Below are 72,089 nucleotides of genomic sequence, written 5' to 3' on the forward strand. Positions count from 1 at the left end.
ACTGGAGTGGGTATCCTATGTCTTCTCCAGGGGAACATCCCAACCCAGGAATCGAACCAATGCCTCCCGCATTACAGGAAGATTCTTTACCAGTTGAGCTACCAGGGAAGCCCGCTCCTTCTATAAACCTTACCTAATTAGGCTGTAACCATCTCTTTCACATTTTCCCCTGAAACTCCCCGTGCCTTTGGCACCTTGTCTACTCCTTTATCATTCCAAAGGTAGCAGCTATGGTCTGTTTCAAAAACCACATAAACCACAGCACTCACCTCACTGCTTGGCAGTGTAGTTGCTCTTTAATACCTGTTGTATTTTCCCTATAGTACAGGAAAGCAAACAGGCAAAGTAATTTTCTGATACTATAAAAGCAAAGAAAAGGAGAAGTGGGGGCCAGTGTGCAGAGGATGAGATGGTTAAAGAGCATCGCTAACTCAATGGACAGAAACTTGAGCAAACTCCTGAAGACAGTGGAGGACAGAGAAACCTGGCTGCCTACAGTCTACAGGATCAGACATGACAGCGACTCAGTAACAACATAGAAACAGAAGGCTGTTGCTCCGGGTAAACTGAATTGGATCTTAGATCAGCAAAAAAAAAAAAAAAAGAAAGAAAAAAGCCGTTAATGGGAATAGTGGTGAAACCTGATTAAATTGTGGGCTTTAAGCAATAGTATGATACCATTGTTAATTTCCAAGTTTTGGCAAGGATGCCATCGTTATTTAACATTAGTGGAAGATGGGCACACTCTGCACTGTCTTTACAACTTTTCTGAAAATCTAAGATTATTTCAAAATTAAAAGTCTATTAAAAAAAAAAAAAAAAGACTGTTGCTGCTCTCTGTCGCTCCGAACAGGAAAACTCAACAGCCCACTTCATCTTTTGGGATGTTTTCTCCCTGAAGGACAGCACTGGAAACTCCCGCGCCCCCTAGTGACAGATGTAGGTGTGTGCACGGCTGTCGGCTCGCCCCCCGGGCCGCCAGACTCCACGAACCCTTTGCATCTCCCTGCCCCCGCGGTCCTCACCCCGGTTCAGCCATCTGGATTTGTGCCGTCACTGTCTCATCTTAGATCCTAACCCGTCCTCGCTCTGCGTCCCCACCTTTGGGCTAAGAGTCACTTGCTGCTGCTGCTGCTAAGTCGCTTCAGTGGTGTCCGACTCTGTGCGACCCCATAGACGGCAGCCCACCAGGCTCCCCCATCCCTGGGATTCTCCAGGCAAGAACACTGCAGTGGGTTGCCATTTCCTTCTCTCATGCATGGAAAATGAAAAGTGAAAGTGAAGTCGTGCCCGACTCCGCGACCCCATGGACTGCAGCCTACCAGGCTCCTCCGTTCATGGGATTTTCCAGGCAAGAGTACTGGAGTGTGTTGCCATTGTCTTCTCCACAGACCCTCTTAAATTGATGGCTTCCCAGGACCTGGCCTAGAAGGCTGATTCAGCGGGCTGGACATGAGACCCCCCAATACTGTGTATTTTTCCCTCGTACCCCGAGTGATTCTGTTGGAGGCTGTTTGGTAAACGAACCATCTTCGTTTCAGTCCTGCTGTAGGATTTGGGCATTAAAGTATCTCTTAGTGACTTTACCTCTAAGTGAACCCGGGAACAGACTACTGGTTAAGAAACGGAATGTTCCTGAGGTCCCCGACGGTGCAGCTGATTCCTACTGCGAGCACATTATCCTGCAGCTTTACCTTCCTCGTCAGCAGGATGACTGGAGTGAGCGCGGCTCCAAACCCCAGAAACGTTCCGGCCACGGGAGCCAGACGAGGCACGTAGCCCGGAGCCTGGACGACTCTGGAAAGGCGTCGGCCCGGCCCAGCCCTCTCCTGCGGGGACCACCCTCCTCCGCGGAGACGGACAGCATAGTCTCCCTCAGGGTGGGGAGGATTTTCCTTCTACGAGATGCCTCGGCCAGGCGGCCCTGAGGCCAGAGAGCTGAGCACAACAGGCCCGACTTCCTGTCCTCTTCACGGGGCGCACTTCGGCACCAGTGAGAGTAGGGGGCGAAGTTGGGGACCCTGTCGCTGTGGGTTGCGGGCTGCCTTCCGAGCCGGACGCGGCCAGGCTCTCCTTGTTCCTGGGGCCCGAGGGGCTCCGCGGGGAAACATAACCGTGAACGTTTCTGAAGAAGGAGAACGTCTTCGGCCGACCCCCGCCTGAAGAACTCGTTCTGAGTCGAAGACATGCTGAGGGCCCTCGGGACTAAACACTGTTTCCGTAGGGAGGGGAGTGACTCGTCATAACACAACACCGGGCCAAGAGGTCAATTCTCTTGCCCAGAGTCGTCCTCTCGGGGTACACAGACAGCTGTGCGACCACCGGGTGAAGACCCCAGCCTCCCCACTCACCCTGAGGAGAGCCCCCTGCGCATGCGCAGAACCGCTCGGCGGCTCGGGCGGGGAGCTCGAGGGTGGGGCGCTCGGGGTGGGGCGAAGGCCAGTCACGTGGGCCGCGAAGCCCTCTCCGCGATTTCCCTACAAGGACTTGGGTCGCCGAGCCCCGCCCCCGGCCGGGCCCTGGAATGTGCGGAGGGGCAAACCCGCAAGATAGACTCAACCATTTGCTAACAGGAAGGGGAGGGTGAAACAGTTTACACTGTAAGGAGAGGTGTGAAAAAGACGGAAACTCAGTCATCAGACCTGGAGAATCACTACTTTTCTACTGTGTTCTAAGCTGCCCGTTCGACACGTCCTTCCCGTGCACTCGGTCAAAATTGCGCCTTCTGAGCACACCGGCAACCCCCCTGCCCTGTCGCCCTGCCGGGCTTACACTGTTAGCAGAGAATGGTGACTCCCTTCCTTCCGGTCCGCTAAGCGAAGGCCGGAAGTGTCGGTTTGTAGCGTCTTTGGGAGTGGAAGGGAGTTGGTAGGGGGAGCTGAAGCAGCGAGGAGGTTCCTGAAGCTCTCGGATTCTCTCGGCTGAGTTAGGGTGAGTAATGTTCGCGAGAGGCCTGTCCCGAGGTGCATCCCCACGGGGCGGCTGGGGTTGGCGGGGTGGTCAGCAGCACTGCCGGCGGCGCACCTGGGCAGGTGTGCGTGCGAGTTCCTGGGTTTCGAGCCCACGGTCCTCTCCGGCGTGGAAGGCCGCTGCCGGAAGCGGCCTGGACGCCAGCTTCGCTCCTTTGCCCAAACTTGGAGCTCGGGAAGTGTGGTTTAGCTTGCTGGCGCCGCGAGCTTGGGCGGCAGCCGGCCTGCGAAACCCGAGCCCCGCGGAGCTGACGCTGGGACTGAGTTTAATTTCTAACGTAAACTTGCCCGATTCCAGAGAGTTTGCGCAAAAACTCTAGCTTGGTGCGGTCCCCGGACGCCCGCCCGCTGCAGCTGTTATTGCAGCTGTGTGGCTACGTTTAGTGGGAATAACCACCTCAGATTAGCAACTTCAGCTTAGTATCCACTTTGGTAATCGGAGTGTTTTGATTTTTTTTTTAAGTGATAGTTGGACAAATAGAAGTTTGGGGTTTAGTTTGAGGCTTCAGGAAAACTCCCAAAAAACTCCCTGTTACTCTGGGGTGGAGCCTCCAAGTTAAAGTCCGTTTTTCAAAGTGTTTACTTTCAAAGTAGCTGAATTGATTTATCAAAGAGTGTATCATTTCTTTACAGAATTGTGAAACAGAAGTAAGCGTTCAGTTGAGATTTTAACTTAAGTGCAGAAAGTTGTACATCTAAAGGTGGAGAAAATAAGTGATTCTTAAAATCACTACTATTTGCTTCATTGTTCTGGAAGGCTTTTGATGAAAACCTAGCCAGAAAATCTTTAAAAAGTGAGGCTTTACTGGCTAGTGAACCAGGACAACGAATTGCCTTTGTCAAGTGCTGAGAACATTTTGGGTGTGGCAGTCTTAGAGGACTAATCCTACCTTCAACCGGAAGTTGCTTAGGAATTGAAAACTTGGTTAAGTTGGAACGGAAACACCAGCCTGAAAATGTACTTTTCAAAAACTGTGGTTAGCACCAAAAAAGTACATAAACTTAGCTTAAGAAAAAAGTACATTGATTAAATGAGACAGTAGATTTGGTCTGGATTTGGAAAGTAGATGTTATGTACCATCACATTAGGAAGTGTGTTTCCTAAGATGGGAGTTTTTCATTAAAGAACATGTATTTCCAGAATACTATCAATTCGGAGAAGGCAATGGCACCCCACTCCAGTACTCTTGCCTGGAAAATCCAGTGGACGGAGGAGCCTGGTGGGCTGCAGTCCATGGGGTCGCTAAGAGTCGGACACGACTGAGCGACTTCACTTTCACACATTGGAGAAGGAAATGGCAGCCCACTCCAGTATTCTTGCATGGAGAATCCCAGGGATTGGGGAGCCCGGTGGGCTGCCGTCTCTGGGGTCGCACAGAGTTGGATACGACTGAAGCGACTTAGCAGTAGCAGAGTGTTCTGTAGAAAGTCTTAAGATTAGTTTACATTTATTACCACTATAAATACTGGACTCTAGAATTCTAACTAGAGTATTCTGGGCTTCCCAGGTGGCTCTAGTGATAAAGAATCCTCCCGCCAATGCAGGAGACTAATAGACACGGGTTCGATCCCAGGGTCGGGAAGATCCCCTGGAGGAGGGCAGGGTAGCCCATTCCAGTATTCTTGTCTGGAGAATCCCGTGGACAGAAGAGCCTGGCAGGCTACAGTCCATAGGGTCGCAAAGAGTGGGATGCGACTTAGCAAGTGCAAAGTAATATATGTATGTATGTACGTATGTGTGTGTGTGTGTGTGTGTGTGCGCGCGCGCCCTTTCCAGGCTCTTCAGAATGGAATTCTCCAGGCAAGAATACTGAAATGATTGGCCCTTTCCTCCTCCAGGGGATCTTCACGACCCAGGGATTGATCTCGCATCTCCTCTGTCTCCTGTATTGCAGGCAGATTTTTTACCGCTGAACCACTGGGGAAGCCAATATTGATATGGGTTAATCCCATTTTATAAATGAAGCCAGAGTATCTAGAAATTGTGAAAAATCTTGTCGCCCTTGCTGTGTGGGGAAAGCCTCTTTGTGGATCTTTATTTTTCATTTCGCCCATCACTTAATCTAGTCTAACTTCTTCCTGACATGGTTTGTATCCATCCTTTTGTCATAACCCTGAATGATTCTCTTCCCATTTGATCCAGCTAGAAGGATAAATCCAGAAATTCATTACCACCAGCACTCCCCTTCCCTGATTAAGACAAGGTTATATTCCTTCGAGTCTGTAAACTGATTCTGCTTAACAGCCCTTGAACTGTTTTCATTCACTTTTTCTCATGCATCTGAAATCCTTGTGAATTTCATATACGTTGACTCTGTAAGTCCCAGGGTTTTCAAGTTCCATACAACACAGAGCCCTTCACACCAAAGATCTTTCATTAAATGCCTCAAAAGTGAATTCTAGACTGAGCTTATGATGAGTGAGGACATAACTTGGAAACCATGGATGCCTGCATAGCAGTCTTCCCCTTGTACATAAATAATACTTACATTGATGCATAAAATATTTTCAGTTTTTTTTTCCCTAGCCTATAAGAGTTGTACATTTGCTGAAGTCTTGTTATATGAAGAGAGTTACAGGCTGACTTGTTTGGGGAAAGTAAAAGTGGACAGCATACCTGAATCATAGCAAGGAGGACAGTGACAGTATCTAAAGTGATCGGCTCCTTGGGATCATAGCACTGTTTCTCATTTGGCTCCCTCTCCACCCCAGTTAAGTGGCTCAGGTGATAATCTGCCAGATATCCAGATTCCATCCCTGGGTTGGGAACATTCCCTGGAGAAGGGAATGGCTGCCCACTCCAGTATGCTTGCCTAGAGAATTCCATGGACAGAGGAGCCTGCAGGGCAGGTCTCAAAGAGTGGGACACAACTGAGCGACTCACACACACTACCACCAGAGTTGATTCTCTCCATACCTTCAGTTTGGTAAGGGGAAAAAAAAAATAGCCTTTCCTTATTTTGAAATAACTTGACAGCAAAGCTGAACTCCCTATCACTGAAAGGATCTAGATTTCCGGTGGGAAAATAACTCTCAGATCAGAATCCAACCTCCTTGAAAAAGTAAAGGTCCATGTAGTAACTTGCCCAGTGTTGTACTACCAAATTTTGATAGCATTAACTACCCTAATTTGTTAGAATTAAGACTGACATTTAAATTTCTTAATTCTAAGGATGTCTTGTAGCTTTTAGGGTTTTTCAAGTTCTTTCCCCTACCCTTCCCCCCAACCCACCCACAAAATTTCAGAAACAACTTTTCTGAAGTCATAGTATTTGATAATCATGTACACCTTTGAGTTATGTTTCATTTTTGTTACACATTGTTTTAACTTCAGAGTCATACTTTTGGGATGAAAACTATGTAACTCATTTTATAAGTTGAACCAATCATCTCATTTCTTCACAGTTGCCTCCCCAGCTTTAAGTTCCTCAAAGAAAGCACACCTGCCTTAACATTTCTTAATTCTTAACTAATAATCGGCATTCATGATGCATCATATTAATGGTTGATGATTAAGGATCAAATGAGCTAAAGAAAAACTCTGAGGGCATTGTCTGTGCTGACCCCAAAAATACCTTTATAACTTTAAAAAATCTTATAATGTATTTGCATATTTAAAGAATACATGGTTAAAATGACTGATTTTAATTAAATGCATGATTAAAAGAGACTAAATAGGAAATGTATCAAAATTCTAGAATGAGAGCGTGTATGTGTTACTTTATATCTAACCTAAGTATTTTTTAAAAGGTACCTGGAGAAACGATACTAAATTGAGTATTATGAGGTCTTGTAGGTTTAAAAAATAAATTGTTATCAACCATTTGACCTGTTTTTTTCATCTGTTTCTTTGTTCTTAAAGCAACTGATTTTTGTGGATAGTTAGGGTAATAGAATGTTGTCAAACAAAACAAACTATTTTTAAACACATGCTTTGTTTTGCAAAGACAGGGGCATACCTAAAATACTAAAGAAATGTGGACTGGTAAATATGTGCCACTCAACCACTAACCCAAATCCTGGAGTCCATTTAGGAGAGGAAGAAATAATATATGCTATAACTACTTGTTTTTAAACTACATTTAGATTAGAGGGGGGAATTACAGCTCTCTGTAGTTTAGATAATAAAGGGATTTACTGCGTCTAGAGGTGTTATAAAAATGAAAATATCATGAAAGAGTAATTAAAGGAAATTTGGAAACCAGGGAGGAGCATATATCCTAACTTCTGTGTCAAGTAGGGTATAGCGTACCAGCAGCATGTTCCAGTACATGGCAGGAGTGCTATATTTGATGAATTGGAATTTGTGACTCTCCTTTGTGGAATTTCCTTCTAAAAATCAGAATAGATTAAGCTTTAAAAAAAAATCCGGCATAGTCAAGCTTTTCTAATTATTTCCGTAATTGAATGTAGTCTGGCTGGTGTGGTGTAATCAACAAAAGAATGTAAGAAATAAGTTTTAAAACTCATATGAAGCATTGTGTCCTAAGTTCACTTCACAGTACTGACATCTAGGTAGTTCATTCTTTGCGATCCACAGACTTATTTTTAGAGCAAGGGCATAGTGTTTTGCTACATCATAGCTAAATGTTGTTTTCAGAACGTAAGCTTTAAAACTGTTGTACTGGTCAGAGTGTGAAATCAGTAGTGCCTATTTTAGACCTGCTTGAGAGAATATAACTGATTACAGTGTCTTAGTCTTGTGGGTTAGAGGTTTTGCTGACTGCCCTCGCTACCTCAGCTCTGAAGGATGGTATGGTAAAATTTTATTGTCTGATGACTGTGGGATTTTTAACTTCAAACAAATTGCTTATAGTCTTAAAGATTTAGTATTGAAAGGGAATTAGACGTTATTTTTATTTTCAACTTAAGTTTTACGGGGAGAAATTTAGATTATTAGAGAGCAAAGGTAGTTTCCATATTGCTTAAAATGCTTTCCAAAACTTGTTAAAAACTAAATTGCTTTAAAAATTTTGTATTGTGCTCTGATTTTTGTTTAGAGGACTTAATCACTTCAGATGATTTGGCTTAGAAGATGAGTTAATGTTCGTTAGTACTGAATAACACTGAGGTATAGAACTGGCAGTTTTTCTCCAGTGTCTTGACATCTTTTGTTTCTTGTTTCCTATATTGTTATTAAGCTAATGGATTGAGTTATTATCAGTCCTTAATCAGCTGTCCAGTAGTACTCGGGACAGGAATTCTTGTTGATAATGCTCAGAGCTTTGAATTAATGTTGGTGGTAAGTTGGAACTTGAAATTAGTGACAGACTGTTTACTACTAAGGATGAGTGAATTCAAAAGACGAGTCTAGTTTTTCTCTTTATAAATTGATCCTCTGAGTAATGGTATCAATTAGTTGACAGATTTTTGCCAAGTGATACTGTCCTGTGAAATAGTTTTTAAACCCATCTCTCAGTGGCTCAAATATTTCTGGAAGGTTGGTTCAATTTAGTTTTTGCTATTTCTTGTATTTCCCCTCTTTGTTAGGATTTAACTGCCACCATGTCGAGCAAAAGAGCAAAGACCAAGACCACCAAGAAGCGCCCCCAGCGCGCGACCTCCAATGTGTTCGCCATGTTTGACCAGTCCCAGATTCAAGAGTTCAAGGAGGCTTTCAACATGATCGACCAGAACAGGGATGGGTTCATTGACAAGGAAGACTTGCATGACATGCTTGCTTCCCTGGGTAATGATCAGTTTTAATATTAATAAATCAAACAATTTCTAGAACAACCTTTTCTATTTATTTCTGAAGTCTTAAAAGTTTTGTGAAGCCAATCTAATGATGTTACAGTTCACTAAGATTCAAAATCTGGAGCATTGTTTCCCAAAGTAAGGTCCTTGGACCACCTGCAGATTTCTGGCCAAGTCTCAGAATCAGGCTGGAGACCAGCTGCGTTTGTGTGTTTGTGCATGAATGCGTGTGCTGCAAACTCTGATCGTGATTATGAAAACAGTGTTATTCCTCCTGACTTCCCAGTGGAATAGCACACAGTCTCCAGACTCGTAATATAGATCCTTTTCATTGAGAAGACTTTTTTCCAAATAGTTTCACTGTCTTGAATACAAATACCAAAACTGTATAAATGATCATCTGTCATGTCAAAATGTTTACCATGATGTATTTTGTAATGTGATAAAAATTATGACCCTCTGTTTTTGTTTAGGAAAAAATCCAACTGATGAGTATCTGGATGCCATGATGAATGAGGCTCCAGGTCCCATAAATTTTACCATGTTTCTCACAATGTTTGGTGAAAAGTTAAATGGCACAGATCCAGAAGATGTCATCAGAAATGCTTTTGCTTGCTTTGATGAAGAAGCGACTGGTAAGTCTGAGGTAACCTTTAATTACCAACTAATTATTATTTGGTTATAGCAGCTAAAATATATAATAACTTGAAACATGAAGACATGTAACACCCTCAGGTTTATACCAGACCTGTTCTGGGGGACAGGTTTCACCTGTGGCATGTTAGGCACTCACTTCACTGCCTCTGCCCTTAAATGTTTAATTTACAATTTAATAGGTGAATTTGGAACTTCTTTAGGAAACTTCTATTACTCCTTTACTAGAATCATTCTACAGGAGTTAGGCACTCAGTTAAGTGTGTCAAATGAATATCTTTTACAGGAGCAATCTTGGAAAAAAAGTGTAGATTGCTCTAGGCGGTGGTGTCAGTATGGTCCTATGTTGGTTTATCAGGTACCTCTCTGCTCTGAGATTGTTTAGATCTGATATCTGGAATCAGGTGCCCTGGTTTCATAATCCTCTTCTGCATAATAGCTGTTCGATTTCAGGCAACTTCTCTAAGGCTCTTATTAGTAAGATGGACCATAATATTTCCTGCCTCATGTGGTTATTGTGAAGATTAAATGAGGGAATGAGATAGTAGCTTACTGCCTGCATAGAGTGGACTCTCGAAGAAACCCGAAAGGCTAGCTACATGAATGCCTGCTCTTCTGGCGGAAATGTATATAAGAGAAAAAAAAAAGGGGGGGGGGGGGTAACTCACATGGTGAGATTTTTAAGAAGGAAGGCACACCCTTTGGTTAGACAGTATTTGGACTAGTTTAAACAGTCCACATGTAGTGCATGGGGCTGGAAGCACAGTCTCTCCTCTCTGACTTTGAAGACATGCCACGATAGGGCCTCATCTGGCCTATTCGAGTAGACCACCCTCTTGGCAGTTGCGTCATCTTCACAACCTCGTTCCAGTCACCATGCATTGTTGACTGGACTTGCTCTGCCATTTCTGCCTCTGCCTTCCTCCTCAGATCACCTCCTTCCCCTTGAAATCAAAAACTCTGAACAGTTATTTCTGGAACCAGTAGGGGAAGGGCAGGGAGAAGAGACTTTTTTTCTTGCCAAAAACTTTTGTGTATTAATTTTTTTTTTTTTTAAACAGTGGATGTGTTACTTTTTCTAGTGGAAGGGAATAAAACCATTAAAGTGTCTTATCTGTTCTTCAGAGTCATCTCAGTGGTCACATTCCTAATAGAGCCTTAGCTGTGTTTTCATACTGTTTTCTCCTGGCCTCTGGGAAACCTTGAAAAGCTCTCACTTCTTTCCCACCTCCACCGTAGTTTACGTATGTCTCTGCTGGCACATATTCTGCCTGAGCTTATGCTTTAGCTGTGTGCTTGTTTCCAATATCACAGTCTCTTCCGGCTCTCCGGATAAGGGCTGTGCATCTGCAGCAGCATCATGTTCCCCTCTTTGTAACCCCTCCCAGCTCCTTTCACAGTCCCTGCACACGGTTGATTAGTTTGCATGATGGTTGAATGACTTGGCTAAAGAGGAGGATTTATTTCTACAATCTAAAAGTCTAAGATTTGGAGAACATTTTTTTTTTAAAAAAAATCTAGGGTTGAGTTAGCCAAAGAACCCATAAATTGAGAGTTTCTTTTGTGAACTGACCTTACACTTTAAACTTACTTTATAGGAAATATATCAATGTTGTAGCTTAATTTCACACACACAAAGAAGTTGTAAAATAGAAACTTTATTAATTTCAAAAATCTCTGTGCTTGAATTGTCATTTAATACCTTCGGGTTACTGTAGGAGTGGGTCTCGATCATGATTGCTTATGGAAATTACTGTTTAAACTAGTCCAGTGGAAATTATTTAGGGAGCCATTTTAAATATCAGTGTCAGGGCTGGCCTCTGGGGTTGTTTTGAGCTCCCTGGATGATTCTGATGTGTAGTCAGGTTTCATGAGACCCCTGCTTGCACAGGTCCAAAGTAGAGAACGTTTCTGTCTGCTCACTGTTAACACTCCAGTGCCTATCCCAGTGTCTGTGACATAGTTAATGCTCAGCTATCTACTCAGTGGTTTTGCACTGAGCCTAACCATATTTGTTACTGAATCTAAAATTAGAGTTGTTTTTAAAAATGTTTAATCTCATTTTGTGTATTTTAAAAAGGTAAAGTGAAGTACCTGAAGTAATATACCTTGTTAAAACTGGACCTCACAGCTTCAGTATTCTTTCCACTGAAGCATTTTACCAACGTTTATGATGATTTTAGGGCTTCCCAGGTGGTTGAATGGTAAAGAATGCACCTGCCAAGCAGGAGTCATGGGTTTGATCTCTTGGTCTGGAAAATTCCCTGGAGAAGGAAATGGCAATCCACTCCAGTATTCCTGCCTGGGAAATCCCATGGACAGAGGGAAGGCTATAGTCCATGGGGTCGCAAAAGGGTTGGACTCAACTTAGTGCCTAAATAAGAGCAAGATGATTTTAGTGTATGTGCTTGTAGAAGTGTGATCATAGATGGTATGCTGAGAAAGCATCATACTTCATGCTTTCTGGTTAGGCACAGGGTTAGTTTTTTTTACCAAGAGATTGGGAGGTTGTTGTCAGGTGAGGTCGGTAGAGCAGAGAAGGTTAATGTCACTAAGCAACGGAGCATTTTCTAGGCAGCAGTGCTGAGGCTGGCTTACTCGTGTCAAGGCTATATCTCATACGTTTGCATGCTTATCGTCCTTAATGTAAACCCTGTGCTTAGTCAAGTGTAGATACTCCTTGTAATTATTCCTCGAGAGTGTCTCTTCTGATCTCCGTTTCTTTATTCTTCAGGCACCATTCAGGAGGATTACCTGAGAGAACTGCTGACCACAATGGGAGACCGGTTTACAGATGAGGAAGTGGATGAGCTGTACAGAGAAGCACCTATTGACAAAAAGGGGAATTTCAATTACATCGAGTTCACACGCATCCTTAAGCATGGAGCAAAAGACAAAGACGACTAAAAAGAACTTCAAACTCCAGCCAAACGTTCCTTGTTGCCACTCTGGGTATTTCTGAGACTTTCTCTTAGAGCCTGTTGCATGCCCTTAGCTTTACAGCTTCTGCCTTTCTTGTTGTATTTATTCTCAGCCATTTGGGGCACATGCATCTCTATAATCAGACTGGATATGGGACTTACTGTCATTTTAAGAATAGAAAATAGGGTAATTTAACTTACCAGCTGCCGTCTACCCTCCCCGCCCCCAGTAACTGCAGTCTACAGAGTCAATATATTTTTTCAGAGAAGGTTATTCACTCAATTTTTTCTGAACCATAATTAAACTTTATGATAAAAACTTACTTGTTTAAAACTTTTTTATTTACCAAAATTGACTTTTATTGGTCTTGGTGCATCATCTAAAGAAGGGTAGTAAGGCAAATCCTAGAAAATGATATGTTACACTTCCCCTTACTCCTTCCAGGTCTCCTAACAGTTCTATTTCCTCTATTCAGTCTTCCCCACTTTTCAAAAAAACAAATCCAATTTTTAACTGCCTTTATGGAGTTTTCTGTACTTTGCATTTTAAAATAACTTCCTATAGAATTTGCATATATATATGTATGATAGCTTTGTTAGCTTTAAATCCTAAAGTTCAATATTGGACCTGCCGGCATCCCTCCAAATCTGTTCTAAGCTTTTTATACATTCCTTCCTGTCATTTAAAACTAGACCAGGCCACTGAGTGCAATTTTAATTTGTCCTAATTTTTAAAACTGTTTTAGCCCCCAAAGGTTCTATGGAATGCTTTTATCAAAAAGGCCAATTTTTCTGTATTGTATTTCAAAGTGTTGGAAATAAGAGTTTTTTGGGTTTTTTTTCTGTATGTAGTTTCTTTTTAACACATGGTCCCTATTGAAACACTGTGTTTATTTATGCAGAGATTCACATGAGTTCATGGACAAATCTTTGACATTCCTGACCTGCCCACAGTCAGAACAGCTGAAGCTACATGCCTGGGAAAGTGAGATCATTAGTTCAATCCTAAAAATAACTTCTGCTGTTTGCAGGAATGCAGGACTGTTTTCAGAGTTAATATAGTTTCATTTACTTATGGCTTCAAAATTCTAACTCTTGAGGATTCGGGAGTTTAAGAAAAATCTTGAAATACTGGAGCGGGGGTTAGGTGGGAAGAATGGATGGACAATTAGCCTCTAAAGATGAATATTGGACTGTTAACTCATAATTTTACATTTTATACTACTAATAACAAGACTATCCTTGGACAAAACTATTACCTCAGGGAAGATGCAATTACTGAATGCCTTCAGGGCATTAGACCTTCACACTGAACAGAATAGGTGAGCTGGATTCTTTAACCTCATGAGGCCAGCTTTATAGAACAGGAGTGGAAGAGCCAGTGATGAGACTGCTCTTGCGCCTTTAAAGATTAGGCTCTTAGCACCTGCCTTAACTCTTGCCTTTAGTGTGTTCCTGAATTTCATTCAGTGGTTTAAATAAGCAAAGTACTTTTTTCAGGCTATAGCCGTGATACTGAAATTTTGTTTGTTGGACTAAATTTACATTTCAACTGGAAAAAAAATCACTTCTGCTTTGTTAACAAATTTCCAGTGAAGAACAAATAACATTGTTCCCATACTGGGGGGAAGAAAAAGTAGCCTCATCTATGGTCTCCATTTCCATTTCAGATAACTGCTCAAAGAACCAGCCACTGTTAGAAACAGTGGATGATCTCCCCTGAATGAAATGTCTCCTCATTTAGTAACAGCATTCTCTACGCGGAAAGTAGGCTTTGCATAATTAAGATGATTGCCAGTAAAACGCTAAAGCGTGTACTCCAACAGTGAGTGCGTTTGATAGAAAAACGAGCCTCCATGATGAAAAGCCATACTTGAAGCAAGTCACTGCAGAACTTCTGATGAAACCAGCCTAATGGGGGCAGCCTCCTTACCCACTTGCTTGTGATCAGTGTCATTCCAGTCCCAGGGCCCTGATTTTACTTGATCAAAGAGCCTTTATACCTGGATGAGAGCAGCAGTTTGAGTGCTGCTGGAAGAAACAGGAATAGGCCTGGCTATACGAGACAAGTGAAAGCAAATTATGAAAAGGAAAGACAACCATTTTTTATAAGGTATGAAGAGAGAAAGAACCACAAGAGAGTAGACTACAGGGTGTGCTGGCAAGTTGTAAGGAGGATCAGATAGATGTTGAAAAGGGCTTGGACAGTAGATAAAGCCACCACACAGTGTGATGGAAACCAGGTGAACAGTTGGAAGAGTGAGGAGGTGAGTCAGTAGTGTTAAACCACAGAAAAATCGAATACGGGAGAGTTTCAAGGAGGCCACTAGATCTGGGAAGTCAGTCACTTCTGCTAGAGCTGTTAGGTGGAGTTTTGAGTGCAGAAGTCAATGTAGCAGGAGACAGGGACAGACAGTGTCTAGGTTTGGGGTTCAGTCCAGCTGCATTTTAACCTTGTTTGTGCTCCATCATGGCTTTATAACCTTAAGAGAGTTATTTGACCCCCCTCAACCTCTGTTCATTTGTAAAATGGAAGTAATGCTCTTGGTTCATAATAGGAACATATTCTATGAATATATAAAGTAGCATTTTTATGATTAGGAGCAGCATGGGTTTTAGAGTCAGAGTTGGCTGAGTCAATTCTGCCAGTCTGTTATTTGATGAGCTTGGTGTCCTTGGGCAGGTCACCATAAGTGTCAGTTTCCTCACCTGTTTAACAGGGACAGTACCTTCTATGTTTGTAGTAAAAATAGAAACACACTAAAGCTAAATAGTCTAGCATCCAGTAGGTATTCTGTTTACCAGCAGGGCCTGTTTGGCAGTGGGAGAGGCTTATAGGGAAGGCAGGACTACAGGGCATTTCTTTAGAGAAAAAGCGAATGAAACCAAAGGAGTGATGTCTAACAGAAAACCTAGATCACATGTTGTAGGATTATTCTTAGAAAAATAAAAATGGATAGTTCTCTCTCTGAAAACAGTAAAGGGTAGGTAACAGGAGTTAATCATAGTTGGAGATTAGAAGACAGGTTAGTAGAAAGGTCTATAGGAGTTTGATAGTAAATTATCTCAAACTAGAATTTTATTAAAGAGTTGTTACTAGTATTTAATGAGAATATACATAAAAATGTGTGGTATAGAGTAGGTCCTTAAACAGTTCGCTTTAGATTTCCAAGTAGGTCCAGTATGTCAGAATTGTTTGTATCTTTCTAGGTCCTCTTTAAGTGTACAAGTTCTTGATTTCCCTGCAACCCTGGTTTTTATCCTTGCTGTCCTGAAAAGGATTGCTGGAGCTCATCCTTCAACAGCCAGTTTTCCCAAGTCCCTATATCTTCTTTTTCTAGGTTTCTGTGTGACTGCTTAAATAGCAGGCATCATAACTTCTCTTCCATATTTATCTACATACATTTTATATTTGTAGTAAATACACAACTTGTTTTTTAGTTTAATGTATCTTAAATTGTCATATTTTGGCATACCCACCATTTTTTAAGTGTTACCTTTTTTTAAACCATTCTTTTTAATGACCACAGCAAACAATTATCTTTGATAAGAGTATGCATAATTAACCGTTTCCCAAGGACTGGATACTTATTCTACTTTTAACATTGCTAGCCAGAAATTTCTGTGATGATGGAAATGCTCTCTGTGCTGTCCAATAGGTCACATGTGACTATTGAGCACTTGAAATGTGTCTCAAATAACTGAACTTTTAATTTACGTTTAAATAGCCACATGTGGTTAGTGACCATTGTGTTGGAAAGCACAGTTCTAGTAACCAATATGGAGATCAAAGACAGTGCAGTCAGGGTATCTCAGCTATGATCTTATTTAAGGTGGCCAGGGTGAGGACTTGTTGGATGGTTAATAGCGCACACTAGAAGAGCTCTGTGACAAAGACCTCAGAAGCCAAAATGTTACGATGAGTGGGAAAAAATTTAATTATTGGGCCAAAGGGGAGACTGCAGCTGAGGGAAAGGGTAAATATTTTAGAACCAGATACAATTTCTCAGCAGTTGGTTTCAGACTCTAGAGAAAATGCATTCAATTAAGGACCTGGGGGCAGTACTACTCAGGGAGGATGCTGGGGATTACTAGGAATGCAGATTCTTGCCCTACCCTTGACCTGAATCTGCGGGTGGCGGGGGTGAGGGGTTGGGCTTTTTTAGAAAGCCCACGGGTGTTTCTTATTGGTGCTACTGTTTTAAGAACAACTGGTATAGAGTGCTGAACACAAGGTTCCTATGACCTAGATATTTCTAATCAAAGATTCCTAGATTTCTCATCACTTTCCTAGAATATTAAAGACTGGATTGTTCTCCCTAGCATTCAGCACACGTTGAGGCAACACAGTGCTCCACAAAGGGTTGTTATCTCCCATTATCCAGAAATAGTTTTACCCATCTATAATATTCCAAGAGCTTCCCTGGTAGCTCAACTGTAAAGAATCCGCCTGCAATGCAGAAGACTCCGGTCGATTCCTGGATCGGGAAGATCCCCTGGAGAAGGGAACGGCTACCCACTCCAGTATTCTTGCCTGGGAAATCCCATGGACAGAGGAGCCTGGCAGGCTGCGGTCTATAGAGTCAGAGTCGGATGCGGCTGAGTGACTTTTACTTTCATAATATTCCAAGGTTGAGGGAATATGAACACTAGAACAAAACTGGAGTAACGCATTTTGGTGGTGTCCTTTGTTTTGACCAAGAGCATGGTACAATGCGTGTGCGCGCTTGTGTGTGTATGTAAGTTTGTACTGTAGTAAATCAAAGGAAAGCAAATGAATAGTTTTCCCGTGGTTGAAAGGAGAAACTGTCCTGGTCAGGGCGTACACCTGATAGATAACGTGAGGATGAAGACAGGAGAGGGCAGATGATAGAACTCCGGGCGTGCAGTTTGTAAAGAAAGGGCTTTCCTGCAGGCGGACACCGCCGGCCGCCGCCCTCTTAACCTTACCCAGTGTGACGCGGGGCGGAACCTGAAAAAGTACTCGTTTTATCTGAAACTTGGTGTAACCAGGCGGGGTGTACTTTTATCTGCCAAGTGACAACCCTGGGTGGGCGGCGCCCGGCGACCCCCAAACCGAGGGCTCGCGCCGGCTCGGGAATGCGGAAGGGCCGCAGGACCCGCCGCCGATGGCGGGGGAGGAGGGCGGGCCGCGGGGCCCCGGCCACGCCGTGCCCGATCCGGACCTCAAGGCCCGCGAGACACAGCGAAACCCAGGCCGCGGTGGTCGGCTCCAGCCCCGCGCCGGGGCGGACAAGGCGAAGTCGGCCGCGGCGGGAGCAAGAACCGCGGCGCGTCCCCCGTCCTGAAGTTGGGTCCGCCGCGCCTTCCGGTGCGACTTCCGGTCCGCCTCCCGAGGCAGGAAGTGCCGGCGCCGCAGCTGTCGCGCCCGTTCCTTGGCTGGTCCTGTGCAGGCAGCCCGGCTCCTGGTGCTGGTGTCCGGCCGCGGTGAGTGGCGCTCGCCCCCGCGCGCGACAACCCTGGGGGCGCCCCAGTGCCCTGCGCCTCCGGCTACCCGACCCCAGCCCCCGCCCCTGGTGCCGGCGGGCGGGCTGGGCGGGGGCTGTGGGACCTGTCTGTGGGCTGGGGGGGTGGTCGGGGAGGCGGCCTTGGCTGCGGCCGGCCTGAGGCTGGACGTCGAGGGGTCGGGAGGCTCAGGCGTTTGGAAACGGGCTAGGGAGCCGCCCTGCTGGCGGAGGCGGCCGGTCCCCGGCGCTGCGTCACCCGACGGTTTCACGCACCTGGTGCCTCGGCGCCCCCCAGCTGCCCGCGGCCTGGTCGGTGGGTGAGGGGGGTCTGTGCCACACACAGGGTTGGGTGCCTTGGGGACACAGGGGGCCCGCTAGTATCTGGTTCTTGCCGGGAGTGCCGGGTTGGCACCGGCTGAATGGAAGGATTTCCACAGGAGTTTTGGCTCTTTCGCAGCATCTCGCATCTTATAAAGATTTACTCCGTTTCTACCAATGAAGAAAAGAACAAATAGCAAAAATCAGGAAAGGTTTACTGAAAAAACGAATCGTGACCTCATTGGAGGCCTTGGACTTAGCCCCGGGAGGGAGAACTTACTATTTCTGGCTGGATCTGTGGTAGGCGGTACAAGACCAAAAGCTCAGAAGGTGGGAATTGTGTCGTGTGAAAAGGAAAAGATGGGGAGACTAGCCTGAATGGAACAGAACTGTGATGGATAATAGCTAGGAGTGGGTAGATCCGTGGGAATCTTTTCACAGATGTCTTGCAAACTTGACGAGAAATAAAAGATTATGTAAGAGGCATTAGGGAGTCATTTTGGATTCTTCACTAAGGGAGAGAGATATGAAGAAAAGGGTGTTTAGAGGATTAGTTTGGCAGCCTTGGTTAAAGATGGATTTGCAACTCTCCTTCCGTGAGAAAAGAATCATAGCACTTTAGAATTCAGAAGAACCTTATAGGTTATCTTTAGTCTTATAATGGAGAAGAGTGAAATCCAGCGAAGTGAGATAATTTGCCCAAGGTCACTTGAGGGGTTCACCTGGACCACCCATTTTCTCTGAACATTAGATGGACTCTCTTGGAGCTTATGGTTAAGTACACAGCTTATTGTTTGTCCAGGCTCTGTTGAACAAAACAGCTTCTACGGGGAATGACTCGGTTTATGGTTTAATGAGACTGAGTTTGGGCAAGATAAACTGCAGCTTCTAAAGGACAGGTCTCCAGGTGAGGGCTGCTGGACTTAGGAGAGATAAAAGGACCAGGAGCCCCTAAGAAAGCTGGTTGTCAGTCTCCCAAGGTTCAAAGACAACGTGTATCTTGGGTTGATTTTGGCATCTTCCTTTGTTCTACACCTGAGCTGTGGTGGCTTTGCTTATTACCTCCAGCCAGCTGCAAGGCATTAAGAGCTAGTGATACAAGCGCTGGAGATAAACTTCCTGAGCATGATTTTGCATCTGAGTTCTACTTTTTTCTGTCTGTGGCTCCAGACAAATTATGTATTCTCTTTGCCCTAATTTTCTCATCTGAGAAATGGGGAAAATAACAGCACCTATGTCAAAGTGGTTCTGAGGATTATATAAGTTAATACATATGAAATGCTTAGACCAGTGCCTAGCACATATTTAGCACTCTTATTAGCTTTGTTTGTGTCAGGTATGTAACAAGGAGTGACTGGTACATTTTGTTAAGGATCTCTTGCTGAGAGTCCAGTGGAGTTTATGGGTAGACCTTGGAGAAAGCCATAATTGGGGAGTCAGACGTAGGACCTACCTTACAGAGGATGTATGTGTATGTAATTCTATCTGTGATTTTGAGGAGGCATATGTATTTGTTTGCTTGACTAGTGTTTACTGAGCACCAGCAATGTGTAAGACACTGTACTTAACCCTGTAACCCTTGGTAGATAGGCTAAATGCCATAAAAATGGACATGTGAATGACACGGCAATGGAATATGACTGGGCAGTAAAAGTAAAGGAAAGAACCACTGATAGATGCAGCGAGATACATAACTCTCAAAAACGTTGAGTGAAAGAAATTGGACACATAAAGTATGCACTGTATAAATCCATCTATAAGAAGTTCAAAGACAGAACTATTTATGGTGATAGAAATCTGAGCAATGGTAGCCTAGGGAAAGAGTGATTGATTTGGAGAGAACTTTCTGGAGTCATGTTTGTTACTTGATGGTTACTTGGGGTGGTGGTTACATGGTGTACATCATTTTTAAGATCTGTACATTTCACCATATGTAAATTTTACTTTATTGTTTCACAATAAAAAGATGATAAGGGAGTAGAGACGATAGAAAGTTTACTACCAGTTGGGATGATCATAAAACCCATAATAAAGCAATGACAGCATTATAATGTATGTGATAAATGTTAAAATGCGTATAGCATGGGGAAAACTTCACTGCTGCTAAGAGAAAAGCTGTAAAATTGAGTTTGGCTCTAGAAGAAGTAACAGATACAATAACTTATGGAACTGATTATATATTTGCCTACATAGGCAGGATAAAAACAATAATAAGTCATTGAGTATGTCAGGTGAATTTTGTGGAGTATTTTAATTTGATTATATACTCAATTCTCTTGATATTGCTGTTCACACTTGCTCACATACCCAGTCATTTGATCTTCCCAATTAGCACGAGCACTAGTCTTGACTACAGTAATGGCCATGGGGATTCACGAGATGTTCCTGCAGATGCTGATAGACCTTGGCGAAGATGAGAATTGAATCAGAAACGACCTTAGGTTTTAATCCAAGAACCATTCTCTACTTGTTTTGCGTTCATCCACTCTCAGACCTCACTCTGTGCCTCTGTTCACAAATCAGCCTTGAGAAGAGACCTTCTAAACATCTTGTCCCCAGGCATCTCTGCTGTAGCATGGCTAAAACTTGAACTCTCTGTCATCCCTTTGCTCATGAAACCAGCTTCTCCTTCCTCCCCCAGTTACCTCATTTTTGAGTGGTGCCATTATGCTATCAGTTTTTCAACCAGTCCTTGAGAAAAGCAGTCATTCAAGACAAACTGAAGAAAACTCCAGTTAGAAAGCAAGAACTAGGAAATCAGCATAGCGATCAGCCTGAAGAAGAGGATAGAGGTTGGTGATGGGAATGTTGAAGAAGGAGTGAGTCTGTTGCACTTAAGAGAAGAACCTTTTGAACTTGAGAGAAACCGAATGGAAGGAATTAAAGCTTGCTGATGCTGGGAGGGATTGGGGGCAGGAGAAGGGGACGACAGAGGATGAGATGGCTGGATGGCATCACTGACTTGATGGATGTGAGTCTGAGTGAACTCTGGGAGTTGGTGATGGACAGGGAGGCCTGGCGTGCTGCAATTCATGGGGTCGCAAAGAGTCGGACACGACTGAGCGACTGAACTGAACTGAACTGAACCAGGAATAAAAAATTTCCCTATCCAGTGCAAACGTGGCTTTGGCCCCTTCAGGGTTTTAAAAATTCTTTGGCTATAATTCTGAAATAAAGGCATTGCCCTATTAAATATTGTAGATGCCAAGGAAGCACAATGGCTTGATTAGTTTTCTATAGGTATATAAGATTATGTCCAAACTTAGCACCTTAAGAAGACACTACAGAGCTTCTGAGGGCCAGCAGTTCCAGGGCAGCTTAGCAAAGTGATTCTGGCTGTCTTGAACTTGGGAGTCCAGATGTCAGCTGGGTTTGCAGTTGTTTGACGGAGGATCCACCTCCAAGATGGCTGACTCACCTGGCTGGCAGGTTGCTGCTGGCAGTTGGCCGGCGGCCCCAGTTCCCTGCTACATGGACTGCTCCGTGGGGTCGTGTAGTGCCCTCATGACCTGGTGCTGGCTTCCTCCACATTAAGCAATCTGAGCAAGAGCATGGCAGAACCTACAACATGTATTATGACAAAGTCACACCCCTTCATTTTCACAGTGTCCCATTGCGTATGAAGGGTGGCAGAATATACTACCCCAAAATATGCCACTTTGGCCTAAAAATTCTTTTGAGCTGAAGGCAACTAAAAAGAGGCAGACACAAGAAAATCTCTTTGCCCCCCCCCCCCCAATTTGCCTGAAGGGCTTCCCAGGTGGCTCAGTGGTAAAGAATCCACCTGCCAGTGCAAGAGAGGCAGGAGATTCAGGTTTGATCCCTAGGTCTGGAAGATCCCCTGGAGAAGAAAATGGCAGCCCACTCCAGTATTCTTGCCTGGAGAATCCCTGGTGGGCTACAGTCCTTGGGGTTGCAAAGGACCTGACCGAAGGACTGAGCACAGGCTTCAGGAAGTTTGCCGAAAGGCAGGACACAAATTTACAAAGGTCTTCTTTCGCTCTCTACCAGGAAGGACAAAAGTTGTTAGACAACTTTAGACTCTTAGAGGGGAAGGCTGGACTGAAACCTGCAAGGGAAAACTTGCCCTTGTTTACACTGTACTTTTCACCTTCGTCCCTAGCCTCTCCGCTTCACACACACCTTTCTTCTGGCTTTAGCTGAAGATGATACTGAAGCCAGAGTTGCATTTTCCCTGGGTATCTCCCAGGTAAACATGAGATATACACCTTAATAAACTTGTTTCATTTTCTTTTGTTAGTCTGTTATTACAAAGTGTCAGGCAGAAACTCAGAACCACAGTCAGTGCCTTCTAAGTGGTTAACTCAGTGATTCTTAACCTTCACTCTACATTGGAATCACTTGGTGCATTTTAAAAATACCAATTCATAGGCCTCACCTACAGACATTCAGTTTCCGTTGTACCAGACCAGGATCTAGACATCACTTTTTAAAACTTTCCAAGGTGATTCTGATGTGCAGCCAAGGTCGAAACCAGAGGCTAACTGCTGTGAGAGCTGTATCTACCTGGCATATGGTAGCATCACGTTGCTGCCTGAGATGCTTCTTAGGAAGCTGACAGAATGTGCCATAAACACCTCTCCCAGGCTCCCAAAAAAGCCATAGAGGCTGGATGAAGTTCTCAAGCAATTGCTGCCTGTTAATGATCAGGGTGCCCATGTTTTGATTTGCACAGCACTATTGCAGGTGATTTTACAAATATTTAGACTATGATCTAAATATGTTGACACTATAACCACCTGTACCACCAGTATTCCTGTATCCCTGCCCTTCTTTAACCTCTGTGAATACTACATACAACCTTTAGTTCACTCTGTTTCAGAAATTCACAAAAATAATACAATAAAAATTTTGAAGAGGAAGTGAGACTTGTTTTATTGCTGTTAAGGCTGATTCACTACCTTATATGCTGTGTTCTAAATGGATATTTTTTGTAACTAGGGGTGGAGTTTGGTGGGTTTTATTTGTTTGATATTTATAGGTCAAGTAGTAATTTGACAGTTGCAGGTAAAGATGTCAAGCCTTTACCTGTCATGTCAAACCAAGACAGGTACTAGTAGGAAATACTGCCATTTGATGAACCCAAACCAAGGCTGCAACACTGCACAGCTGCAGGGGGTGCCATTCATATTTTATTCCCTTCCCATTCAGCTGTGCACTTCTAATCTCTGCAAATAAATTCCCCAGAAGAGCTGGAATTTGAAAACTCAGTTTCACTGGGAATTACATTTAGAGGAAAGTAGCTGTTCAGAAATGTTGGATTAAATTGGTGAGTATTGAAAGTTTAAGAAATATTTTGCGGTTAAAAAAAAATAACTAGAGGGACTTTGCTGGCACTCCAGTGGTTATGGCTGCCTGCAGTGGAAGTGCAGGTTCAGTCCCTGGTGGGGCGACTAAGATCCCACAACCTGGGCTCTGTGGCCAAAAATAAAAGCTAGAAGAATTACATGAAGAATATACAGGTAAAATCACCTTGAACAAATGCGGTTGAATTCTAGGTCTGCCACCAGGTGACCGTGGGCAAGTTGTTTGACATCTTTACTATTCAGTTCCTTCATGTGTAAAGCGGACATGTGAAATGTAATTCAGCCGTGTTGCCTAGCACATGAGTCACTCAGCAAATGGGAGTAGCCGTAAGTTGAGTAGACCTTTAATTCTCTGGTGCTAAGGCATTTGGGGCTAGAAAAATAAAAACAGATACATGAGTTGAGAAACTGCATGGTGCTTGGGCACATTCTAGACATTTGGTGTTGCTGAAGGAAAAGGAGAAAGCAGAGAATGGCTAGAGAAAGGTCATTCTAGAGTGGAGGAAGGTGTGCATGCTTAAGAACTTGTACTCTGTCCTGTAGGCATAGGTGGAGGGCCAAAGAATTCTCAAAAGGGAATGATGTGGTCATTTCATGTTTTACACGCCTCTGGCTGGAAGATAAAGAGTAGTTGACAGGCCACCAAGAGGCAAGGAGGTTGGTGTGTTGGCCATAAAAATATTCTACACAGAGGTGATGAGGGTCCAGAGTAGGGTGGTGGCAAGAAGATGAGCGAATCTGATATATATTTTAAGAGGCTGGGCCTGTTTCATCGGGGAGAGGGACAAGTCAGGGATGACTCACGGTTGTCTGGCTTGGTGAGGGAGTAAGTGATTGTGCCATCAACTGACAGGAACCAAAGCTGAGAAAGGTTAGGAAGGGAAGGTAATTCATTTTCTAACATGGTAATTCATTTTCTAACACGTTAATTCCGAGGGTCTGTGGGACATCAAATGAGTGCCTCATACCAGCACAAATGGCTGTTTGAGGCCACAGCCCAAGGGAAGGGTCTGCCCTGGGAATGCAGACGTGGGAGTCACAGGTGTTGTCAGAACAGAGCCGATGAGATCATCCACGCAGAGTTAATTTAATGAGCCGTTGACTGTGAGAATGCTGAGGAACGTGAATATTTAAGTGAGTGGAGGAGAGAAGCGCCTAATAAGAAACTGGAGGAAGACCAGACATAGAAATAGAACTGAGAGGAGGCCTGAGAGACCAAGTCAGACCAGCATCTTACTTCAACCAGGTGTCCCAAGCTGATGTTCAGGAGTCTCCTTCCTAAGAGAATGAGGTCTTCAAGGATGGGAACCTGGGGCTTCTGTTCCTTTTGGGACAGTTCATTTCTGCTATTACAGTTCATCAAGGCCAAGGGTTGCTGACTCCTGAAGAGAAGAGGGATAAAATGGTGTCAAATACAGCAGAAGACTTAAATGGGATTTGGCAAATGGAAAGTGCTTACAGTAGAGAAGAGGGAGCCAGATTGTGGTGAGTAGGAAGAGAGAAAGTGGAGAAAGCCAAGATGTTTATCTCAGGAGTTGAGAAGAAAGAGGAGGGAAGTTTCTTTGGAGGCCAGAGTTTGTTTCAGATTAATTGTTTTGCTACAACTTTGCCTTACTTTTCAGCTGATGTTTTATTATCACTTGATATTTTATATGTGTACTTTTATGGGTACCATATACAAATATAAATGTACACTAGTTTTAAATGAAGTGAAGGTTGCTCGGTCGTGTCCAACTCTTTGCAACCCCACAGACAGTCCATGGAATTCTCCAGGCCAAAATACTGGAGTGAGTAGCCTTTCCCTCTCCAGGGGATCTTCCCAACCCAGGGATCGAATCCAGGTCTCCTGCATTGCTGGCAGATTCTTTACCAGCTGAACCACAAAGGAAGCCCAAGACTACTGGAGTGGGCAGCCTATCCCTTCTCCAGCAGATCTTCCCAACCCAGGAATCTAACCAGGGTCTTCTGTATCGCAGGTGGATTCTTTACCAACTGAGCTATTAGGGAAGCCCAGGTTTTAAAGAAGTACAGAGAAAAAATCAGCTTTTTTCTTTTTAAAGAAATCATGGTATTATTACATTGAGCCATATCTGCTCTGTAACGGGTTTTGACTGGGAGCTCAGACTTGCTCACTGTATAATGGCTTTTCTAGCCTTACTGGGTTACCTCTCTCTTCTCAGCATCAGCTTCTTCGACAACTCCAGCTAAGGTTCAAGATGTTTAAATATACTTTTGGGTTAGCTGTAGGGTTAGCATGAAACAATTGACTGATTTTTTTTTTTTTAATAAAGATTTTTCTCTGGGAGATTTTTCTAAATAACTCTATTACAAATACAATTTGTTGATACTGAGGGAGAGCACTAATTCTTGCCTTCAGATCTACTGTCTTTTATATCTTTTGAATCTTGAAGAAATAGAATCATAGAACTTTTAGCATGAGAAAGAATTTTAATCCCACAGTTTTGGAATGTGAGGAATAATTAAAGAGTCACGTGCCTTGCTAGTGGATCACATTCTGTGTCCGACTTGACCTTCAATATAACTGAGGTCACATACAAGCCAAATTACAGGAAGGGGAAGAAAACATTTATTCAGGCCAAGTGTGCAGGGAGGGGAAGGAGTTGGAATGTCAAGAGTAAGGACTCTTAAGGCTGACATGCTTCAAAGCTGCAAATGGACTAAAACAATACAGATTTAAAGACCAAGTCTGGAAGGCCTAGAGACCCAGGTCCAGAGTTCCTCTGCTCAGCCACTGCCCCCACCAGTCATCTGCCTTTGCACTCTGTGGCTTCAGAGTTAGAACAGTCCCCAAGGCCTCTGTCATTCTGACACCAAATTGCAGTTTTGGTTCCCTGAAATGACCAATGCTCAGGTTCAGTATTCGCTAAGACTCACTGAGAACTGTGACACCTGTAGTTCTGGTTTATTAAGGCAAAAGGACTCAGACTAAAATCAATCAAGGGAAGAGATATGCAGAGCCCAGGAGAATTCCAAATGCTCAGCTCCCAGTGGTCTTCTCCACGGGCAGTGTTGATTCCTGGTAAGATGTGACAGTGTGCACGGACTATTGCCTGCCAGAGTATTGTCTACCCTTGCTTGCTAGCTGTAGCTTTTGCTGGGAATCTGTCCCCTAGCTACTGTCCACTGCTTCTAGGCCAGTCTCAGTTTCTGAAGTTTGTCTAGAGGCCAGGCTGATAACACCTGACCCCAAGACCCCAGATAAACATGGCAGGACATCCTAAGGACTTAAGAGATTACCCTCAGGAGCTGAGGACCAAGGCCAGACCTCTTTTGGGGCAAAATTAAATTTTACTATATAAGGGCCATTAATATATATTTTTTTAACCTAACGAGGGAGTACCTCTCTCTTAGGGCCATTGTGAACACTGAACAAAACGTTGGATCAAAAATTTTTTCTGTGGCCTTCCCTGGTGGTCCAGTGGTTAAGACTCCATGCAAACAAATATTTAAAAAACAATTTTTTCTTCTGGTGTCCATGGTAGCTAGTAACGGTAAAGCTGAGATTCGAACTCAGCACTTTTCTAATTCCAAAACCAGTAGTCTATTTGTGTTGTGTTTATTTACATCAGTTGAAACTGCAAATAAAAATGGAATAAGGAAATTCCCTGGCAGTCCAGTGGTTAGGACTCTCACTGCCAGGGACTCAAGTTTGATCCCTATTTGGGGAACTAAGATCCCGCAAGCTACATGGTATGGCCAAAAAAAAAAAAACAGGGAATGAGAAGTGTCTATTCTATTTGACATATAAATTATTGGTAGTAGAGTATTAGAGGCTACCACTAAAACTATATTACAGAGAACTGAGGAGTGTTTGGGAAGATGAAAAAATGGAGAGATTTGACAATTAGACTACTATTCTAAAAGTTTTATCTAGGGAAATGGGAAATGAAGATGTAGCTAGAAGGGATACAAGATTAAAGATATGTTTTGATTTTTTTTTTTAAATGAGAGCCTTTTGAGCATGTACTTACAGTGACTGTACTAGTCTCTTTGCATATATCTCATTTAATTCTCACTTCTGTTAGAGTAGTTATTGTGTTTTGCTCTAAAACAGAATTTAGTGAGCTTCTCTAAATTTTCAAGCCGTATTTTGAAAAAAACCAAGGCTCAGAGAGGTTATGTAATGTTGGTGGTAAAATGGAGTTAAAAGGTATACCTGCTGCATAGGATTGTTGTGAGGGTTAAATGGGACGGTCTTTGTGAACTGAGATGTCCACTTTGGAGTCTTAAGGGGAGCCCCCTGTCTTCACAGCAGTGCTTGGCACACAGTAGCACTCGGTAAGTGTGAGCTATTGCTGCATGCTTCAAATCTCATTCATGTTTAATAAAATGAGTTTCATGAAACTTGGGGGAAAGCTACATCAGTACTTGCCTATTTCTTCAAAACTTCCTTTTTCATAGCTGTTTTTTGTGACATTGGAAATAAAGTTTACATGTATAACATAACCCAAATAATCATTCTATATTGAGATATTTTTACTCACTAACTTTAGGTGTCATGAGTCCTTTTCTTTACTTTGTGCTTTATGCCTATTGTTTTGCTTTATGTTCTTTTCTTTTCAGTTCTAGAATTAAACCACCACCATGTCGAGCAAAAAGGCAAAGACCAAGACCAAGAAGCGCCCCCAGCGTGCGACCTCCAACGTGTTCGCCATGTTTGACCAGTCCCAGATTCAGGAGTTCAAGGAGGCCTTCAACATGATCGACCAGAACAGGGATGGGTTCATCGACAAGGAAGACTTGCATGACATGCTTGCTTCTCTAGGTAGACTTTTATGTTCTTAATATGCCTGCCTCCTCCAATATAAATGTTAATCAGCATTTTATGAGTTAATTTTTGTGTGATATGCAATTATCCATCTCAGAGGCCTGTTGAGAGATGTTGGGTAGGAGATGCCCTACTGAGGCGGGGCCAGTCACAAGAGGATACGCCTGCTGGGGTGCGGGCCTGGCAGCCTCTGTGGCTGGGCAGGTTCCATTCCTGTGGCTAAATATAAGTCCACTAGGTAAAAAAGGGAATGGCTAGGTGGCAGAATACCAGAATCTTAAACAGAAGTGGCTAATAATGTAGTGTACTAAGTAGTAAAGGTTGAGAACAGGTTAGAAGAACAGAGGTGACAGTAATAAGTGATTATGATCATCTCAAGGAGGAAGGCCAGGTCTCCTAAAAAAAGCGGGGGGCGGGGGGCAGAACACAAGGAAGGGGACTTTCACACCTTATAACTTTTTTATAATTACAGAAATGAAAATGTAAAGGTATGGGATTTATGGATTTTTATACATTATTTGGGTTTTCCCAGTGGCCCAATCTGTTCGCCAGTGCAGGAGACTCAAGACACGTGTTCGACCCCTGGGTTGGGAAGATCCCCTGGAATAGGAAACGGCAACCAACTCCAGTATTCTTGCCTGGAAAATTCCATGGGCAGAAAAGTCTGGCAGGCTACAGTCCATGGGGTCACAAAGAGTTGGACACAACTGAGCATACACACACTCAAACACATTATTTAACTATAGTTGATTTATAATATTGTGTTAGTTTCAGGAATACAGCTTCAGATTCTTTTCCATCATAGATTATTATAAGATGCTGAATAACATTCCCGTGCTGAACAGTAAATCTTGTTGCATATCTATTTTATATATTTTGTATATAGTGATGTGTATCTGTTAATCCCAAATCCCTGATTTATCCCTTCCCCCACTTCCCCTTTGGTTACCATAAGTTATTTGCCATGTTTGTGAGTCTGTTTCTGTTTTGTTGAAGTTCACCTGTATCATTCTTTTTTTAAGATTTCAAGTGTAAGTGATTTTTTATATTTGTCTTTCTCTGTGCCTTACTTGCTTCCCTTAGTATGATAATCTCTAGGTCCATCCATGGTGCTACAAATGGCAATATTTCATTTAAAGATACAAGATTTAAAGCAAACAGAAACCACCCTCTGTCATTTTGGTTACGTGGGTGTTAATTTATTATTCTTTATGTGATTTTGTTGTTTTGATCTTAAGGAAGGAAGGGAAAGTCCTCCTTGTCCTGCCTGAGTCAGCACTGATTTCATGGTTAGTAGAAAGGAGTGTCAAGCCTGGGGGCAGGGGACACAAGTCAAGCATGGCCCACAGTTAGGGTCTGTACTTGAGTGTTTTCTTTGTTAGACTGAGAGCCATAAACAGCTCTTCCAGGGCCAGGGACAAAGGGAGAAAAGGTGTTACTTTTTTTCCTTTTAGTAACCACATAATTTCATTCCCCTATTTCACTTTTAATTTTATTCTCCTAACATTGTTCTGAAAATATTTTAAAATTTGCTTTTAATTGGAATATAATTGCTTGCAGTGTTGTGTTGGTTTCTGCCTTACAACAATGTGAATGAGCCATAAGTATACATATGGCCCCTCCCTTGAAAATTTTTAAGCTAATATAAAGATGAAGGAACAGTATAATGAACATGCTTCCATTCTTTACCCAGTTTCAGTGGTTGTTAACATTTTGCAACATTCCTCTTAGTCAGAGTGAGAGTGTTAGGGAAAAGGGTGTGTGTGGGGTCCGGCTCCTCTAGGCCCAGAAGCAAATAAACAGGCCAGGTTGGTGGGAAGGGAAGTTTGCTTTATTTCAGACACTGGCACCTGGGAAGGGAGGCCAAACATCTGGCCAAAGGCGGACTCCCCACCCCTCCACTGGCAACCAGTGGGGCAAAAGCTTTTGTAGACAGGAGAGGGCTACATGTAGAAACAGCTCAGTCAGCCCTGACAGTCATCTTCAAATTGGTCACTGATGGTCTGACCAGAGTCATCTTGGTTGTTTTAAGCACAGTTACTCTTCAGTTCCAGGATTCCTTTGTCCCTATTTCTTTGAGGTCAGTTCTCTGAATTGTGGCAACTTATGTTCTGACAGAATGTGGTCCACTGGAGAAGGGAATGGCAAACCACTTCAGTATTCTTGCCTTGAGAACCCCATGAACAGTATGAAAAGGCAAAATGATAGGATACTGAAAGAGGAACTCCCCAGGTCAGTAGGTGCCCAATATGCTACTGGAGATCAGTGGAGAAATAACTCCAGAAAGAATGAAGGGATGGAGCCAAAGCAAAAACAATACCCCGTTGTGGATGTGACTGGTGATAGAAGCAAGGTCCGATGCTGTAAAGAGCAATATTGCATAGGAAGCTGGAATGTCAGGTCCATGAATCAAGGCAAATTGGAAGTGTTCAAACAAGAGATGGCAAGAGTGAACATTGACATTCTAGGAATCAGCGAACTCAAATGGACTGGAATGGGTGAATTTAGCTCAGATGGCCATTATATCTACTACTGCGTGCAGGAATCCCTCAGAAGAAATAGAGTAGCCATCATGGTCAACAAAAGAGTCCGAAATGTAGTACTTGGATGCAATCTCAAAAACGACAGAATGATCTCTGTTCGTTTCCAAGGCAAACCATTCAATATCACAGTAATCCAAGTCTATGCCCCAACCAGTAACACTGAAGAAGCTGAACAGTTCTATGAAGACCTACAAGACCTTTTAGAACCAACACCCAAAAAAGATGTCCTTCTCACTATAGGGGACTGGAATGCAAAAGTAGGAAGTCAAGAAACTGGCAAAATTTGCCTGGAGTAACAGGCAAATTTGGCCTTGGAATATGGAATGAAGCAGGGCAAAGACTAATAGAGTTTTGCCAAAAAAATGCACTGGTCATAGCAAACACCCTCTTCCAACAACACAAGAGACGACTCTACACATGGACATCACCAGATGGCCAACACCAAAATCAGATTGATTATATTCTTTGCAGCCAAAGATGGACAAGCTCTATACAGTCAGCAAAAACAAGACCAGGAGCTGACTGTGGCTCAGATCATGAACTCCTTATTGCCCAATTCAGACTTAAATTGAAGAAAAGTAGGGAAAACCACTAGACCATTCAGGTATGACCTAAATCAAATCTCTTATGATTATACAGTAGAAGTGAGATATAGATTTAAGGGACTAGATCTGATAGATAGAGTGCCTGATGAATTATGGACGGAGGTTTATGACATTGTACAGGAGACAGGGATCAAGACCATCTCCGTGGAAAAGAAATGCAAAAAAGCAAAATGGCTGTCTAGGGAGGCCTTACAAATAGCTGTGAAAAGAAAAGAAGTGAAAAGCAAAGGAGAAATGGAAAGATATAAGCATCTGAATGCAGAGTTCCAAAGAATAGCAAGAAGAGATAAGAAAGCCTTCCTCAGTGATCATTGCAAAGAAATAGAGGAAAACAACAGAATGGGAAAGAGTAGAGATCTCTTCAAGAAAATTAGAGACACCAAGGGGACATTTCATGCAAAGATGGGCTTGATAAAGGACAGAAATGGTATGGACCTAACAGAAGCAGAAGATATTAAGAAGAGGTGGCAAGAATACACAGAACTGTACAAAAAAGATCTTCATGACCAAGATAATCACAATGGTGTGATCACTCACCTAGAGCCAGACATCCTGGAATGTGAAGTCAAGTGGGCCTTAGCATCACTACTAACAAAGCTAGTGGAGGTGATGGAATTCCAGTTGAGCTATTTTGTATTTCAAATTCTGAAAGATGATGCTGTGAAAGTGCTGCACTCAATATGCCAGCATATTTGGAAAACTCAGCAGTGGCCACAGGACTGGAAAAGGTCAGTTTTCATTCTAGTCCCAAAGAAAGGCAATGCCAAAGAATGCTCAAACCACCACACAATTGCACTCATCTCACATGCTAGTAAAGGAATGCTCAAAATTCTCCAAGCCAGGCTTCAGCAATACGTGAACCGTGAACTTCCAGATGTTCAAGCTGGTTTTAGAAAAGGCAGAGGAACCAGAGATCAAATTGCCAACATCCGCTGGATCATCGAAAAGCAAGAGAGTTCCAGAAAAACATCTATTTCTGCTTTATTGACTTGACTATGCCAAAGCCTTTGACTGTGTGGATCACAATAAACTGTGGAAAATTCTGAAAGAGATGGGAATGCCAGACCACCTGACCTGCCTCTTGAGAAACCTATATGCAGGTCAGGAAGCAACAGTTAGAACTGGACATGGAGCAACAGACTGGTTCCAAATAGGAAAAGGAGTATGTCAAGGCTGTATATTGTCACCCTGCTTATTTAACTTATATGCAGAGTACATCATGAGAAACGCTTGGCTGGAAGAAGCACAAGCTGGAATCAAGATTGCCGGGAGAAATATCAATAACCTCAGATATGCAGATGACACCACCCTTATGGCAGAAAGCGAAGAGGAACTAAAGCTTCTTGATGAAAGTGAAATAGGAGAGTGAAAAAGTTGGCTTAAAGCTCAACATTCAGAAAACGAAGATCATGGCATCTGGTCCCATCACTTCATGGGAAATAGATGGGGAAACAGTGGAAACACTGTCAGACTTTATTTTTGGGGGCTCCAAAATCACTGCAGATGGTGACTGCAGCCATGAAATTAAAAGACACTTACTCCTTGGAAGAAAAGTTATGACCAACCTAGATAGCATATTCAAAAGCAGAGACATTACTTTGCCAGCAAAGGTCCATCTAGTCAAGGCTATGGTTTTTCTGGTGGTCATGTATGGATGTGAGAGTTGGACTATAAAGAAAGCTGAGTGCCGAAGAATTGATGCTTTTGAACTGTGGTGTTGGAGAAGACTCTTGAGAGTCCCTTGGACTGCAAGGAGATCCAACCAGTCCATTCTAAAGGAGATCAGCTCTGGGTGTTCTTAGAAAGGACTGATGCTAAAGCTAAAATTCCAGTACCGTGGCCACCTCATGTGAAGAGTTGACTCATTGGAAAAGACTCTGATGCTGGGAGGGATTGAGGGCAGGAGGAGAAGGGGACGACAGAGGCTGAGATGGCTGGATGGCATCAGTGACTTGATGGACGTGAGTCTGAGTGAACTCCAGGAGTTGGTGATGGACAGGGAGTCCTGGCGTGCTGCTATTCATGGGGTCACAAAGAGTCGGACATGACTGAGCCACTGAACTGAACTGATGTTGTGGGTGGTGTCTGGTCATCGTGTGGTTAGCTTCTTCACCCTGGTGTTTTATTATCTATAAGATGGCTCCCACAATGTGACTCAGAATATTATCTGTAGCCCCAGAGAAAGAACTAAAGGTTCTTGACTGTGCTGGATGACATTATTATTTGGTCTCCTTTGACTGTTTTCCTTTGATTCTGCATTTCTCGTTTCTCCGATTAAACATATTTTCTGACTAAACTTATTCCACAGACAAAAGGCAGGCAGAGGATACGGTGGAGGGCAAGTTCTGTTTCAAGAGTGAAGACAGGATCCGACTTGCTGACTTGCAGGCGGGGTGGTTCCCAGTGTTTTCCGCACTCTGAATCACTAAATGGACTTCAGGTCACTACGGAAGAAGCCCACCAAGGAAAGTTATGGGTCTTAGTTGCATTACAGAGGTTGAACACTCAGCCTGTTCCCTCCTAGTAGATGTTCAGTTAGCTTTTGTTGGGTGAAAGGGTTGTGGTACAATAAGAGGCTGACTTTGAGGACTTCCATTTGGGGAACCCATTACCTTTTAAATCAAATTATATTAGACTCCTTGAATGGGTCCATAGGTGCCTAGCCTAAGCCAGTTCATTTTAAACCCCTGTGTCTTCTTTGTACCCAAGTACTCTTCACACTTTTGGGTTATACTTTATATCCCCAAAAAATTGGTGCAAGAGAATTGGGTTAGGCCTGAAGGTAGAAAAGTAATGGTTCTTTTTTTTTTTTTTAAACCACTTGCAGTTATTTAAAGAATCTTGAGATTAATTTGGGGCTTATTTTGTATTGGTATATTGAATAGGTGTACTGAATGAAGATTGTAATGCAATAACATGGATGCCAACCTGGCACTTAAATTCCACTCAGATTCCCAGGAGTAAAGCTTACATATGAACCATGGTTCTAGCATGGACTATCATTAGAGCTTAGTTGGGTATAATAGAGACATACTGACATATATGTTCTTTTCATGGAGAATTTTACAGACTTAATGCTGGAAGGGAAACCTGGAATTTAACTAGTCAAGTCATTTTACAGATAGAAAGTAAATCCTGGACAGGTGCCACCCTCCTCCCAGGCATGCAAGCCAGGGGCAGAACTGGGGTTCAAACCCACTGCTCCAGACGCTTCCTTCAGGGCTGCTTTTCCCACGCCATGTGGACTTCACAAGCGCTAGGACCGAGGAGGCTTTTTGTTACTCCCACCAAATGAGGCCATTCCAGGGGAATTTCTCCCAACTTCCAGCGGAAGGTCAGGGGAGTTCCCTCCTACTGACATGTTCACTGTGGTTTAGTTGCTAAGTCATGTCCAACAGGGAGAACAGGGAGACATGTTCACGGTTGGAACTGAGGTTAAGATTTCCCATCATGAACAATGCGAAACAAGACTGCATTTCAACACCAGTAATGGCATCTGGGCATGTGTCTGACAACCAAAAAGAATGTAATGTAACAGTGTTTAAAATGAGCTCCCAGTTCTAAACCAATCTAATAGTTTTAGCTTAAATGACTAACTTATAAATAGTTTGAAGCATACCAATTATGGCTACGTGTACCACAGTTAGAAACATGAATAGATTTTTTAAAATAACCAATATTGAAATGTCCTGATGGGTCTTTAATGTTATCAACATTCAGAATGTGCTAATGTGGCATTGCCTGTTTCATAGTTTCACGTGTTTGTTTTGTTTTGTTTTGAATGAAAAATAGTGAAGAAGAAGGAAATGGCAACCCACTCCAGTATTCTTGCCTGGAGAATCCCATGAACAGAGGAGCCTGGCGGGCTGCAGTCCATGGGGTCACAAGAGTTGGACATGACTTAGCAACTAAACCACAGTGAAGGAAAAGTTGTAGAAAGTATCAGTGAATGGACAATCTAAGCCCAGAATGCATTTTTATAATGGTATATCTAAGATTTTTTAATGTTATGGGCTACCCTTATGGCTCAGTGATAAAGAATTACCCTCCCAGTGCAGGAGACACAGGTTCGACCTCTGGGTCAGGAAGATCCCCTGGAGAAGGAAATGGCAACCCACTCCAGTATTCTTGCCTGGAGAATCCCACAGACAGAGGAACCTGGCAGGCTGCAGTCCACAGGGTTGAAAAAGAGTTGGACACGACTTAGTGACTAAACAGCAAACAGCAACAGCAATGTAAGTTAACTGAAAAATTAACTGAAAGGTTAGTTTTATGTCATGGTGGTGTAACTTTTTAAAAATACATTGTGGAACATAACAATAACAGAATAGTTATTTATTGAAATGAGTTCTTTGTCCTTAAATGGGAAAATGTGAAATTTTACAGGGAAGAACCCAACCGACGCATACTTGGAAGCCATGATGAACGAGGCTCCAGGGCCCATCAATTTCACCATGTTCCTCACCATGTTTGGGGAGAAGCTGAATGGCACAGACCCAGAAGATGTCATCAGAAATGCTTTTGCCTGCTTTGATGAAGAAGCAACTGGTGAGCACTCTTTGTTATGCCCTGGCCTCATTCCAGACTGTGTAAAACGGTTTTTAGGAAGTGAGAAAGATTAGTAAAATAAATTTTTTTTAAATGAATAAAGGGAAACCATCGTTTACAATAGGACAGTTGACCAAGAAGGGCCAAAACACAGGTATGTAGGTCATATAGCTACACAGTGTGTGGTGTTAACCTTTGAATTTGGTTCTGAGGATCCATGAAAGCCAGAAGAATTGGCTGTTATATAGTATTTCTTAGACACTGAAAACTACGTCTTCAGGAGACTTTAAATCTCACCAAAAAGTATGGTCACTAACTTGAACGATAAAACCTTAGGTTTTTTCCCCCTTCTTATTAAAACTGAAAAAAACCTGATTGTTCCATTTTCTTACTCCTTTCATTTTCTGCTTTGCTTCTGCATTAACCCTCTGCTCAGCCACTCACATCTCTTCCTCAGATAAACCTTGCATCCTCCTTCCTGCCTCTCCATCTCAACCTTTTAAAACTGCACCATCCTTCATTTGGTCTTAGAAACACGCTGCCCTTCTATCCTATATCTGATATATATATATATATATATGGAATACAAAGGTTTTTTTCCTCCTCTGGAAAATACTTGCTTCAAATTAATTTTGTAAGCATATGATCTACTAACTCAGCTTTTAAAATTATTTAATATTAATAAAGAACTCTAAAGACAATAGGAAAACATAATGATATGGTTAAATATTGCTTTACTTTTGTTCATGTAAATGTGTATGTTATGAAATAACTTGTAAGATTGACCAGCTTGAGAACCAGATCATTAGAATGCTGGGCACTGTTCACAACTCCCTTTTCTCTGCTGCCTTCCAGGCACCATTCAGGAGGATTACCTGAGAGAACTGCTGACCACAATGGGAGACCGGTTTACAGATGAGGAAGTGGATGAGCTGTACAGAGAAGCACCTATTGACAAAAAGGGGAATTTCAATTACATCGAGTTCACTCGAATCCTTAAGCATGGAGCAAAAGACAAAGATGACTGAAGGAACTTGAGCTGAAACTTTCCAATTTGTCTTACTCTATATTGTTTCCTAGACATTTCCCCCCAACCCCCATAGACCTGTTGCATGCAACTTTGATTCACAGCTTTGCCTTTTTTTTTTTTTTTTGGTGTATTTATTCTAGACCTTCCTGCCACTTAGCACTTGTATAATCAGACTGCAAATGGGGATGAAGTTGTAAATTGTATTGAAAAAGAAAGAGATTGCAAATAAAAATCAACAAATGTGAAAGCCCAGGAAAATATATCCGGTATTTCTGGTTTTGCTGGATTTTTACATTTTTATATAATAAAAATGCTATTTTGAAATAAAGATCATGCCGACTCAAATGGAATATAATGGAAAGTTAAATACCTAGTAGTTGGGGGTAGTCCTCTTTTTAGATTTTCAACTTCATATAATTCAGATTTCACAGGAAACCTGATTTTTCACAAACATCGGACAGTATTTTTAATATAATTTAACATCATTATATAGTAAAAACTAGTTATACCTTAGTTTCTTTCATGCTTCTAGTCACATGTTTAAATTACTGAATGATAATACAGAATGGAACCAAGAATACATTGACCATTATCTTATTCCAGGTCTAGGAATAGGAGGTAAAATAGTTACATTGTATAAAGCATTGTATGCAGGCGAGTTTCACTGAATCCTCCCAGCAACCTTGTGAGATAGATTTCTGTTATTTCAAGAGGAAAAAATGAGTTCTGGGGAGTCAAGTGATTGATCTGAGTCTCTACCAGACCTGGGATTCCAGGCCAGGGTGCCCCCTCCAGAGCGTGGATGAAGAGACCACAGTGCTATCTCTGAGAAGCCTCAAATGCTTAAAAGGTCACGGCGTCTTCATTACATTCTAACATGATTTTATAGTCATTGAGATTGAAAATAACTTGAGGGACATTGTTGGAACAGAATTCAGAAAATTATATACCAGGTAAAAAAAAAATAGAAGACCAAAGACTATACGCCAACAAAAGTCTGTCTAGTCAAAGCTTTTTTTGACAAGACGGTTTTTCTAGTAGTCGTGTATGGATGTGAGAGTTGACCATAAAGAAGGCTGAGTGCTGAAGAATTGATGCTTTCAAACTGTGATGCTAGAGAAGACTGGACAGCAAGAAGATCAAACCAGTCAACCCTAAAGGAAATCAACCCTTAATATTCACTGGAAGGACTGATGCCGAAGCTGAAGCTCCAATACTTTGGCCACCTGATGCACAGAACTGACTCATTTGAAAAGCCCCTGATGCTGGGAAAGATTGAAGGCAGAAGAGAAGGACAGAGGATGAGATTGTTGGTTGGCATCATCAACTCAATGGACATGAGTCTGAGCAAACTCCGGGAGATGGTGAAGGACACGGAAGCCTGGCGTGCTGCAGTCCATGGGGTCACAAAGAGTCGGACACAACTTAAGAGATTGCGCTCAGGCACTGCCCATGAGGTAAGCAGGGCAAGTAAGATTCCTGCTTTTTTATAAGAGCTAAAGTTCAGGAAAGCTGAAGCAACAGTCCAGGGTCCCACACAAGAACAAGAATCCACATCTGGCTCCTTTTTCTACTTTCAAGTTCAACATCAGATGCAGTGTGAAAACCAGAGTCACCATGTGGGCCATGTGGGGGAAATACTGGGATCATCTTGACTGTCATTAAACCAATACTTACAGTCACTGGTATGTGCCAGGCACTTCTAAACTGGGGAAAACTAGGAGGGCAGGACAGACAAGGACACTGCCCTCGGACTTCCTTGGTGGTACAGTGGATAAGAATCCACCTGCCAGTGCAGGGGACCCAGGTTCAATTCCTGGTCTAGGAAGATTCCACATGCGGCACAGCACCCTAAGCCCTGGAGTCAAAACTACTGAGCCTGCATGCTGCAATGACAAGCCAGAGAGCCTAGGGCCTATGCCCTCAGCAAGAGAAGCCACCGCAAGGAGAAGCCCCCCACTGCAAGGAAAGTACCCGCCTCTCACCACAGCTAGAGAAAGCCCATGCAAAGCAATGAAGACCCAGCGCAGCCAAAAATAAAAATGTTAAACCTATAATATGTATATAAAAAAAAGAATGCTGCCTTCCTGCACCTTAGTTCTCCTGTGAGAGCCAGGATCAGGAAGGCATGTCTACGTTCTGTGGGAAGCAGAACTGAGGACCTCTGAGATGGTACCCGTGAGCTATCAGAAAGACAAGAAGGGTGTGCCTACGTGGAGATCAGGGCAGAGCTGACCAATCACAGAGGACGCGCCCTCCAAGGCGGGAGCACTGGGAGAGCTCAAGGGAAGGACATACAGATGGTAACTGCTGCAGCATCTAAGTGCAGAATCACAGGGCTTTGGGCAGGGAAGAAATGCGAATTATGTTTGAAAAACTCAGCCTGGCTTGTGTGTGTAGAATGGAGGGCAAGAGGAGCAGAAGGAAGGATTCCAGTTAAGAGGCTGTCACGATGGTCCAGGCGAGACAAGAGGGTGGCTCAAACTCTGCAGATGGTCGAGGAGTTGGCTCTTCTCGTCTGACCTCTTTACTCCACTCCAGCCCTGCCTTGTCACCAGCTCTCTGACATCGTTTTAACTACATTTATTCTTTTGCTCTGCTTAAAGGCAGATTTGAGAAGACCGGGAGAGTGAAAAAAGTTTTCAAGATTAAAAACAACAAAAACTATTTCCTGAGTGCCTTATGTTGACCTGACATATCCCAATCTGTTTCATCCATAGTGTCTATAAAGAGAGGAGTGAAATCTAGCACATTCTACACGGCACCGCAGCTAGGACTTTGTTCCTCTCTGGTTCAAGAAATATTAGTGATGATAGTGAAAACTCTCTTATAATATCTTTCCTGTTTTTGAGAACAACTCAGTGATGATCTCTGCAGTTGACAGTTGATGCCTTGGCCATCACAGTTGGGATGATTTTGTGTTTGTAATCAGATAGTTCAAACGATACTGAATGCTCTTTAACAGGCATGTTGCACTACCGGCCTCTGAGGCAGGTTTTTAAAAATTATTATTATCCTTATTCTGGGCTTCCCTGATGGCTCAGACTGTAAAGAATCTGCTTGCAATGCAAAAGACTCAGATTCAGTTCCTGGGTTGGAAAAATCCCGTGGAGAAGGGAATGATCACGCACCCCAATATTCTGGTATTCTACAGACAAAACACCAAGGTGTAACTTTCCAAGGTTACACAAATGGGAAGCACTGAGACCATAATTTGAGTCCAGTCAATCTAGCCCCAGAATCTGCCCTTCAGGAAAATAATTATTGAAGTAAACACCACTAGATTCTTAACCATCGTAGAGGAATTTTAAGAGCTTTCATTATTGCATTCGATCCTCAAAACTCTAGGAGGTGGATAAGGTAGGCATTGTTATCCCGTTTTACAGATGAGAACACTGAGTTGTAGAAGTTACCCCACTTGCTCAACTTAATGTAAGTAGCGTCTGAGTAATGACTAACTTTTAAACTTTTTGAGTGAGGCAGGGTGCTTCTCATTAAACCTATAATTTCCTAATTCAATAATTAATACCTGTAGCCTAATCAAAATCTTTTTCTCATTTTAAAATATGTATATACTATATATCATATATATGGAAGTCATTAATATTTATAACATTGAAATTATGTGTAATTATACCTTTAATGGGGCTTCCCCGGTGGCTCAGTGATAAAGCATCCACCTGCAAAGCAGGAGATGCAGGATACATGGGTTTGATTCCTGGGCCAGGAAGATCCCCTGGAGGAGGAAATGGCAACCCACTCCAGTATTCTTGCCTGAAGAATCCCATGGAAAGAATCCCATGGACAGAGGGGCCTGGAGGTCTACAGTCCATAGCGTCACAAAGAGACGTGACTGAAGCAACTTAGCAAGCATGCATAAAAGATAAAAAAGCACATTCTTTGGAATATAAATATATGACTACTGAAAAATCTGGTGTGAATAGTATGTCATCTGGGAACTGTGAATAAGGATAAAAAAGTTTATCATATACTGAAATTTTGAGAAAATATTTCTTGGACAGAAAAATGTCGAGGACTACCCATTGCTTGTGTTGATCGTTGTACGTTGTAATCTCAGGTTAATCTTTTTTAGAGCAGGCAACATTGTCACATGCACTTTTAGGGACAATAACCAGAAAAGTCGCTAGATGGCACTAGTATTCTTAGTGCTGTAATAACCTGTTCTTTCATGAACTTGAGTGACAAAACATGAATAAAATACGTAGAGAGCATTAGTCCCAATAATGCTGTAACTTTGTCAAAATTGTTTCTCAAAGGGAAAGAACTGATGATAAAATCTATTGCAGTTCATACCATTTCATGAACCCCAAAATTCAGGGAACAATCTCGGGGAGTCCTTTTTTACAAAGCAGCATTCCTGCGTTCATTCATTCACTTACAAATATTTATTGAGTGTTTAGAAAGTGACAGGATCTCAGTGAAGTTCTGGTTATTTTCACACTGAAGTAATGACTTTTGTCGAAAGTAACAGCGTGGACTTGGCACTAGTAAGAGCTGACTCTACTTACTGGGCCATCTTGAGTGAAAGTGAAAGTGAAGTCTCTCAGTCGTGTGCGTCTCTTAGCAACTCCATGGACTATATTGTCCACCAGGCGCCTCTGTCCATGAGATTTTCCAGGCAAGAGTACTGGAGTGGGTTGTCATTTCCTTCTCCAGGGGATCTTCCCAACCCAGGGATTGAACCCAGGTCTCCCACATTGCAGACAGGCGCTTTACCATCTGAGCCACCAGGGAAGCCCCGGTCATCTTGAGTAAAAATAAATTATTATTATTATCATTCCTATTTTTTTGAGATGAGAGGACTAAAGCACAGAAACAGTGACTGTATGAAAATACTTCGTACAACCATGCTCTGTATGTGAATACTATTACTACCTCAAGAATATCAGGAACTATTTCTGGTAGAGTAACATTTACATAATAGAACATTAAGTTCAGTTCAGTCGCTCAGTCATGTCCGACTCTTTGTGACCTCAGGGACTGCAGCACACCAGGCTTCCCTGTCCATCACCAACTCCCGGAGCTTACTGAAACTCATGTCCATTGAGTTGGTGATGCCATCCAACCATCTCATCCTCTCTTGTCCCTTTCTCCTCCCGCCTTCAGTCTTTCCCAACATCAATGAGTCAGTTCTTCGCATCAGGTGGCCAAAATATTGGAGCTTCAGCTTCAGCATACAATACAATAAACCATACAATAAACGTGTATTAAGGTCTGCCTCATCACAAGTGACCATGAGACCGTTTCTTAGTGTAGTTGTTCCCAGCCTCAACATAGTCTTGGAAACATCATCAGAATCAAAATGAAGCAGACAGATCCGAAGTGTTTTGGCAGAAGGATACTGAAAGTATGTCTGGGGTATATAAGAACGGGTGTGTTTATATATAAAACGTTGTTTCAATGCATCTTGCAGGAAGCCCACCTCATCTCTTACCAGCCCCACTTCTGCAGTTGGTTTTGCTCCCAGCGCACAGCACTTCCTTTCAGATGCTCATTCTGAATGAACATGATAAGAATGCTTATTTCCTCCTGGACGTTGCTAACTAGCACAGCAAAAATAAATCAGAATACTTTCTTCACATTTTGTAATAATAGAAGTATAAATGATGATGGCTTGTTTAGGAAGTTGCGCTCTTTGTACTTCCTTCAAGTTAGCTTTTTACATGTGATCTGTTTATTCAGTTCTTATTTATGGAAGTGGCTGTTACATACAAGTGTCATGGGTGATACAGAGATTCTGATTCTATTTGCACAAAATGTTATACTGTCCAGCCCTTTGGATGCAAGTATTAAAGGTTGGATTTCTCCCTTTACTGGAGTTCCACACACAGCTGTGCTCTCTGTCTGTGCTGGTGCTATGGCAGCTGATTATCTAATAGCTCACTGAAGATGTTAAAGATGGTTTCTAGAAACTGCCTGCTCTGATGATGACACTCGGGTCTCGTTGCTTGCCTTCCTGCCAGCCAATCACATAGCTAAGAACTCAAGCAAATACATGCCACAACAAACAAACAAAAAAAACCCTCGATTTTAAAAAGTTGTTTGAAAATACACAAGATTTCCGGGGCTTCCCTGGTGGTACAATGGATGAGAATCTGCCTGTCAATGCAGGGGACATGAGTTCGATCCCTAGTCCTGGAAGATTCCACATGCCTTGGAGCAATTAAGCCTGCGTGCTGCACCAAGTAAAGATTCCATGTGCTGCAAATGAGACACAACACAGCCAAAGAAACAAATAAATATATATATATATATATATATATATATATATATATATATATATATATATATATATATAAAGCAGTCTCAGGAAATAATCACGGTGGCAAATTTCAATCTGACTCTGAGAAACTTCCCAAGCAAGACAGATTTGTGTCTCCCTCTTGCTCTACCTTCACTTCAGGTCTTTTTTTTTTTTTATGTTCAGTTCACTTCAGTTGCTCAGTCATGTCCGACTCTTTGCGACCCCATGAATTGCAGCATACCAGGCCTCCCTGTCCATCACCAACTCCTGGAGCTCACTCAAACTCATGTCCATTGAGTTGGTGATGCCATCCAGCCATCTCATCCTGTCATCCCCTTCTCCTCCTGCCCCCAATCCCTCCCAGCATCAGGGTCTTTTCCAATGAGTCAACTCTTTGCATGAGGTGGCCAAAGTACTGGAGTTTCAGCTTTAGCATCAGTCCTTTCAATGAACACCCAGGACTGATCTCCTTTAGAATGGACTGGTTGGATCTTCTTGCAGTCCAAGGGACTCTCAAGAGTCTTCTCCAACACCACAGTTCAAAAGCATCAGTTCTTCAGTGCTCAGCTTTCTTCACAGTCCAACTCTCACAGCCATACATGACCACTGGAAAAACCATAGCCTTGACCTTTGTTGGCAAAGTAATGTCTCTGCTTTTGAATATACTATCAAGGTTGGTCATAACTTTCCTTCCAAGGAGTAAGCATCTTTTAATTTCATGGCTGCAGTCACCATCTGCAGTGATTTTGGAGCCCAAAAAAATAAAGTCTGACCCTGTTTCCACTGTTTCCCCATCTATTTGCCATGAAGTGATGGGACCAGATGCCATGGTCTTCGTTTTCTGAATGTTGAGCTTTAAGCCAACTTTTTCACTCTCCTCTTTCACTTTCATCAAGAGGCTTTTTAGTTCCTCTTCACTTTCTGCCATAAGGGTGGTGTCATCTGCATATCTGAGGTTATTTATGTTCTTAATGTTACATTTTTATTTTTATTTATTTATTTTTTGGCAGTGCCAAGAGTCATGCAGGACCTTAGTTCCCTGACTAGGGATGGAACTTCACCCCCTGCAGTGGAAGCATGGATTCTTAACCACTGAACCACCAAGGAAATCCCCCCTCATTTCAGGTCTTAGTTCCAATTCTAAGTGTTTGCAGCAGTCTCTTTCTTGAACTATATCATATTTATGCAACTTTTTTCCCCTACTTTGCATGTGAACCCAGCTATTTTCCCTGGGCAAATAGACAAAAGACAAAAAGAGTCTACAGCCCCAACCTCTTTATAGAGCATCAACCCAACTAGAGCAAGGACCTTCCTTTATCTAACAGGCTAGTTATGCAGAGCAGGCAGTCCTTGAACAGCTGTTGATGAGTTGATCCAAAGCAAATCCATTGTGTACTCCTCAGGGAGGGGAGGAAGGCAAGTCTGTTGCCAGCCCACCATGGTCATGATGGGAAGATAGACACATCCAAGCTGGCTCTTCAGGCCAACAAGATTGGCTGAGAACTGAGTGAATACAGTGAAATGGAAGGTACATGGATGCAATCAAATTATTACAAAGAAGAAACAGTCAAGGTCGCTTTAAAGACATGAAAAATAAGCATTTCTACGCCCTCCACAATCATGGGGATTGAACAGTTAGTATTCTTGCTCATCTTTTCTCTTCAGTGTAGATTTGTCTTTTTATGTGTATAGTTTTTGTTGTGTTTTTCTTCATTTTTACCACCTTTGTTCCAGATGCCTGTCACCTTCAACATTTTGCTGCCTTGCTTGAATATTTCAAAACAGACCTCAATTTTGAAACTCCTCTGTGGCACATTTTTATTTGAAAAGAATGTTTGATTTAGAAAATACAAAGCCAGTGCCCTACTTTCTGTGCGTCGGGGCTAAACAGGAAGTAGGCAACAAAACAGGTTACCTCCCGACTAGTGAATGAGACACTGACCACAACCATTTGCTTAGCTGCCTTGCTAAGACTGGGAAAGTCCTTGGGCAAACAGAACAGGTTGGTCACACTGCCCTCAAGCCCACTATCAGAAAGACTCCCCTAGGGTTCATGAAATAAGCTGAGATAAAATTAAAATGCTTGAATCACAAGGTTTATTGAATAAATTTATTTGTTTAAAGTATTTATTTATTTGTCTGTGCTGGGTCTTAGTTGTAGCACGTGGGATCTACTTCCTGGACCAAGGATCGAACCCGGGGACCACTGCACTGGGTGGTCCATTAGGCACTGGACCACCAGGGAAGTCCATGAATAAATTAAAACAGACGGGAATAAACAGAGGGTAAGACAGACTTCCCTAGTGGTCCAGTGGTTAAGATTTCACTCACCCAGTTCAAGCACCCAGGTTCAATCCCTGGTCAGGGAACCAAGAGCCCACATACCGCAACTAAGACCTAATGTGACCTAAATAAATAAATAAATATTGATGAAGGATGCTGTCACCGTGAGGATAGGCTGAAAATTGGGTGAAAGAGCCACAGCTCATTTTCTCTCTGTCTCTCTCTCTCATCTTCATTTCCTGCTGCTGGTATGTTCACAAGGTCCAGAGCTGAGGGTGAACAAGGGCACTTAGCCTCTGGAGAAGGAAATGGCAACCCACTCCAGCATTCTTGCCTGGGAAATCTCATAGACAGAGGAGCCTGGTGGGCTACTGTCCACAGGGTTGCAAAAGAGTTGGACACGACTTAACCACTAAACAACAACAAGGGGACTCAGTGGGCTGAAGTTATCTGGAGCCAGCACATGCTTTCTCTTTCCAAGAGATGGAAGGATGGGTATTCTGGCACAACTGAAACTCACCAATGACTTGCTGAGGAACTATGATTAATCTGTGAGTTCGGCAGAGGTCATGCAGCATAAAGATGATACATGATCTGTGCTGTATTCATATTGTAGGTTTGACTGGTTCTTTCATTCTTTCCTGTCCACAAGTAGCACTCTGGTTTGTTCCATTCTTTTTTGTCTGTTTATCAGACATATGTGGCTTCCCTGGTGGCTCAGAAGGTAAAGAATCTGGCTTCAATAAAGGAGACCTGGTTTCAATCCCTGGGTCTGGAAGATCCCCTGGAGAAGGGAATGGCAACCCACTCCAGTATTCTTGCCTGGAGAATCCCATGGGCAGAGGAGCCTGGTGGGCTACGGGGTCACAAAGAGTCAGACCCAACTGAAGCGACTAACACTTTCACTTTCACTTCATCAAACATATGCTCTGTTTAACTTAACAGATTTCTGACTTAGCACATTTGCTATCTTTCCTCAACATGTTTTATGAGTTGCATCTGTTATTCTGCTTGTTTATATCACTAGTTATTTTCAGAAGAATTGAAGATTCTCAAATAATATGGCACAACCACATTATAGAAGTGATGGTAGCTCCCATTTAAAGTTTAGGACCAATATATACCAATTTGTTGTTGCTGCTGTTGCTGTTTAGTTAATAAGTCATGTCCTACTCTTTGCTACTCTGTGGACTATATCCCACCAGGCTCCTCTGTGCATTGCGTTTCCCAGGCAGGAATACTGGAATGGGTAGCCATTTCCTCCTCCAGGGATCTTCCCAACCCAGGGATCAAAACCATGTCTCCTGCATTGGCAGGTGGGTTCTTTACCACTGAATCACCAATGACACTCAAGGAAAAATATGTTTTAGGGAAAGAACGGAATAGACCCAGTAGTTGTAAAGTTCTAGGACATACCAACATGACATGGAAGATGGCCTAGATTAGGCAGAAGAGAAAAGCAGCAGCTACAAGACTTACTTGGGTAGAAGTAAGGGCCCTTGCACAGGGAACGAGGTAAGGGGGGCTGGGTGATAAAAGTGGGGCCAGAGGTTGTGAAGCTCAGTTGCACACAGCCATTCTCAAAAGCCAGTCCAAAATCCCAGAAGCACACAGGACCTTGCTAAAAATATTTTCCCATTCTGACTCATCCAATCAGAATCCCTGGAGAAAGAGCCTTGGAATATGCTTGCCAGGCACCTCTGGAGACTCTGACGTAGAAGGGTCCAGAAACCACTGAACTATATCAGATAATACACTGGATATATTTTTTTTTAACCATCTTTCTTTCTTAACTATTAAGACATTTTTAAAATTTATTTTTACTGCGCTGAATCTTCATTGGTGCACGTGGGCTTTCTCTAGCTGCAATGAGTGGGGGCTACTCTCCTGCGTGGTTCTCGGGCTTCAGTTGTTGCAGAGCACAGACTCCAGGCATGGAAGTTTCAGGAGTTGCAGTACTTAGGCTCAACAGTTGTGGCATATGAGCTTAGTTGCTCTGCGGCATGTGGGATCTTCCCAGACCAGGGATCAAACCCATGTCCCCTGCATTGACAGGCAGTTTCTTATCCACTGTACTACCAGGGAAGTCCCTTAACCATCTTTCTTGCCACCAAGTGCTCATCAACTGACTGCTAGGTAGCCCAGGATAGAATATCACCTAGTACTTTCATTTTTGGTGGGCATGTGGTCATCTGGATGTGTGCTATTTCATTTAATGGCTGAGCTATTAAAGCCCAGTAGTGAAGCACTCGGATGAATTTAACCTCTGGGGAAGAGTGTGGTGACACTATTCACATACCAATAATGTTGGATTTTCAGATTAATTAGATGACCATAGAGTTGCCAGGCTCCCAAGGAGTTGGACCTTGGACAAGAAAAATGGAAATAAAACTTGATGGTTATTTACAAGTTTCACTACTCTGTTTTCAGCCAGACCTCACCAAAAAGAGGAAAAAGTAAAGACAGAGGAAACTTCAGGCACAATGATGAAAGCTTGCTGGGCCATCATGACCCTTGAGTTTGACCTTCCTGTCTCCATAGTCCAACTAACTGTCTCATGAAGCTCTAGTTGGCAGTAACTTGGCTTCGTTGTGAATGTTGTCCTTATATGGGCAAAGTCATTCAGAGGGCAAACGTGGACTTTCAAGGATCTGAGGGAACTGCCTTGTTAGAATGTTCCCATTATTTCCTCTTTTCATCTGTACATACCCAACCACACACCCTGCTTCACCTTCTGCCACCAAGATTCCTATTCCTCTTTCCTTGGCCCGGACATTCGCCACTTCCTCCAGATCTTATTTGTTTCTTTGCTTTTATCACATCTGTCCCTCATCCTAGTTCAGCCTGCTTCTGATCATGTGTTTCTTGGCATTCCCAAGCATTTCCAGAAATGATGTAGTGTTTCTACTGCATTAGAACCTTGAGGTTACAGGAGGAATTGAATTGAGGATGTTGATATTTTTCCGATACAATTACTCTTCAGTTCATGGGTCCAGTAACACCAGTGAATTTTAAAAGGTGAACAAGTTTTACAGATGCTCTGAAAAGTACTGTTTCCCCCTTGGGCCCAAATGACGTTTAGTCAGAAATGAAAACACCAGCTTTGGTCAATATGCTAAGGTAATAACATGTAAGGAGGTGAGTTTGGTGCCACTTGTAAGTTATTCATCTTCCCACTTCCTTGCTGCTGCTGCTGCTAAGTCACTTCAGTCGTGTCCGACTCTGTGTGACCCCATAGACGGCAGCCCATGAGGCTCCCCCGTCCCTGGGATTCTCCAGGCAAGAACACTGGAGTGGGTTGCCATTTCCTTCTCCAATGCATGAAAGTGAAAGGTGAAAGTGAAGTCGCTCAGTCGTGTCTGACTCTTAGCGACCCCATGGACTGTGGCCCACCAGGCTCCTCCGTCCATGGGATTTTCCAGGCAAGAGTGTTGGAGTGGGGTGCCAGTGTCTTCTCCGTCCCACTTCCTTACCTACTGGGAAATCATAGAGTACATTCTGTTGCCAGTTTGAAATGTTTTTTAATTATTCACTCCATCCTTTTTCATTGGGTCACATATCAGGAGTGAGGGGAAGGACTCAAATCAGACTCCTTAGGCTTGACTCTTAAAAACCACGACTGTAGCATTTTCGACAAAATTGTAAACCTCTTTAAGCCTCATTTTTATCCTCTGTAAAATGGGGATAATATTAGTACTGACTTCATAGGGATGTTGTGATCGCTGATTATTATAATCCATGGTAAGCACCTAACACAGTGTCTGGCTCATCATAAGTACTCAAGACACTTCAGTCACTAATATTTCTCCAAGTTTTGTTGATAAATATTCTGCCTCATAGCACAAAATTATCATGAATTATAAAGGAATTTTTGGTAAAAATGTATTGTTATGAATATGATCACTGTGATAAGACAAAAAAAAAAGAGAAGACTAAAAACAGAATCAATGAACTGAATTAAACTATTCATGACTTTTGATATAATTTAGTCCAATATGTTCCTTATTTATGACTCTTATAGCCTTTTGAACATAGGTTGCCACCATAGGTTGATCTTGCAGTGACTGCCTGGTGCCAAAAAACAGACTAAGTCATAATTATCCTGACAAAATTTGCCACCTATGATCATGACAAAAGAATTTCGTAAGGCCTGCTAATTTTAATCTTCTACTTTAAAAAAGATGTCACAACAGCAAGTATTTGTTTGATACAAAACATCAAACTCTGATCCTATGTATACCAAATCATTCAGTGAGGAAAATGTCTTAACTTTAATAAAATGCACATGATAAAAGATTCAGAGTAAATAAGGATGTAAAAGCAGAAGGAAAATTTCCCTACCCCCGCCCGCCTCCTTTCCACTCCCAGAGGGAGTTAAGGCTGACAATTATTTGTTTAGCTTTCCGAACATGTTTTGTAACTTGTATTCTGGTATATATTCCGGAAGCTCTGTAGTTCAGCTCGGCCTCAGTGGTCTGCCAAATTCTGCTGTTTGGCTTTATCTTTGGCCTGTGGAAGATTGAAGGGTAAAATGCCAACTTACTGTCGACCCTGGCATGCTTGGTCTTCTGCTTGCACAATTATCAGCTACATCGGGGGGTCTGCAATTTCCTACTTTGAAGCCAAGTCTAGCTTCTTTTCTGTTTTTGTAAAGTTTTTTGTAAATAAAGTTTTGTAAATAAAGTATTATTGCAACCCATGACACTCATTTGTTCAGGTAATTATCTATAGCTACTTTCAAACTAGGAGGCATAGTTGAGTAGTTGCAACAGAAATTGGCCTGAGAAGCCTAAAATACTTCCTGTCTGGCCTTTTATGGAAAATGTTTGCCATCTCTGATTCAACTATCACCACAGCTAATCAGCATAAGACCATCTATCCACACAAGGTGAGTCTTTTTTTAAACTAATTAATTAATTAATTTTGCTGTGCCGAGTCTTAGTTGTGGCACATGAACTGTTAGTTGGAGCATGTGGGATCTAGTTCCCTGACGAGGGATCAAACCTGGGGCCCTTGCATTGGCTGCTCAGTCTTAGCCACTGGACCACCAGGGAAGCCCCTCGACACAAGTCATTGATTGGCATCATATGAACAATCACTTTTAAACATAGGAGTCATCTTAGATGTAATTCATTATTTTTGTTTGCTTATTTCTTTTCTTTTCTTTCTTTTTTTTTTTGGATGTAATTTAGAGAGAACTATCACCCCAAGTGTTTTATGTGGAAATTCTTTCAGTTAAAGTTTATGTTTGTCATTGCAAAAGAAAAATGTTGAAATAACTTGTGTACAAACTGTTAGGATTGTGAATAAAAGCCATCATTTAGAATTTCAAATAGTTAAGTAAATGAAGCAATAGATCATCAGAGCAAATATTAAGACTGAGTTTGATAACTTTAGGAAAGATTAAAAAGTCCTTTTGGAATCCACAATTGTTTATTTAAAAACTAAGTATTAACACAAGGGCAGCAATGGTGATTAGAGAGAATTAAAATTCCAGGAACTGTAAAGTTGTTTCCTACAGCTCAAATGGTAAAGAGACTTCCGTGTATCTCGAACGGTAAAGAATCTGCCTACAGTGCGGGAGACCAGGATTTAATCCCTGGGTCAAGAAGATCCTCTGGAGAAGAGAATGGCAATTCACTCCAGTGTTCTTGCCTGGAGAATGTCATAGACAGAGGAGCCTGGCGGGCTACAGTCCGTGGGGTTGCAAAAAGTTGGACATGACTGAGCAACTAACACACTAACACAGGTAGAGTCTGAAGTGAATGAGCAAAATATCCTTTAAGAATTTTAATTATTTGTCATTTAATTCCAACTGGGCCATGATCATTTCAAGGAAAAAAAAATTGTTTAGGAATTCCTTCACATCTTCTCAAAATGAATCAAATGCACAGTGTCAGCTTTGTTATCAGTTTAGACTTTCCAGAGAAGGAAAACTCCAGGACTTCCCTGCTGGTCCAGTGGTTGAGAATCTGCTGGCCAGTGCAGCGGACATAGTTCCACCCCTGGTCTGGGAACATCCCGCTTGCTATGGGGCAACTAAGCCAGCGAGCCACCAGTACTGAAGTTTGAGAGCTCTAGGGCCTGTGCCGAAACAAAAGAAACCACCACGGTAAGAAGCCCATGCACCGCGGTGAAGAGTAGCCCCCGCTCGCCACAACTGGAGAAAGCCCACGTACGACAGTGAAGACCCAGTGCAGCTATAAATAAATAAAAAACTTTTTTAAAGAAGAAAAACTCCCAAATCACATATAACAACATATATACACACATAAGAAAGAGTGCATAGAAGTACACTTTTAGTGTACAGAAATACACTGTATAGAAGTACAGAGAAAAAGGAGGGGCCGCACACTTTGTTCTCATACTTCTAACTTCAAAAGGGCGGGCTCCACGGATGAACCCCGAGACCATTATGCTCAGAGAAGTAAGCCAGCCATAAAAGGACCAATACTGTAGTGTTTCATTTATATGAAGTCCCTAGAGTAGACAAATTCATACAAATGGGAAGGAGAATGGTGATTGCCAGGAGCTGTGGGGAAAGAGGATTGGGATGTTAGTGTTTAATAGGTACAGAATTTCAGTTTTACAAGACGATCAAAGTTCTGGAGATGGATGGGGGTGATGGTTGCACAACGATATGAATGTACTTAAGGCCACTGAACTGTATACTTACACAAATGGCTAAGCTAGTAAAGTTTAGGTTATGTGTATTTTATAAAGAGCCTATGAGACTACTTGGAGAAGACAAGCCTGTATAGCTCTGAGTCTACTGCATCAAAAAAATTAAACCGAGCTTCTTGAAATAATTCCTATTCATTGCCAGCCATTTTCAATAACTGAAATAAAAAAAATTTGAAGAGTTGACCAATCTATAAATCCTAGGTAAAAAGTTCCTTCTAGAAAACATGTTTTTAAAAAATGACTTCCTGAATTGTATTCTGCTCCAATGAAAGAAAGGAAGGAAGGGAAGGAGGGAGGAAAGGAGTTTGCAGACTAAGAACAAAATTTGGGGCCCTTCCTTTTCCTCTGTATTTCTATACTCTCTCATATCTATATCTATCTATCTATATATATATGTAGAGAGAGAGAGAGAAATACATGTATCAGTTCAGTTCAGCTTAGTCGCTCAGTCGTGTCCAACTCTTTCCGACCCCATGCACTGCAGCACACCAGGCTTCTCTGTCCATCACCAACTCCCAGAGCTTGTTCAAACTCATGTCCATAGAGTCGGTGATGCCATCCAACCATCTCATCCTCTGTCATCCCCTTCTCCTCCTGCCTTCAATCTTTCCCAGCATCAGGGTCTTTTTAAATGAGTCAGCTTTTCACATCAGGTGACCAAAGTATTAGCGCTTCAGCTTCAACATCAGTCCTTCCAATGAATATTCAGGACTGATTTCCTTTAGGATTGACTGTTTTGATCTCCTTGCAGTCCAAGAGACTCTCAAGAGTCTTCTCCAACTCCACAACTCAAAAGCATCAATTCTTCAATGCTCAGCTTTCTTTGTAGTCAAACTCTCACATCCATACATGACTACTGGAAAAACCATAGCTTTGACTAGATAGACCTTTGTTGGCAAAGTAATACCTCTGCTTTTTAATATGCTGTCTGGGTTGGTCATAGCTTTTCTTTCAAGGAGCAAGCATCTTTTAATTTCATGGCTGCAGTCACCATCTGCAGTGATTTTGGAGCCCCTCAAAATAAAATCTCTCACTGTTTCCACTGTTTCCCCATCTATTTACCATGAAGTGATGGGGCCAGATGCCATGATCTCTGTTTTCTGAATGTTGAGTTTTAAGCCAATTTTTTCACTCTCCTCTTTCACTTTCATCAAGAGGCTCTTTAGTTCTTCTTCAATTTCTGCCATAAGGGTGGTGACATCTACCGTCTGTTTGGAAGTTGTCAAACAGGAGATGGCAAGAGTGAATACTGACATTTTAGGAATCAGTGAACTAAAATTGACTCGAATCGACAAATTTAACTCAGATGACCATTGAATTTACTAGTATGGGCAAGAATCCCTTAGAAGAAATGGAGTAGCCCTCAATAGTCAACAAAAGAGTCCAAAATGCAGTTATTGGGTGCAGTCTCACAAACGACAGAATGATCTCTGTTCGTTTCCAAGGCAAACCATTCTATCACAGTAATCCAAGTCTATGTCCCAATCAGTAATGCTGAAGAAGCTGAAGTTGAAAAGTTCTATGAAGACCTTCAGGACCTTCTAGAACTAACACCCAAAACAGATGTCCTTTTCATTACAAGGGACTGGAATGCAAAGGTAGGAAGTCAAGAGATACCTGGAGTAACCGGCAAATTTGGCCTTAGAGTACAGAATGAAGCAGGGCAAAGGCTAACAGAGTTTTGCCAAGAGAACGCACTGGTCATAGCAAACACCCTCTTGCAACAACACAAGAGAAGACTCAACACATGGACATCACCAGATAGTCAATACTGAAATCAGACTGATCATATTCTTTGCAGCCAAAGATGGAGAAGCTCTATACAGTCAGCAAAAACAAGACCAGGAGCTGACTGTGGCTCAGAACATGAACTCCTTACTGCCAAATTCAGACTTAAATTGAAGAAAGTATGGAAAACCATTAGACCATTCATATGACCTAAATCAAATCCCTTACCATTATACAGTGGAAGTGACAAATAGATTCAAGGGATTAAATCTGATAGACAGAGATACATATATATATATACACATACATATAAGGAGGGATGGAGGAAGGAAGGAAGGAAGGAGAGAAAGACAAAAGGAAGGAAAAAAAGATGTTATTAAAGATGCCAATGGAAATTCCCTGGTGGTCCAGAGGTTAGGATTAGGATTCCAAGTTCTCACTGCTGAGGGCCTGGGTTCAATCCCTAGTCAGGGAACTAAGATGCCACAAGCCACACAGTGAAAAAAAAAAAAGCCACACTGGTTGAAAATCAGCCACACTGATTTTCCTGTTGAAAATGTGCGATACCCTGACACAGATCTGCTCGCCTGCTGACCCTGCTGTGGACCCATTTCCTGCACCATGAGGGTAGTCTTTAAAGATGTGACTAGTACATTTGTAACAATATTGGAAGTTAAGAATAAGTCTGGAACGAAGTTCATTCTCGGTTTCAACTGAATATTGATTTTTAACTGCCAGCATTTTAGAATTCAGCCAAATTATGAATTTGATGTTGAAGCATATATAGAATCATGTGTATTTTTAAAATGTACATGAATGAGGCCAAAGTATTCATATTATATTTATTTTTTAGTGAGTCATATATCTTGGCTATCCCTCCATATCAGGATATACTATTCAAAGGTATTTATCCAAGAGAGATAAATCCTGTGTCCACATCAGACTTCAACACCGATGTTCACAGCTTCACTCGCAGTAGCTTCAAGCTAGAAATACCATCCAGTGACTAGCAACAGGTAAATGGCTAAATGACGTGTATAGCATTAGTACAATGGAATACAAATCAACAATTTAAAAAAAAATGAACTCTTGATACAAACATAGATAAATCTCAGAATATTCATGTTGAATTAAAGAAGCCAGACAACCAAGGATATCTACAATACTGTATAACTCCATTTATATAAAATTATAAAAATGCAAACCAACCTATAGGAATAAAAAACAAAATGCTGGTGGCCTGGGAACTGGGAATGACGAGGAAGAATAAGAAGGGGAGAAATCACAGAGACACAAAATAAATGAAATTTTTATCAATTAAAAATAAAAATAAATAAAACTTAAAATAGAAATCTGTTGATGATATTCACTCCTTCACTGCTCACACCTGTGCATGTGTGCACGACTCTTTTGTGACCCCATGGGCTGTAGCCTACCAAGCTCCTCTGTCCGTGGGATTTCCCAGGCAAGAATACTGGAGTGGGTTGCCGTTTCCTTCTCCAGGAGTTCTTCCCTATCTAGAGATTGAACCCATGTCTCCTAGATTGGCAGGTGGATTCTTTACCAACTGCGCCACCTTTTCGGTAATGTGTGTGGCAAATATTTCCTTAATTTTGTTGCTTGTTTTTTTAAAAACTATTTTATGTGATATCTAGCCACACAGAAACCTTACATTTTTATCAAATTAAATGCGTATCTTTTTTGGTTTTGGCTTGTCCTCCTGTTCTCTGCTCAGAAATAAGCCCAACTTCAAAATTATATATGTATAATTCTCACATGTTTTATTCTAGCATTTTTATTGTTTTATATTCTATATGAAATTCTGTCATGAATTTATTTTGGAATAAGGCAGAAATTGAAACAATTTCCCCCCCTAAATAGGTGAATCAGCACCATTTACTGAATAATCACTCGCCCCACTCTTGATTTTTATCATCTCAAAATATTTTATATTTTTAGGGGGAGGAGTAGTGGTGGGGGGTCAGAGGAGCTTCACCTGGGGCCTCAGATTCAGGTTGGTGTCACTGGGGGTGGCTTTTTATTTTTGCTGTCCTTGGGTTAAAACTCCTGCACCAAACTTCATCAGACTTTACTGGCAGAGTACATTTACTTTTGGATTCTAGCTGCTCTCCAAGTAAGAGTAGAGCCAGGAAGCCTTTGCTCCCGACCCAGGAGAAATGTAGGCGTGCGTTTGTCTCTCTTCCTCTCTACTGCATCTGCCCGTCACCTCTTCCTGGCAGCCACATCTCACCCCTACTCATTCAGGAACAAAAAGATCAGTGAAACTCGTGGGCAGGGAAAACCTGCAGTGGGGAAGATGGAGCTTCAAATACAGCTTCTATGTCTTTATTCTCCTTTTGTTCACTTTGTTTAATTTGAGGGGAGATTCTGGGATCCAGCTTCACAAGTTGTCCATTGTATCCTGTTAGTCACTCAGTCATGTCTGACTGTTTGCAACCCCATGGACTGTAGCCCTCCAGGCTCCACTGTCCGTGGGGTTTCCCAGGCAAGAATACCGGAGTGGGTTGCTATTCCCTTCTCCAGGGGATCCTCCCGACCTAGTGTTCCAACCAGGGTCTCCTGCACTGCAGGTAGATTCTTTACCATCTGAGCCACCAGAGAAGTCCCTCAAATATCCCTAGATGGAAACAAAAGATGTCATTGCAAATTGGATGGATAAATTTATCAGAATAAGAAAAACTGACTTCTTTTTGGCTCCCACGTCCCCCTCCTAGAAGCCCTGGCCATCCAGGTGGACCTGTCATGACCCTTACTTGTCTGAAGATATACAATTATATTTTTCTTAGGAAAGCAATTACCGGGTCATTTATAAAATTAAAATTTTACCACATGTAATAACACCCTCAACCCTCATGCTGTTGGGTGTTTTTCAGCTCCAAACTCTGTCAGTTATGGTGATCCATAAGTATTTTAACTCAATGAAGACGTTTATGACACTTTTAAAACAGAGCTTCAGGGAGGCTTTAGAAACTATCTTGCTGATGGATTTTACTGCATGATACTCGTCTCTTATATTTTCCTCCTTAGACAGCCGTCTCCTAAAAAATCAGACTGGCTTGTAATGACAGGCTGGCTCATTTCAAAGCCCCGATTACAGTGAGGAATACTCGCAAATATAATAATTATAACTAACATTTATTGAGCCGTAACTAATAATAACCCCTTGCTTAAACATAGCTTAGTGCTAGAACTAGAGTTATTTATTTCAAAATTAGACTTCTCCACTTTAGCATAAAATTTCCTTCCTTTGCCCTCCTGTTTTTAATGGGACACATATTCCACTCCCTATATCAGTGGTCCCCAACCTTCTGGAGAAGACTTCTGAGAGTCCCTTGGACTGCAAGGAGATCCAACCAGTCCATTCTGAAGATCAACCCTGGGATTTCTTTGGAAGGAATGAGGCTAAAGCTGAAACTCCAGTACTTTGGCCACCTCATGCGAAGAGCTAACTCATTGGAAAAGACTGATGCTGGGAGGGATTGGGGGCAGGAGGAGAAGGGGACGACCGAGGATGAGATGGCTGGAGGGCATCATTGACTCGATGGACGTGAGTCTGAGTGAACTCTGGGAGTTGGTGATGGACAGGGAGGCCTGGCGTGCTGCGATTCATGGGGTCGCAAAGAGTCGGACCCGACTGAGCGACTGAACTGAACTGAACTGAACAACCTTCTGGGTACCAGGGACTGGTTTCGTGGAAGACGATTTTTCCACGGGTGGGGGGAGGGTATGGTTTTGGGCTGAATCAAGCCTATTACGATTATTGTGCACTCTATTTCTATTTGTCTTTGTTTGTCTTGTCTTTATTTCTATTCTTGTTGTATCAGTTCCACATCAGATCAACAGGCATTAGGTCCCAGAGTTTGGGGACCCCTGCCATAAATTATAATACTGGCCTCAGTGTCCAAAGAGTAGCATATATTGTGTCCTCACTTTCTTGCCCGCAATCCTGAGAGATACACAAAACATGCAGTTTCTGTTGTGTGTTTCTTTCTCTTACCTCCACTATGCTTTGCGTCAGTCACTCAGGTGTGGTTGGTGACTGTGGCGATTTGATTTTTCATGAACATAATTCAGTAGCTTTGCTTTCTGGGGGTATGAGTGGGGCTGTCACTTTCTATCCATCTTTCGGATGGGTAGAGAAAGGAAGAGCTTTTTCTTTCCTTTCATCCCCTCCTTTATCTAGAGAATGTAAATTCAGGGAAAGCGTTAGTTGCTCAGTCATGTCCGACTCTTTGCAACCCCAATGGATTGTAGCCCACCAGGCTCCTCTGTCCATAGGGTTTTCCAGGCAAGAATACTGGGTCGGTTGTCATTCCCTCCTCTAGGGGATCTTCCTAACCCAAGGATCGAACCTGAGTCTCCTGTGTCTCCAGCACTGCAGGCAGATTCTTTACCCACTGGTGATTCTGATTTTCACTTGAATACTCATCCCAATCATAAGAGATGAGTTGAAGTCTTCCTTTTGTTTCAAGCTCAGAAATCCCAATTTTGAGCTGTGGAAATTGAATACAGTCAGAAATTGAGCAAACTGAATTTGAATCAGAAATCGAGGAAGAAGAGCTAGAATTAGCTTGAGCCTTGAAGTGGGCAACCTTTATCTGGGGAGACATCACACCCCTGTGAGAACAGAAGCAGCAGGGTGACTCTGCTTCCCATTGCAAGCCAGCCCTGGCATCTTGGAGACTCACTATGAAAACGTGACTTTTCAGCGTTTGCCTATTATTCCTAATACTAATTTTGAGAGCAAAACATCATTTTGTGTCAGCCTGAGATTTTCTCTCTAATCTGAGTATTCTGATTTTCTTTCACCACTCCTGGAATGCTTGTATTTGTTGTTAAGCGATGTAAAAAAAAATATTTGTAGAGAGTAGTTTAAAGGGTGTAGTGCATGGGGAAATTATAGATTTTAAATAAATAACAATTGTCATTTTTGCGTCAATCTTATAGACTAAGACTGCAGGAGGTTTATATTCAATCGTTTCTTTAGCTTTCCTATTCAAGTCCCAGCTCTCTGAACCTAAGTGGCTGGCGACAGGGTCACTGTCTGCAGGAGGCACAGCTGTCTCCATTGCCATCTCCAGCCTGCTTAGCTTCCTTTGGCAAGTTAGAGCTTTCTCCATCCCCACAGTCCTACACCCCAAGAAGAGATCTACTCAAGGTAGGCTGAATCACATGAGGTCAGCTGATAGCCAACTGAAAACAACATCAAAACTCTGGGCCTGGCTGTATGCTACTGAGAACTCCCTCAATCCATTAGAATCCCATACCAGGCATTCCCTTTGGAATACAGTTCATTTCCAACATGCTTTAAGTTGGTGCTTTGGGGTTCCAGAGTAATTACCCCCATACTTCAAACAAAGTCCATTTCAAGATCTCCTTTTCCCCTAACTCCCTAAGCTCTACAATCATACTGCATTATACTGCATTTATTCTTTAGTGTTAAGAAAAATAATGTTTCAATATGTGTGTTCTTAGATGGTACATACTATAGGTGGGCTTCCCCGGTGGCGCTAGTGATACAGAACCTGCCTGCCAGGGCAGGAGACATAAGAGACACAGATTTCATCCCTGGGTCGGGAAGATCCCCTGAAGGAGGACTTGGCAACACACTCCAGTGTTCTCGCCTGGAAAATCCCACGGATAGAGGAGCCTGAGGGGCTATAGTCCATGGAGTCGCAAAGAGTTGGACACGACTGAAGCAACTTGGCATGCGTGTACATGTTATATGCCCATTTTGGAGACTATGTAAAAGTAGGTATTGATTTCAAGTAAAAGCAGTGAGAAATAGCAGCAGGTTTGGAAAGTAGACCTTAAGACTTAAAAAAAAATATCTATGTCCCTCTGTAATGCTTTTCCTCCTTCCGTGTAGTCTTCTCTGATCTCTAGAGCATGCTGAAAGTTCAAACACAAATAAACTACAAAAAGAGAAGCCAAGAAAAATTCTTTTAGAAGACATGTATTAAATGCAAGCTCTTTCACATCGTAATATATAAAAGAACACAGTGAACAAGGAAGATAAGTTAAAAGATAATAAGGGGATTTTTGCAAAACAGAATAGTTTAGAGCACTCTCGACCCCTCATTCTTATCCAGCCCATCCCCCCATATTATCAACTGCCTTTTTTTTTTTTTAATAATGAAGACTTGAAAACTAATCTTCAGTATTAGAAGGCCAGAATAATTATCTTTGTGAAATATTGATGGAATTGGCACAGGGGAACCTGCTGGGTGCTTGAGCTGGATGGTGCCTACAGAGTGTGTGTGTGTATGAAAATTCATCAAGCCAAGCATTTATGACTTGAGCCCATTACTAAATGTAAGTTATACCTCCATAAAAAGTAATTTTAAAATCTGTGATACTTTGACCTAACCTAAATTATTAATAGGTCTGAGGACCCCTGCCTGATGATTCACAGGTGTGTCTGGTGGGCAAGACAGGGACCCACATCCTAACTGCACACTGCAAGAATATCCAGGTGCCAGAGAATCAGGTGGGTACCTAGCTATCAGCAGTGACCTCACTTTGGAGGGGACTGTCTGTTTCAATGCACTTAAGGCACTTCCAAATGATTACGTGAAAAGCATTTAATAACTATGAGGTCATTAATTCATACATGTGAAGTATGATGTTTTTCTGGTAAAGAATCTGCCTACAATGCAGGAGACCCTGGTTCATATTCCTGGGTCGGGAAGATCCGCTGGAGAAGGGATAAGCTACCCATTCCAGTATTCTTGGGCTTCTCTGGTGGCTCAGATAGTAAAGAATCCGTCGGCAATGGAGGAGACCTGGTTCAATCCCTGAGTTGGGAAGATGCCCTGGAGAAAGGAAAAGCTACCCACTCCAGTATTTTGGCCTGGAGAATTCCACGGACTCTATCATCAATGGAGTCGCAAAGAGTTGGACATGACTGAGCAACTTTCACTCACTCACAGCATTTCACTCACATGTTTTTCAGAAAGTCATTATTAAACAGTGAAGTCCAGATTAATTGAATTTTCAGGGTGTATTTGGAGCAACTTCCTGAAGACATCAAAGTAGCACAGTGCAGCTGTCAGTCACTTGACCAGGGAACTTGACTTCTCCCGGCGCTGTCACCAGCTTGCTCAGTCACTGTCACCCAAACTCTCAGCTTCTGGCCCTCAATTTTCCTAAGTATGAAAGGGGGATCACAACTCTGAAATTATAAGACTACACTATTTGGAACTTTATAAATGCTCTGAGTGACTGTAACGGACAGGAATGCCTAAGGGAAAGTCGATTCAAAAAAAAGACGTGGTTTTAAAAAAAAAGAAAACTTTAAACAGCACAGAAAGATATAAAATCTCCCTTTCTATCAATTTCTAGTCCCCCAGATAATACTGACCAACTATGCTATATATAATATAGTATAATTACCTATCCTCCAAGACCTTTTGTGCAAATATCAATGTATGTATATGTAGATCTTAAAATATTTACACAAATGGCATACTAACTATTGTCTATATTTTGCTCTTGTTTTCCACTTAATAATACATCTTGCAGATCTTTAACATGAAAGATACAAATTTACCTCATTCCTTTTAAGGGCTGCATATTATTTCATTGTTGTTGTTGAGTTGCTAAGTCGTGTCTGACTCTTTTCGACCCCACAGACTGTAGCATGCCAAGCTTGCCTGTCCTTCATTATCTTCTGGAGTTTACCCAAATTCATGTCCATTGAGTTGGTGATGTTATCTAATCATCTCATCCTCTGCTGCCCTCTTCTTCTTTTGCCTTTAATCCTTCCCAGCATCAGGGTCTCTTCCAATGAAGCCCCATATTTCACTGTGCATCATGATTTATTTAATCAGTCTCCTACTTGCACATCTCTGGGTTATTGCCAGAATTTTGTAATTACAGTTTTTTTGTCATTACAACTTATGCTGCAATGAGCATCTCTTTATGCATACAAAGAAGCAGACTTTTGCAAATATATCCCATAAGGTAAATTTCCAGTAGTAGAATTATCAGATCAAATGATAAGTGCATTTTAAATTTTGGTAGACTCGGAAATTACTCTTCCTAAAGGTTTACAAATTGATCTTTCAACCTGCACTGCATTCGAGTGGTGCCTACTTCCTCCTACCCTTGCTAACACTGGACATTACCAACCTTTTACATCTTTGTCAGTTGTATTAATACATAAAAATAAGGTGAGGGGTAGATTTGAAGGTCAGAATTAAATGATGGAAAATTATCGATCTTAATGTATTTCCTTGTATTTGGCTCAACAGAAAGTTTCCTTTCATCTTTAAGTGTTTGATGTGTTATATCTATCAGCCTGTCGATTTAATTCTATGATAACCTTGGAAGTTTAACAATTAACCAGATTTACTTATGCTACTAAGGACCATCAGGACCCACCCTCCATTGGTATCGGGTTTCAGGCCCTTACTTAATTTCAGAAAATTTGCCCTAATGGGTACATCTTCTGCAATTTAACCAGTATAGATGAAGACACAATGAGTATCTCACTAGCTACATTGTGTCCTGAGACTTGAACAGGGTGTGAGAGGGCAGTTCCCAGAAAACCCAGGTTAAATGGAAAAACAGATTATGCTTTGTAAAATATTTACCATTTTTTCAGGTTGACTCATTGTAGAGTTTTCCTCTGACCTAGTAGAATTCATCCTTACTAATCCTTCAAGAAGGGCAGACTGTAATACTTTGTCTCAATATTACTTTAGGCAGAAATATAATTGTTGAATATCAAAGCTTCCCAGATTTCTGTAACACAGTTGGTAGGAACATGTCTGGTTACAGAAAGGAAAAAAAAAAATGACACACAGCAACAATAAGGGATGAATTCAGAGGCCTTATTTTGGGGCACAACTGAAATACAGTTTCTCACTTGATGACCTTCAGTGCTTTGAAAGTTATCACACAACACTAACTTTCACTGCTCCCACAAGAAAATTCGAATAATCTCTACAAGTTTTTACAACTTTTCCTTTAAGCTACAAAAGTAAGCATCTATCCACTGTGAACAAACCTTCAGAGTTCACTGATAAATGCTGTTTGTCATTTGTGCTGTGCTTAGTCATTCAGTTGTGTCTGACTCTTTGCAACTCCATCGACCGTAGCCTGCCAGGTTCCTCTGTCCGTGGAGATTCTCCAGGCAAAAATACTGGAGTGGGTTGCTATATCCTCCTCCAGGGGATTAAATCCAGATCTGCCGCATTGCAGATGTATTCTTTACCGTCTGAGCCACCAGGGAAGCCCCCCTCCCGCCCCCCCGCCGTTTTTTTTTTTTTTTTTTTGGTCATTTAAGCCCTCTAAAAAGTATCTGAGAGTATATTTGCCACAGGCCTAGTTTTTAAACAACCACAGTGAAACCTGGGAGAGAAGAGACAAAGGAAAAGAGAAGAAGAGGAAGGAAGGAAAAGAAAATTGGTTGAGGGTGCAGCTGAAAAGGACAAGTTCAGCCAAGGGTCAAGGGTGAAAGAGTAGGATTATCTTCAAATTTGTGTTGGTTTAGCCTAACGTACTTCTCCAGTTATGCAAGGTCGCAAGTATCAATTTAGGAGGTTGTCTTAGGGCATGATGCAGGTCAGGAAGCAACAGTTAGAACTGGACATGGAACAACAGACTGGTCCCAAATAGGAAAAGGAGTATGTCAAGGCTGTATATTGTCACCCTGCTTATTTAACTTATATGCAAAGTACATCATGAGAAACGCTGGGCTGGAAGAAGCACAAGCTGGAATCAAGATTGCTGGGAGAAATATCAATCACCTCAGATATGCAGGTGACACCACCCTTATGGCAGAAAGTGAAGAGGAGCTAAAAAGCCTCTTGATGAAAGTGAAAGAGGAGAGTGAAAAAGTTGGCTTAAAGCTCAACATTCAGAAAACGAAGATCATGGCATCTGGTCCCATCACTTCATGGCAAATACATGGGGAAACAGTGGAAACAGGGTCAGACTTTATTTTTTTGGACTCCAAAATCACTGCAGATGGTGATTGCAGCCATGAAATTAAAAGACACTTACTCCTTGGAAGGAAAGTTATGACCAACCTAGATAGCATATTCAAAAGCGGAGACATTACTTTGCCAACAAAGGTCTGTCTAGTCAAGGCTATTGTTTTTCCTGTGGTCATGTATGGATGTGAGAGTTTGGACTGTGAAGAAAGCTGAGCATCGAAGAATCGATGCTTTTGAACTGTGGTGTTGGAGAAGACTCTTGAGAGTCCCTTGGACTGCAAGGAGATCCAACCAGTCCGTTCTAAAGGAGATCAGCCCTGGGTGTTCTTTGGAAGGACTGATGCTAAAGCTGAAACTCCAGTACTTTGGCCACCTCATGCGAAGAGTTGACTCATTGGAAAAGACTCTGATGCTGGGAGGGATTGGGGGCAGGAGGAGAAGGGGACGACAGAGGATGAGATGGCTGGATGGCATCACCGACTCAATGGACGTGAATTTGAGTGAACTCCGGGAGTTGGTGATGGATAGGGAGTCCTGGCGTGCTGCTATTCATGGGGTCGCGAAGAGTCAGACATGACTGAGCAACTGAACTGAACTGAACTTAGGGCATTAGGGAAGAAATGTTCACATACTGAGATATGGGGAAGTCATTCTGGCTTATACCAGATTTGGCTTGGACTTTATGCTCACTAGAATAAGCTGTCTTATGGTCTGTCAAACATGCATTGTACATCTGCTTTAACCGTTAAAGAAAAGAATGTTTTTAAAAATCAAAATGGAGTTACTATAGTTCAGGCATACCAAATAGAGCTAAGTCTTTATTGAATTTGTTGCAACATTGTTTCTGTTTTATGTTTTGTTTTTTTTCTTTTCATTTTGTTTTTTGTCCATGAGGCATGTGGGATCTTAGCTCTTCCACAAGGGATCAAACCCACACCCCTGCATTGGAAGGTGAAGCCCTAACCACTGGACCACCAGGGAAGTCCCAAATCATTTTAATAATCACTTCCCATTGCTGGAAAATAAGTAGTTTGGACTGGGGAAATAAGTTTAGTTCTGGACTTTGAGATGCCTGTGAAACAGCTAGTGTCGTGATCAAATAGGCATTTATTTATATTGACCAATCTGAAGCCCAGGGAAGAGATCTGGCCTGAGGACAGAGGTTTGAAAGGCATTTCAGCACATGTAAGAGTGTGGGACCTGCCCAAGAAGTAGGGCCTCCTCCTGCAGAGACGGGTCCTAACATGATATCCTCTAGAAGAACCCAGGGACACTGACTTGTACCTGCCAACCACTCTTTCCCAGGAATTTAGTAATTCTTTGAAAATACCTTTTCTATAGTCCTTACCTTACTGCCCTATCATTATCTATTTACATATCTGTCTTCCCTGATAAATAGTGTGGTGAGCCAAGACAGAAATATAACTTGATCATATGTTTTATAGTGCTGGAAAGCAAGAAAACCTTCAATGGCTGAATGGAAGGATGGGGACTTCCCTAGTGATCCAGAGGTTAAGACTCCATGCTCCCAACACAGAGGGCACAGGTTTGATCCCTGGTTGATCCCTGGTTGGCACAGTGGAAAAAAAAAAGGAAGAATAAACGAAAGACCACTCACATATAGATAAAAGTCAAATAAACATATTAGGAAACAGAAACAGGAAAATGAATAGGTATTGGTTGCTAATATTTTACTGAACAAGCTAATTTCCTACTGAGCTGAAATTAGAAAATAGTGTAGTATATGAAGTTGGAAATGCAAAGAACATGTGTTTAGAGAACATGTGTTTAGAATACATTTCACTTCTTTCCTGAACTTTCTCCTTTCCAAAGACTATTTCTGATTACACAGATTTATCCATCTGCTACTTAATCAGGAGAGATTTTCCCACTAGGGTTATAGATTATATTTTGAAAATTGTTTTCTTTTGTATGAACTGAGTAGTAGTAACTGAAAGTGGGGTCCAGCTACTCACCTTTCAAAAGCCAGTAAAGAGGCCAGGCTGGTGGAAAGAAAAGGATGGTGGGTGGGGTTGGGGGGAGAACTCCTGTCCAAAGGCCTGCTCCCTCCCACTGACGATCAGTGGGCAGGAGCTGTTACACACAGAGGAAGGGGGCTCCATGCAGAGCACAGCCAGCTCTGACAGCCATCTTGAAACTGGTCATGCAGTGGTCTGACCAGCATCATCTTGATGGTATTAGGTACAGTTAGTCTTCAGTTCCAGGGGTGGTTTGTCCCATTTCCTTGAGGTCAAGATTCAAAATTGTGGCAACATATGTCATGGTTCAGAGAAGGCAATGGCACCCCACTCCAGTACTCTTCCCTGGAAAATCCCATGGACGGAGGAGCCTGGTGGGCTGCAGTCCATGGGGTTGCTAAGAGTCGCACACCACTGAGCGACTTCACTTTCACTTTTCACTTTCATGCATTGGAGAAGGAAATGGCAACCCACTCCAGTGTTCTTGCCTGGAGAATCCCAGGGACGAGGGAGCCTTGTGATCTGCCGTCTATGGGGTCGCACAGAGTCGGATACGACTGAAGTGACTTAGCAGCAGCAGCAGCATGTCATGGCTGGCTTCCCAGGTGGTGCCAGTGGCAAAGAACCTGCTTGCCAATGCAGGAGACGTGAGAGATGTGAGTTTGATCCCTGGGTCGGGAAGATCCCCTGGGTTGGGAAGATTCCCATGAGAATCCTCATGGACAGAGGAGCCTGGCGGTCTGCAGTCCGAGGGGTTGCAAAGAGTCGGACTCGACTGAACCGACTTACCACACTACACACACGTCATGGCTACAGTTTGGTTATCATGGAGTTAATTTCTTCCACCTGGTTGGGGGGTTTCAGTATCTACATGACAACTCACAGGATATAGCTCAGAATATTGTCTACAGCTCTTGAGGAGGAACTAAATGTTTCTGACTATGTTTAATGACTAAACTGTTATTATGTGGTATGTGGTCTCCTTTGACTGTTTTTCTTTGTTTCTGCATTTTCTCACTTTCTGATTAAACTTATTCTTTGGCTCAGGGTTTTTCCACAAACCAAAGGCAGGCAGAGGACATGGTGGGGAAGGACCATAGGGTCCTGCACCCTTCCAGTAGGAAAAACAAAGCAAACAAACAAAATTAGAAAATGCCTTCAGATTTTGTGAATTACAGAGATCTATGATTTTTATTTGTTTTTTACCAAATAAAAGATTTAAAATAAATTAAATGGCTTTAGGCACTTCCTTTATCAAAGAGTATTGACTATATTAGGAAATTATTAGGACTACTAATAAAACCTTTGATTTTTATACCACAGAGTGCAACATATTTTATTTAACTTGATAAAATATAGTTGATCTATGTAGATTTTAAGAAGAGTCTATATAACAATTTAAATCATAGAACTCTTGCCTGGAAAATCCCATGGACAAAGGAGCCTGGTAGGCTGCAGTCCATGGGGTCGCTAAGTTGGACATGACTGAGCAACTTCACTTTCACTTTTCACTTTCATGCATTGGAGAAGGAAATGGCAACCCACTCCAGTGTTCTTGCCTGGAGAATCCCAGGGACGGAGGAGCCTGGTGGGCTGCTGTCTATGGGGTCACACAGAGTCGGACACGACTGAAGCAACTTAGCAGCAGTAGCAGCAGCAGCCCATAGGTTGTTCTTGCTGTTTAGTTGCTAAGTTGTGTCCAACTCTTTTGCGACCCCATGGATTGTAGCCTGCCAGGCTCCTCTATCCATGGAATTCTCCATGCAAGAATCCTGGAGTGGGTGGCCATGCCCTCCTCCAGGGGATCTTCGTGACCCAGAGAATCAAACCTGTGTCTCATGTCTCCCGCATTGGCAGGTGGGTTCTTTACCACTAGTGCCACCTGGGAATACTAATTCCCACCTGGGAATACTTTACCACCAGCGCCACCATGTATGCTCTGCTATATGTAAAATGGATCACCAACAAGGACCCACTGTAAAGCACAGGGAACTCTGCTCAATGTTATGTGGCAACCTGGATGGGAAGGGAGTTTGGGGAAGGATGGATACATGTATATGAATGGCTGAGTCCTTTTGCTATTCACCTGAAACTATCACAACATTGTTAATTGGTTATTCTCCAATTCAAAATAAAAAGTTAAAAAAAAAGACATAAAAAGAAAGAAAGTAACCAGCTTAATATACCAAAGAGATGTATTTTGGGGTGGCATATTCTGCTCTCCATCAGGGACTGTTGGAGATCTCTGAAAAGGACTGTATAAGATGCTCCAGAGTCTATACAATGGTTCTGATAATGTTGCTTAAATAAGTTTGAGATCAAACCACTGGACTGAATAAAGATTGCCAGAACTGTAGTAGAGAAGCTGATGAGTTCATAAAACCACCAACCAAGATCAAGCAGAACAAGAAATAATTACATGGAACTGGATAAACTGATGAAGGATAATTATGGCCTTTGTTTGTAACCTTACTGTTTCTCTAATATTCTGTATCCTGGATTCAAGGAATTCCTTTCTCTTTTCTCTTAAATTATCTGTAACTCTAACAATTTAACAGATTATACTTCTGTAAACAGAAATGAAACATTTATCTTCCTTTCTGCCTGATTCCCTCCAGAATTCAGAAAGTGCCATTGTGTTAGGGGATCCACTGACCAAAACCACTCCTCCTAGCCAGGCACCATAGAAACCTCTGTAGGAATTATCCTAAACAGGAGGGCCTGGTAAGGAATGCGGAACTAACCAGCTACCACCAACTGGAAGAACTGGGGAGAGGGCAAAAACAGAGGAGACGCCAGTCCACGTGCCCTACCAACCTCCCAGAATCCTCCGCGCTGATGCCATCATGACTGGATGATGTGTGCACCACCAGGAAGGACCCTGAGTCACAGTGACCGGCCAGAGACACCCTGGAAACTAAGCCCATCACCATAAAACCCGAGACTGTAGGTTCTCAGTGGCAGAGCAGTCCTCCTGGGTTCCCTTCCCTCCTGCTCTCCGCCCAGGCACCTCTTTCCAATGGTCTCATGCCTTGTCAGCACGTGTCTCCTCAGATAAAAGCCTGATCTCAAGCCCTGGAAGGGGTCCCCCTTCCTGCAACAAAAATACGGGGCCGTGTGTTTAGATTTTTTTTCTTCTTTTTTGTAATCTGTATTCCTTCTCTTCGCAGTTCTCTTACCTCACAACTTTTAACCAGAGTGTTTTCTCCACAGCAATCAACTCAGCTCCTTTCCGTGAGATATCCCTACACAATGGGACATCCCCCCCTACCTAGCCACCCCGCTCCTCATGCCTTTTGCACCTAATTTCCTGCCACCTTTCTCCTCTGTTTGCCCCATTCACTCCTTTGGCTCCTTTGCTGTTCCTGGAACCTGCCAGGCACACCCTTGACTCAGGGCCTTTGCACCAGCTGTTCCTGGTTTCAAACCCGAGTCCATGTGTCTGAACCACAATGAGGCCAAATGAACCCACACGTCAGAGTTAGAGCAGACAAAGGATTATTTCGGGGCTGAGAAAGGAGAACTGGCGACTTGTGCTCAAAAGACCTGAACTGCGTGATGGTTTTCAGGGAAGAGTTTTTAAAGGTAATGTTATGGGTAAGACCTGCATGGGGGCATGCCTTTTTTCTGATTCGTTAATGGTGAGGCAACAGGGTCACCGACTCAATGGACATGAGTTTGAGCAAGCTCTGGGAGTTGGTGATGGACAGGGAAACCTGGCGTTCTGCAGTCAATGGGGTCGCAAAGAGTCAGACACGACTGAGCAACTGAACTGACCTGAACAGGGTCAAAAAGTCAAAGCATTAGTCACTCAGTCGTATCCAACTCTTTGGGACCCCATGGACAGTAGCCCACCAGGCTCCTCTGTCCATGGGATTTCCCAGGAAGAATATTGGAGTGGGTAGCCATTCCCTTCTCCGGGGGATATTCCTGACCCAAGGATCGAACTCAGGTCTCCCAAATTGCAGGCAGATTCTTCACCGCCGAAGTCACCAAGGAAGCCCTGAGGTAATAGGGTGATGTTCAGGAATTTCAGCCATCAGCCTCTGGTTCTGTGCAGTCTGGGATCTCAGCACAGAGTCACCATCCTCCATCTGGGTGTGGGCTTTAGGGCCTCCTCCAGGGGATCTTCCCGACCCAGGGGCTGAACTTGTGTCTCTTACATCTCCTGCATTGGCAAGTGAGTTCTTTACCACTAGCACCACCTGAGAAGCCCCTTACTTCCTGCAGAATCACTCAAAGATATGTATCAGGCTGTTATGTATATGCCTTGAGGCGGAACTAGGACTCTGCTTTATGACTTAACTATTTCTTCTTGACTGCTTCTCCTTTGTTTCTCTATTCCCTCACTTCTCTGATTACTAACTAACTGCTCAAATCTGCTCTTTGGAACTCAGGGAAGGCCTAGGGGACTAAAACCTTTCCCTACAAACGAGAAATGACAGGATGGGGGCTGGCAAGGAGGGGCCATTGTAGCTGCCCCCTCACCCCACCCCACAGGGTCCTGCTCGGTCACATTCCCTCTGCCCTGACTTCTGACTCGCTCGCTTCCTCAGATCTCTCTGGGACTTTCTCCCTGACATTCTCCAGGTCTTCACTCAAATGCTCAAATGTCACCTTAGCTTTCAAAAAAGGCTTCACCAACAATCTTATATAAAACAGTCCCTGGCAAGTTGGGTTTCCTGGAGGCAGACCCTGAGACAGAATTTAGAATATATGATATTTATTAGGGATCAGCAATTAAAAGGAATTTGAAGACTGAAATTCCTGCGAAATATTGAAAGCAAAAGGAGAAGAGGTTGGCAGAAGATAAGATAGTTAGATAGCATCACCGACTCAGTGGACATGAATTTCAGCAAACTCTGGGAGATAGTGAAGGACAGGGAAGCCTGGCATGCTGCAGTCCATAGGGTTGTAAAGAGTCCGACACAACTTATTGACTGAACGACAACAACGTGAAAGGAAGATCTGGGAAAAGCAAAGTTGGCCAGAGGGAGAAGTTGAATTGTGATGCCGGCTTGCAGAGGGATTGACAAGTTTGGCAGGAAACTCTAGAGCAAGTATTGCCCATTGGAATTCTCCTGGTATTGGTCTGAAATAAACAGGTCTTTATGCCCCTATTGTACTTGGCCATGGCTCCTGCTGCTGCTGCTGCTAAGTCACTTCAGTCGTGTCTGACTCTATGCGACCCCAGAGATGGCAGCTCACCAGGCTCCCCTGTCCCTGGGATTCTCCAGGCAAGAACACTGGAGTGGGTTGCCATTTCCTTCTCCAATGCAGGAAAGTGAAAAGTGAAAGTGAAGTCGCTCAGTGGTGTCCGACTCTTAGCGACCCCATGGACTACAGCCTATCATGCTCCTCCGTCCATGGGATTTCCCAGGCCAGAGTAGTGGAGTGGCATTGGATACGGGCAGAACAGCAGCTGAAACTGACCGTGAAGGACCTGACAGCCAGAGACTGCTGCTGGACACGCCCCACTCCCCACAGCTGGACAACAAGCTCCTCCTTAAAGTGGAATCTGAGGGGAGCATCTTGGTGCCTAACACCCATCCCTCCACCCCCATTTTAATGAAGCTGCCTTGGGGCAGGGACTCAGTATCTAATAATCACCGATATATTACCAGCACTTGGAATGCTGCCTGGTTCATTATTTGTTAAATGCATGAATGAATGAAACGAATTGGATTAGATTGGAAACTTAAGCCTATGCATGAAATGATGCTTTAAAAATGTTTTCCCAATGAATAATAGAGCTCCTTCAGTCTTTTGTCTTCCCTGGTGGCTCAGACAGTAAAGACTCTGGGTTTGATCCCTGGCTAAGGAAGATCCCCCTGAGAAGGGAATGACAACCCTCACCAGTGTTCTTGCCTGGAGAATTCCATGGACAGAAGAGTCTGGCAGGCTCTGGTCCATGAGGTTGCAAAGAGGTGAACATGACTGAATTGACTAACACACACACACACAATCTTACATCATGAAAATCATTTAATCAATTTCCCCATGGCTGTTATCTCATGGAACCATGGAATAACAAAGCGATGATGCATCTAACAACTGGAAAAGGAGTGTTCTCTGTGTTCTCTTTTGGACAGTGTTTTAATCTGCACAGGCTGCCATCACAAAATACCATAGACAGGTGTCTTAAACAGCAGAAGTTTGTTTCTCAGTTTCAGAGAATGGAAGTCCAAGATTAAGGCACTGGCTTATGCAGTGCCTGGTGAGAGCTCTCTTTCAGCTTGCAGACAGATGCCTTCTCCCTGTGGCCTCACGTGGCCTTTCTCCAGTGCATGCATATGGAGAGAAAAAAAGATACACT

The 72,089-nt window shown here is 42.7% G+C and overlaps 1 protein-coding gene across 3 annotated transcripts; it reads left to right on the forward strand.

Annotated features, from left to right (window-relative positions):
- Window positions 1–2,775: 2,775 nt before the first annotated feature.
- LOC128067326 (myosin regulatory light polypeptide 9) lies at window positions 2,776–36,882 on the forward strand. Of its 3 annotated transcripts, none has more exons than XM_052660314.1 (4): window positions 2,776–2,931; window positions 8,460–8,658; window positions 9,140–9,301; window positions 12,055–12,564. In XM_052660314.1, exons 2-4 carry the CDS (start codon window positions 8,475–8,477, stop codon window positions 12,225–12,227), a joined length of 519 nt encoding a protein of 172 aa, XP_052516274.1. In that variant the 5' UTR covers window positions 2,776–2,931; window positions 8,460–8,474; the 3' UTR covers window positions 12,228–12,564. The 3 variants fall into 3 exon arrangements, with proteins under 3 accessions (XP_052516274.1, XP_052516273.1, XP_052516272.1); XM_052660313.1 differs by lacking the exons at window positions 2,776–2,931; window positions 12,055–12,564 and adding exons at window positions 7,568–7,722; window positions 36,695–36,882; XM_052660312.1 differs by lacking the exon at window positions 2,776–2,931 and adding an exon at window positions 7,568–7,722.
- Window positions 36,883–72,089: the final 35,207 nt, after the last annotated feature.

This window comes from Budorcas taxicolor, chromosome 22 (assembly GCF_023091745.1).
Source record: "Budorcas taxicolor isolate Tak-1 chromosome 22, Takin1.1, whole genome shotgun sequence".
Classification (NCBI taxonomy): domain Eukaryota; kingdom Metazoa; phylum Chordata; class Mammalia; order Artiodactyla; family Bovidae; genus Budorcas; species Budorcas taxicolor.

Excerpts from the sequence above, each read along its gene's own strand:
- LOC128067326 (XM_052660313.1), top strand. Across the intron at positions 8,659-9,139 it reads TGACATGCTTGCTTCCCTGG|GAAAAAATCCAACTGATGAG; the intron begins GTAATGATCAGT and ends GTTTTTGTTTAG. Across the intron at positions 9,302-36,694 it reads CTTTGATGAAGAAGCGACTG|GCACCATTCAGGAGGATTAC; the intron begins GTAAGTCTGAGG and ends GCTGCCTTCCAG.